This window comes from Heteronotia binoei, chromosome 3, assembly GCF_032191835.1.
Source record: "Heteronotia binoei isolate CCM8104 ecotype False Entrance Well chromosome 3, APGP_CSIRO_Hbin_v1, whole genome shotgun sequence".
NCBI classification, from domain to species: domain Eukaryota; kingdom Metazoa; phylum Chordata; class Lepidosauria; order Squamata; family Gekkonidae; genus Heteronotia; species Heteronotia binoei.
This window is the reverse complement of record NC_083225.1, coordinates 91116549-91188637: the sequence shown is the minus strand read 5'-3', so window position 1 is coordinate 91188637 and position 72089 is coordinate 91116549. Positions and strand designations below refer to the sequence as shown.

General features: G+C 44.7%; 1 protein-coding gene across 1 annotated transcript; it reads right to left on the bottom strand.

Moving 5' to 3' along the window:
• Window positions 1-15009: 15009 nt before the first annotated feature.
• DNMT3L (DNA methyltransferase 3 like) lies at window positions 15010-38847 on the bottom strand. Its single transcript, XM_060235125.1, has 11 exons — window positions 38801-38847; window positions 37616-37660; window positions 36673-36752; window positions 35586-35698; window positions 34558-34729; window positions 33261-33342; window positions 31883-31971; window positions 30094-30169; window positions 24843-24979; window positions 19453-19538; window positions 15010-15156 (listed from the first exon to the last, which is right to left on the bottom strand). Exons 1-11 carry the CDS (start codon window positions 38832-38834, stop codon window positions 15015-15017), a joined length of 1056 nt encoding a protein of 351 aa, XP_060091108.1. The 5' UTR covers window positions 38835-38847; the 3' UTR covers window positions 15010-15014.
• Between the last annotated feature and the right edge of the window lie 33242 nt (window positions 38848-72089).

Below are 72089 nucleotides of genomic sequence, written 5' to 3'. Positions count from 1 at the left end.
CAACAGCACTTTAGAGATGCTAATGACCTTCCTGTCTTTTTTCACACCTCCAGCTAAACTGCCAGCTAGCAGGGAAATGAAAACAGCTTTTACCTACAAAAGGTGTCCCCCCCCCAGGCTCTCTGTCTTCCCTCCCAGAGCACACAGCACAAGCAGTCTTCTGGCTGGGCTGGACAAATTGGGGAGGGGTCACTGCCTGGTGAGAGCCCTCTCATAGCTATAAGCCTGCCACTTTCTGTGTGTTTATGAGAGTCTTGAATGAATTTGATTGTGGATGCACCAAATGTTGTCATATTTTAACTGGGTCCAGGTCTAGGTCCAGATAACTAGATAAAACTATCTCTGATCCATAAGCTGGTAATGAAATCGAATGAAATGAAATAAATAATAATGGTGCTGAAAATGAATCCTAATTGTTTTGTGGAATGGAATAAAGCTGGCTAGATGAACCCCACATGAGGGCCCGAAAATTGTGCCAGGTGGCTAAATTCCATATCTCCTGCGGTACAGCAAGGTACCTGTGGGGCCTGTTCAGCAAGGACTATTCAGTAAACCATTCTGAATTTTTATTTTATCCTTATCATGCTAACAATCAGTTTCAGTATTCAAGAAAAGGTTCCCTTAAATCAGAAGGAATCAGGTTCTGGAATATATGATTCCAGTGGTAATTGGGCATGTATTTTTAAAAATAATGCTTTGATTTCTATTTATAATCAAATATTCCCAATGATTGCAGACTTCTTATAGACTTCTACAACTGTTGTACTGCAAACAGGAAGCTGCACAAGAAATGCATCACAGTAGGAACTTCCCTGTGTGGGTATTTGGCTCCCCCCACAGCTGACCTTGTGCTTAATCGCAAACATTAATCTAGAAGAACTTGTACCTATTTCGTATAGACCAATGAATGGAATACAAGAAAGCCCAACCCTTTGATTTTCAGTATTAAAGAGATTGCTTTAACAGTATAGATTAAGAAAATTAGTGAGTCATCTATTTGCATGAAACCTTTTTCTCCCTTTTTAACACGTTAGTTGGGCAGACTTCTGGAATGTCAGTTAACTTCCAGAGTGGTAGCCAGACTGGAGACTTCTGGAGATGGCTCGCTCGGGAGTTTTGTGGTACCTAAATGACTAACTGGTTTGTTGAAGCAAGGACTAGAACCCTCTTCTATCTGGTTCATTCAGGTTTCCGTGTTCTAAAAGTTTCAAAACTGCTCTGGATGTAGGAGGAGAGACGAACATTCCCAAGAACTGATTTAGTTACAGATAATGTCATCAGTGAATTATAATGATTCAGTGAATATTTAGGCACAACAGTTCCCAGAAGAGGAAGAACAAGCAGCAGCTTGGAAATCACTAATTGATTATACTTGTGTTGATGATTGCTAGTTTTGACTGATGGGCCCAATGCATATTTTCCCCATCATACAATCTAACAGAAAGCAATTAACATGATGGTGGTATTAATTTAACTTTAATGCTAAATGCAGTTAACTTATGAGTGCTGCTGCTTTCCAATTTGACAAATAATGCATTCCTTCATTCCCTGTTGGTCTGAAGATTACCCCTGACTGGGAGTTCTCTCTTGCCTGTAGTGGCTACGTCCCAGTGTTTGTGGTCTGGCCCATAGCAACAGTGGGGAATTTAGGGCCCTTAATTTTAAGCCCCAACCCAGAAATGTTTATACCAGAAACCTGTTTCAAAATATATTCAAATATTTTAAATTCATGCCGGCAGGCAGGCAAGCAAGCAGCCAGGTTTCCGTGCTACAGCTGCTGCCTTCTCCAAGGAGTGGGGGAAGAAGGGGAAGCCAGTCAAGGGACTTGTGGCCACCTCCTCCTCCTCCTGCTGCTACTGGGAAGGAGAAGAAAAGAGAGGTTGTTATATATGTGGACCAAAGTGAAGACTAATATGGGTGTTCCTGCCGGGCTCACTGGAGCCAGAGGGACTGAGCTTGGGGACTTGGGAGCAGGATCCAAATCCCTGCTGCCCTGCTCCAATCACAAGTCCCCGCAGGTTTGAATGATCCAATAACATGCTTGTGCAGGAACCCTGAGTTGTATATAGTTGACCCTGTGGGTCCAGTTAGCCAATTTTAGAGCACAGCCTATACTATGCTGTGACAATAAAAAGAGCTATGATCACTACCAACTTACTTCTTCATTGTGTTGAACCCACTATATTATAGTGGCGATGAGGATGGGATCCGGATGAGCGAAGCCCAGGACCAACCGGCATCGTCAAGCGCACCGAGCTCCAGCGCCACCGTACAACCGCCACCTGGGCCAACCATGGCTGCCACTCCCGGACCACACGGTTACATTCTGGAGTTCAACCCAGACCACCCCAACGACTTTGACATCTGGAAGAAGCAGCTGAACTACTTCATCCGGTACTACAGGACCACCAGTGAAGACCAGCATGTCGCTTCTACTCAGCATCTGCAGCAATGCAACCTTGTGGTTGGCCAAGGGCCTCATCTCTTCCACCACGCTTGAGGAGGCCATGTACAAGGCAATCGTGGAGAAGCTAACCAACCACTTCTCGCCCAAGCCAACACACATGTCCAGATGCATTGAATTCCACAAGCGGAACCAGAGGCCCAGGGAGACCGCTGCCATTTTCCTTGTGAAGCTCCGCCACCTGGCCCTACATTGCGCCTTCTTGAACCTTGAGGAAGCCTTCCTTGACTGTTTTGTTACCGGCCTCCGGGACAAAAAGATGCAGAAAAAGCTGGCAATCCACAAGGACCTGGAGAGCCAGTTTGGTGTAGTGGTTAAGTGTGCGGACTCTTATCTGGGAGAACCGGGTTTGATTCCCCACTCCTCCACTTACACCTGCTAGCATGGCCTTGGGTCAGCCATAGCTCTGGCAGAGGTTGTCCTTGAAAGGGCAGCTGCTGTGAGAGCCCTCTCCAGCCCCGCCCACCTCACAGGGCATCTGTTGTGGGGGAGGAAGGTAAAGGAGATTGTGAGCCACTCTGAGACTCTTTGGAGTGGAGGGCGGTATATAAATCCAATATCTTCTTCATGCTAACGAAGGCCACAGTCCATGCAAAATGGACTGCTCCATGCAAAATGGAAGTGAACTCAGGGGCCGCCCATACCATCATCTTGGCCTGGACCCTCAGACAACTGTGCCTGGTGGGGGGAGACCCCAGCTGCACTTGTCCCCAGTCATCATTTGGGACTTCCAGAAATGGGAGGTCGCCGTACCAGGGGTCAGAGTTTTCTGGGTAAATTATGGACAGTTCTCAGGAACTCTACCCTTACTAGTTGTGGATGGGGACCTTAGTAGTTTATTAGGCCTGACTTAATTCAATCTCTTGGGAATCCAGGTGACAGGAACCCACCAGACCCCACCGCAAGCATAGACTTTCAGCAAACTTGTGCGGAGTTCCCATGCAAGTTTGATGGGACCCTAGGAATTTATACCGGTCCCCCAGTAGCATTGCAGCTTAGCCCCAATGTGCAGCCCATACAGCTGAAGGCTCAGTGCATCCCTTTTGCCCTGAAACCCAAGATAGAGGAGAAGTTAAACTGCCTTGTGGTGCAAGAGGTCCTAGAGCCAGTCACCAACATATGTTGGGAGACACCCATTGTAACCCCAGTAAAGCCTGATCTGTGTGGACTACAAATGCACCATTAACAGGGTGCTACAAGACCACACCTACCTGGTCCCAGTGGTCAGCCATGTTTTAGCATCACTGTCAGGGGCCAAAATCTTTGGCAAGTTGGACTGGCATACCAGCAGCTCCCGGTGGACGCTGCCACAGCTGAGACCCAAACAATTGTGTTGCACAGGGGCGCTTTCCAAGTCCAGTGCCTCCAGTTTGGGGACAGCGTGGCCAAGGGAATTTTCCAGAACTTAATGGACTCTCTTTTAAAAGGTATCCCCAGGGTCCAGCTATTTTTTTCGACGATATGCTGATCACCGCCGCAACTGAGGAAGAATTTGCCTTCCGCCTCTGCACAGTGCTCCAGCATTTTGATTCAGCGGCCCTGAAGGTCAAATGGGAAAAATGTCTCCCGGGGGTCCCAAAAATAGACTTCCTGTGGACTCAGTGGACACTAGTGGGATCCACCCATTACAGGAGAAGGTCAAGGCCATCTGTGAGGCACCGGCCCCCACCAACAAGGCAGAGCTACAAGCCTTCCTCAGCCTTCTGAACTTCTACCTCGCTTTCCTTCCCCATAAGGCGGCCGTGACGGAGCCTCTCCATAGGCTACCGGACAATGGGGCTCAGTGGGTTTGGGGCCGCCGGCAAGCCGCTGCTTTCCAGGCAGTAAAGGCTCCTCACCTCCAACAGTTTGCTGGCTCATTTCGATGAGCGACTGCCCGTCATTTTGGCCTGCGATGCCTCTCCATATGGGGTGGGGGTGGTCTTAACGCATGTGCTACCGGATGGCCATGAGGTCCCAGTGGCTTACTATTCAAGGACGCTACCGAAACCAGAGCACAACTACACGCAGATTGATAAGGAGGGTCTGGCCATTGTAACGAGGGTTAAGAAGTTTCATGACTACTTATATGGCCAGCCCTTCATGATTCTCACTGACCATAAGCCCTTGCTGCGTCTCTTTGCCTCTGACCGCCAAATGCCCCAAATGCTGTCACCACAGGTTTTGCAGTGGTCCATCTTCCTTGCAGGGTACTAATACACCTTCCAATACCGCCCTGGGAAGGCAATGGGGCATGCAGACGTCTTAAGCCACCTGCTGCTGCCTTCCGTGGACATGGATCCAGCCCCAGTGCACCAGATTCTGCTCCTTGAGACCCTCCTGGACCATGCAGGGCATGCAAAGGACATTGTCCAATTTCTGCAAGGGACAGGACCCTCTCCCGAGTTTTGGACTGGGTGTGGAGGGAATTTTACAGTATGCGTGTTTTGCTGGAACAAACTCTTGGTTCATGTCACGGCCCGAGTCTCTGACACGAAGCTGCGGCTGCTATCGTCCTGGCAACGAGCCAGGACCTCTCGCAGACAGCCCAGGCGAAGCACAGGGAGTGGTCGTAAAACAGTCCAGTTGATTGATAACGTAAACAGGCAGGCTGGAGGGTGAGACGGAAGCTTGGTCAGGGAAGCCGAGAGTCAGAAGCCGGGGAGCCGAGCCGAAAGTCAGAAGCCGGGAAACAGAGCCGAGAGTCAGAAGCCGGGAAGCAAAGCCGAGATCAAACGATACCTAAGCCAGTCCGATAAGCAAAGCCAGAGTCCAGAATACCAGTCTATGGGTCAGGCCGGGTCAGGAATGCACAGGTTCTTTCCGAAGCAAGGGGTGCGAGACGCAGACACATCCAAGGGTGTTCGCTTGTTGCCAGCACAGTTTGGCCTGAGGCCAGGATCCCAGATATACTGCTGGCTAATTGGCTCGTTAGAACTCCGGGCTCAGATCTCTTCTAGCCCGCATGCGCGCCTCTCTACGCCTGTTCCTGAATTCCAGGCGTCTCCTCTCGCGCAGGCGGGCCCCAGGTGTTGGTGAGTCTGGGGGAGATGAGCTAGTACCTGGTGTGGCCAGATTGGTTTCAGGTGGCCCCTGCTGCTGGCTGGCTCCTTCAGGACTTACGTCCTCTGTTGCTGAAGGCATCTGCACAGCAGGGGCGGGGTCAGAAGCAGGCACCTGCTCTGAGTCAGCAGGGGCAGGCATGACACTATCCCCCCCCTCAGGCCCCCCCTCATCCAAGCCGCCTGGCTTATCTGGGTAGGCCTCATGAAACTGCCGGAGCAGGTCAGGGGTATGCAGGTGGGCAGCCGGTTCCCAGGAGCGATCCTCGGGAGGGTAGCCTTCCCAGTCCACCAGGTACTGGAGTTGACCTCGGTGCAGCCGGGAGTCTAGGATCTGGTGGACTTCAAACTCTTCCTCATCGTCCACCAGCACCGGTGGCGGAGGCGGTGGTGGAACGTCCCTGTTTGGGTCCGGCGCTGCCGCTGGTTGGAGGAGGGAGCGGTGGAATACGGGGTGTATCCGGAGGTGGGCCGGAAGGCGTAGGCGGAATGCCACGGGGTTGACTTGCGCCTCTATGGGGAAGGGCCCGATGAACCGATCGGTTAGCTTGGAGGACCGGCCAGGAGTCCGGAGGTACCGGGTCGAGAGCCAGACAGAATCTCCGACCTTGAGGGGGGCTCCGTCCTGGCGATGTCGGTCCGCGGCCAGTTTGTAAGCGTCCTTGGCGCGCTGGAGCTGAGTGCGCAGGAGGGCGTGGAGCGCGTGGAGTTCCTCAAGTCGGTCGGTGGCTGCGGGAACGTTGGCGGAGGGGCCGAGCGGAGGGAAGAATCGGGGGTGCAGTCCATAGTTGGCGGCAAACGGCGTGGTCCGCGTAGAGCTGTGGACTGCGTTGTTATACGCGAACTCTGCCAGGGGTAGCAGAGTGGCCCAGTTGTCTTGCTGATAGCTGGTATAGCAGCGCAAGTACTGCTCCAAGGTGGCGTTGGTCCGCTCGGTCTGCCCGTCGGTCTGGGGATGGTAGGCGGAAGACAGGTGTAGTTCTGTCCCCAAACCGTGCTGGAAGGCCTGCCAAAAGCGGGATGTGAATTGTGGGCCCCGATCCGAGATGACCTGCGTGGGTAACCCGTGCAGGCGGAAGACGTGGTTTAGGTACAGCTGGGCAGTCTCCGGCCCGGATGGTACTTTGGCACAGGGGACGAAGTGGGCCATTTTGGTGAACAGGTCCACCACAACGAAAATGCAGGTGTGGCCCTGGGATCGTGGCAGGTCTACGATAAAGTCCATGGACACCACGTCCCAGGGACCGGCGGGAGTCGGCAGGGGTTGCAGGAGACCGGAGGGCTTGGCCGGTACGTTCTTGGCTCGGCGGCAGACCTCGCAAGAAGCCACGTAGCGACTAACGTCCGCTCGGACGCGAGGCCACCAGAAGTCCCGGGTCAACAGATGGGCGGTCTTGTGCTGCCCGAAGTGCCCAGCCGGGGGGGCATCGTGGGCCAGCCGGAGGATGCGGGATCGGAGAGGCCCGGGAGGGACGTACAACTGCTCCCGATGGTAGAGCAGCCCATCCCGGGTGGATAGTTCTCCGGCAGGGTCTTGCTGCGGTTCCTGCAGGTGTTTCTGCGCCCACGGGTCGGTGTCTTGGCTGGCCTGTATCTCGGCCACCAGGGCGGGTGCGGTCAGAGTGGCGGCAAAGACCGAGGGTGGCAGAATACTAGCCCTGGGGGCTTCGGTGGCACTAGAGGTGTTATAGTCCGGCCGGCGGGACAGAGCGTCGGCTCTCTGGTTCTGGGAGTGCGGGACGTAGGTGATGGTAAAGTCAAATCGTGAGAAGAACAGGGACCACCGGATCTGCCGCTGGTTCAGCCGGCGGGTGGTCTGCAAATGTTCCAGGTTACGATGGTCGGTGAAGACTTGGACCGGATGCCTGGCCCCCTCAAGGTGGTGGCGCCAGACCTCAAAGGCCACCTTGATAGCCAGGAGCTCTCTCTCCCAAATGGTGTAATTGCGTTCGGCAGCCGAGAGCTGCCGGGAGTAGTAGGCGCAGGGCTGCCATGGCTGGCTAGGCTCGTCCCGCTGGGAGAGCACGGCTCCGAGGGCCACATTGGAGGCGTCCGCTTCCACCATGAAGGGCAAGCTCGGGTCAGGGTACCGCAGAAGGGGACTGGAGGAAAAACTCTGCTTGAGCTGGCGGAAGGCCCGGTCGGCTTCGGGGGTCCACTGAAAGGGCTCCTTCGGTCGGAGGAGTCTGGTCAAGGGCTTGGTGAGGTCGGCGTAGCCCGCGATGAATTGCCTGTAATAATTGGCGAAGCCCAGGAGGCGCTGGATGTCCTTCCGACTTCGAGGGGCCTGCCATTGAAGGATGGCGTCGACCTTCCGCGGATCCATCTGGGTTCCCTGGGGGGAAATGATGTGCCCCAGGAACTCAACGGACTGGAGGTGGAAAGCACATTTCTCCAGCTTGGCATACAGGCGATTGGCTCGGAGTCGCTGTAGCACCTGGCGGACGTGGTGGATGTGCTCCTGTTCGGATGCAGAGTAGACCAAAATGTCATCTAAATAAATGATCAGGAACCGGTCTAGCAGGTCACGGAAAACGTCATTCATAAAATGTTGGAAGACGGCGGGGGCATTGGTGAGCCCAAAGGGCATGACCAGATGTTCGTATTGGCCATACCTGGTGCCAAAAGCGGTCTTCCACTCATCCCCGGCTTTGATACGAACCAAGTTGTAGGCCCCGCGAAGGTCGAGCTTGGTGTAGATCGTGGCCCCTTTGACGCGGTCGAGGAGCTCAGGGATCAGTGGGAGCGGGTAGCGGTTCCGAATGGTAATCTTATTGAGGGCCCGGTAGTCGTTGCAGAGTCGCAGGTCCCCGGTCTTCTTCTTAACGAACAGGACAGGTGAAGACAGGGGCGAGGTGGAGGGTCTAATGAACCCTCGGGCCAAGTTCTTGTCCAAGTACTCCCGGAGGGCAGCCAGTTCCGGGTCTGCCATGGGGTACAGGCGGCCTGCGGGTAGCGGAGCGCCGGGCACCAGGTCGATGGCGCAATCGTAGGGCCGATGTGGGGGGAGCTGGTCTGCTTCCTTCTCATTGAAGACGTCCGCGAACTCCTGGTAGGGAGTTGGGAGTGTGGTGGCGGCCCCCAGGAGGCTGGTGGTGCGTGGGGAACCGGGTTGGTTGACAGGCGGCACCTGAGTCGAGTCGGGTGGTAGCGGGGAACAGGGTGCGAGGGTACTCGAAAAGCTCAGTTCACGTTGCACCCAGTCCACATGGGGGTTGTGGGCTTGCAGCCAGGACAGGCCCAAGATAACAGGGAAGCGTGGCATGCGGGCCAAATCGAAGGTCTGCTTCCCTTGGCGCTGTTGGACCCACAAAACGAGTGGTAGAGTTTCGTGGCGGACCGGCCCCGAGCGCAGCAGACGACCATCCACTGCCTCGACCAGTGTAGGAGTTCCCTTTTCCCGAACGGGGACGCCATGCTCCTTGGCAAAGTGGCTGTCCATGTAGCAGCAGGCAGCCCCTGAGTCCAACATGGCATGGACGAAGATCCACCGGTCGTCGGGAAGCTGCAGGCGGATCGGGACCAGGAACGGGGTGGGTGGTGGATGGACGGAGCTAGAGGACCTCAAGGAGTGCCCCAGGCCAGGAGATCCGGCTAGACCTGGGGCTGGCCTTTTACCGAGGCAGCGGAGCTCGGGGTGCGCTTTGATTTGGCCGGGCAGGAGCTTGCAAAATGCCCGTCCCCTCCACAATACAGGCACAGGTTGTGGGTGCGCCGTCGGTTCTTCTCCTCAGGGGTCAGGCGAGGGCGGGCGCCGCCCAGCTGCATGGGTTCTACAGCCGGCGGTAAAGCTGGGGTACCTGGAACGGGAGCCGCCGGGGGGGGCCTTGTTGGAGTAGTGCCCCTCTTCTGCCTCTGGCGCCGACCTTGCAGTCGCCCATCAATGCGTAGACACAGCAGGATCAGGTCCTGGAGGGCGGCTGGGCGGTCGGTGCGTGCCAGTTCGTCCAGGACGGCATCGGAGAGGCCTTCAGTGTACTGGTCCACCAAGGCAGCTTCATTCCAGGCCAGGTCTTGAGCCAGCAGCTGGAACTCTGTGGTATACTGAGACACAGAGTTCTGGCCTTGGTGCAGAGCCCGTATCTTGCGATTAGCTGTCTCAGCACGCACAGGGTTGGCATAGGCGGCCTGGAAGTGTGCCTTGAACCGTGTGTAGTCTGCTAGCAGCGGCGAGGGCTCTAGCAGCAGAGGAGTGGCCCACTTGGCCGCTGGCCCTTTAAGCAGGCTCAGGATAAAACAGACTTTTGTTTTGTCTGTAGGGAAGTCGCCCTGCCTTATCTCCATGTATAGTTCACACTGGGCGAGGAAGGCAGGGAACTCTTCCAAGTTTCCTGCGAATTTCTCAGGAATGCTCACCGGGCAGCGAGAGCGGGGAGCAGCGGCGGCAGCCAAGGCCACGGCATTGGACGCAGTCTGCTGCTGCAGAGTAATCACCGCTTGGGTTAATTGCTGCACCTGGTCTAGGAGCCCCGGCAAGGGGTCCATGCCTCCTGCCGCTTGGTCCGTCATGAGCGTGCCTGGTGAGTTTTGGGTGCTGGCAAGCTGTCACGGCCCGAGTCTCTGACACGAAGCTGCGGCTGCTATCGTCCTGGCAACGAGCCAGGACCTCTCGCAGACAGCCCAGGCGAAGCACAGGGAGTGGTCGTAAAACAGTCCAGTTGATTGATAACGTAAACAGGCAGGCTGGAGGGTGAGACGGAAGCTTGGTCAGGGAAGCCGAGAGTCAGAAGCCGGGGAGCCGAGCCGAAAGTCAGAAGCCGGGAAACAGAGCCGAGAGTCAGAAGCCGGGAAGCAAAGCCGAGATCAAACGATACCTAAGCCAGTCCGATAAGCAAAGCCAGAGTCCAGAATACCAGTCTATGGGTCAGGCCGGGTCAGGAATGCACAGGTTCTTTCCGAAGCAAGGGGTGCGAGACGCAGACACATCCAAGGGTGTTCGCTTGTTGCCAGCACAGTTTGGCCTGAGGCCAGGATCCCAGATATACTGCTGGCTAATTGGCTCGTTAGAACTCCGGGCTCAGATCTCTTCTAGCCCGCATGCGCGCCTCTCTACGCCTGTTCCTGAATTCCAGGCGTCTCCTCTCGCGCAGGCGGGCCCCAGGTGTTGGTGAGTCTGGGGGAGATGAGCTAGTACCTGGTGTGGCCAGATTGGTTTCAGGTGGCCCCTGCTGCTGGCTGGCTCCTTCAGGACTTACGTCCTCTGTTGCTGAAGGCATCTGCACAGCAGGGGCGGGGTCAGAAGCAGGCACCTGCTCTGAGTCAGCAGGGGCAGGCATGACAGTTCATAAGGGATGTTTGTTGTGGGGGAGTAGGGTGGTGGTGCCCCCGGCCCTGCAGCAGCGAATTCTCACCATGCTGTATGAAACCCACCAAGGGATCGTGCGCATGAAGGCCCTTGCCCATAGTTACATTTGGTGGCCTGGGATCAATGACGCAATTGAGTCTTGGGTCGCCCATTGCCAACCATGCCAGGAGATTCAACTTGGCACCAGCCCAACAGTGGGAGTCCACGTGTGATCCTCGGTCCTGCCTGCATCTGGACTTTGCCGGGACCTTCCAGGGGCAGACTTTCTTCCTCATCATGAACTTCTACTTGAAATGGCTCAAGGTAATCCATGTGGCGTCCACCTCCTCCTGGGCCACCATAGGAGCTCTCCGTAGGGTCTTTGCAACACAAGGCCTGCCCAACACCCTCGTCTTTGATAACAGAATAACATTTACATCAGATGAGTTTCAAGACTTTTCATCTAGAAACTTGATTAGGCATTTAGGTCAGCCCCCTTCCACCCGGCCACCAACGGACAAGCCAAAAGGATAGTGCAGTCGACTAAGGAATCGCTCTGTCACATCATCCAAGGGGACAGGGAGGCCTGGCTTGCTGAGTGCCTACTGGCCCAGCATACTATCCCTTGCACAGCCACCGGCTGCAGCCCGGCCGAGCTTCTAATGGGCCGACAGCTGTCAACACTCCTTGACCAGATGCACCCGGACCGAGCCTTAGACCTGCATGAGATGCGAGAGGCGATCCAGGCACCCTGTGGGCTTGATACAAGGGATTTAGTTTATGCAAAGAACTTTGGAGGTGAGCCTGCATGGATCCCGGCCCAGGTTACCCAAGTACTAGGGGCAATTATGTATGAGGTCATCACAGAGGGCAGGTCCACCATTAGGTGGCACATTGACCAGTTATGGTCACACGAAGCCCCCGGGGACGAGATCAAAGAGGGCAGCCCCAATGACCTGCCAGTAGTTGTAACTTCCCCTTCGACCAAAACATCCAAAGCAGAGTCCCCAACACCAGCACTCCCGACTGAACCAGAGGTCTCTGGGGATGCTGAACCACCGGCCGAACCTCCACTCACTGCACCAGAAGCAACAACGGCTCCTCCGCAACCTCAGGGGGTCTGTGTGGGAGCACCGCAAGCCTGCCTACCTAAGGGACTATGTCTGTTGAGCTTGCGAACTGTGGGGGAGGGATGTTATGTATGCAGACCAAAGTGAAGACTGATATGGGTGTTCCTGCCAGACTCATTGGAGCCAGAGGGACTGAGCTTGGGGACTTGGGAACAATGGGCAGCAGGATCCAAATCCCTGCTATCCCGCTCCAATCATGGGTCCCCTGCAGGTTTGAATGATCCAATAACGTGCTTGCGCAGGAACCCTGAGTTGTATATAGTTGGCCCAGTTAGCCAGTTTTAGAGTACAGCCTATACTATGCTGTGACAATAAAAAAGCTATGATCACTACCACCTTGCCTCTTCATTGCGTTGAACCCACTATATTATAGAGGGGTTAGGTTACATTCTGGCAGTGTGGTCAGGTTGCCTCCTGGCTCCACTGCAGCTTGCCATTTGTGGCCACCAATCTTGGGCCTCCCACATGGAGCCTCCTCCTTCTCAACATCCTCCACCCTCTGCCCATTCCAGTCAGCACAGCATGGTGAGACTCCCCTACTGGTAGATTGATGCTGCTTACTTTTCATCTGACCTGTGGTGCTCTGAATCTGAGGCAATGCAAGGTGGGAAGCCGGGCTGTTGATTCGCCCAACATGCTTGCGAGCAGAACACAGGACTGGAGGGGGGAGGGACAGCCTGTGGCAGCAACTGCACTGCTTTTGCTCCACTTTTAAAGAGTCGGAAGTTGGAATGTTGGGAAGGGGAGGAGGAGGAGAGAGCCCTCTCTTGTCTCTCTGTCTCTATCCAGGACAGACTGCACCTAAGGCTGCAAGCCTCCAGGTGAGGCCTGGAGATCTGCCACTTTTACAACTGACCTCCAGCTGGTAGTGATCAGCTCCCCTGGAGAAAATGGTTGCTTTGAAGGGTGGACTCTGTGGCATGTACCATGCTGAGGCCTCTCCCCTCCCTAAACTCTATCCTCTCCTGAATCCACCCCCAATATCTCCAGGTATTTTTTAACACATATCTGGCAACCCTAATTGCACCATTAATTAAATTAATTGCCTCCTAAAAATTTTAATGCCCTCCTGAAAAATAAAATCCTGGCTATGGGCCTGTTCATGGGATAGAATTACGTAGCAAATTGCTTGCAGCATTCAGGTTCCTTTGTTCAAAAAAATTTCAAACTGGTCTGGACTCAGTGGAAGAGAGATGTTCTTGGTCACATGTTGAGAGCGTTTCCACACAGCACTATGAAAATGTGTCATACTAGATAGATCAGAGACCATGGTGGGACACAATACTATGACTAGTTTCGCACTAGACCTTTAATCTTGGTTTAACTCTGTCCCCAAATTGACATTCTACATTAGAATAGGAGAATCTAAGAAACCAACTCTATGACACTGATGCTATGATTTTAATGTAAAATGTCAGTTTGGGGACCGGGCTAAATCAGGATTAAAAGTCTAATGTGAAATTTGGCAAAATGAACATGTGCAGATAAGCCCTGTAATGTCTCCTCTAGTATTTGAAATACCAAAGCTGTAGTAAGATAACACACATCATATATATGTGTCGAGATATGTCAAGATTGATATGTTACAGATTATACCAAGAGATACAAGCATACAACTGTGATTCTATGTGAAATTAATCCACCAATACAATTGGTTTGTGTATAATAGAAAGGTTTATTAAGGCATCTGTCTTGTTCTGCCCACATATTTTAAAGCTCAGATTGGATTTTCTGGGACAGAATCTAACAATTCACAATTGATATTGTATCATGTGGGTTGGATATGAAATCATACATGATCAGAAGATCTGATGAAAATAACAAATATGCTTACTCAAAGAAAAGAGGAACAAGGAGGCTGACATATCTAATAAACTAACATTTATTTGTAACAGTAAAATACAAGTGTATTTTCCATACTTTCCCCAATCTCCTTCTCTTTTTCATTCTCTTTATGAAATATTTTGCAGCTACAAAGCTGATTGTCTCCCACGTTCATGATGGTATTCACACTTTCCTTGCATTTACTGATTTAAAAGATTTGCTCTAAATATGTATAAGTAAGTTAAAATTAACAACACAAATACTGGAATACTGGAAGTATTGCAACTTGGACAGAAGTCAAATTTTCCCATAATATACGAGTACTACAAAACCTTATGTAAAAACATGTCATACTTTAAAAAAGATTTGTTACTTGTTCCTACTGAGATCATGGCATTATTTGTATATAGTAATACTGCAGTCATTTAAACTGCAGCCTCTAGATTTACACAGAGCCAATTCACATGTTACAAAGTCCTTGTGGTCTGGGAATTTCATGTCCCGACTTTAGATTCCAGATATATGAGGCCTGATGCACACTGGTACCACAGGGTTCAGAGACTCCCCTGCTCCATTTTCCTAATTTGAAAGTGTCCTGGGCAGCTGCTGTTTGCCACACTGGGTACGTATAGTGCTCAGTACATTTGGAGCAGTTTCAAGTTGGGAAGACTTAAGTCCCCTTTCCCTGCTTGCCATAGTTCCAATCCAAATCAGGCCTGCAGGTGCTTTGGAATTAAGTCTGAGCATAGGATTCCCACACATGTCTAGTCACTAAACCTGTGGTAGCCTTGTGGGGAACAGGAGGACTTCCTAACATGTGAACTGGTCCTGAGCTTACAGTCAGATGTACAATTGCCTCTGCATATGGACAGTATCTATTAAATATAAGACAAAACTACTTAAATAAGAAACATTTCTAAATTGAAATGTGACAAGCCATCCAATAAGAAATAAATTCTCTCAAGCATGGCTAATATGAAAAAGAGACAAAAGGAATATAACATCAAAAATGAAAGCACAGAATTTGTATATCTGTCTGGTGCAAAAAACAAAACAATCAACTATCTAAAAATATTTTTAAGTTAGGGGAAAGAACCTCCTCTTGTGCCTCTAAAAGTCACCTGATGGACAGAGAAGTTTTTCTTTGCATGCAGAGCATCATCATCTGCTGGTGCCTCTGCGTTAAGCCTATTAAAGGCACAGGTATAGCAAAACACTGAAAAGTTCGCAGCCTTGCTTTCAGTTTTGCTTAAAGTGGAAAGAATTTCTTATTAAAAAGTCCTAAAGTATTCTTTCAAAGGAACAAAAAAGTCCTTAATTAGAGTGGCTGGCCGCTCTGAAAAAATTCTTTTTCTACGTATGTCCTTTGCCAGTTTAAATAAATCCATGTACAAGGATGCTCCAGAATATTTGCTAGAGAGGAAATAAAAACACAACATTCATGTAAATATTCAAACATATGCCTGGATATCTGCCTTTCCCTTAATACCCATATTTTTATTGCAAGCTATTTACTTCCTCACCTCAGTATTCCTTCCCTTGCAGTGAGAAATGTTATGTCTCACAGGGCCATTACACCTAGGCAAAGGACTGTAATTTAAGACCTGCGTGATAGGCAGACATCTCTCAAATAATTTTCACCATCACTACATTTCTGGGCACGACCTGTCCATTAAAAGCATGAAATTTCTGTCAGGAGAAAGGTTGATGACTAGAATTTGTTCACAGCCTTGATGTGAAAGCCATGTTTCTTCTACCCTGTTCTCTCTGCCCTTTGACCCATTTTATATAGCATCGCACATGGTTATGAATTGACAGTTTATGGAATAAAAAATTCAGTACTACTATATTGTACTACTATATTGATACAGTACTACTATATTGTAATTTACCACTCACACACACATCACACTTCTGGAATGATATGGGGGGAGGGACACCTCTCAGGGCCAGTTCATAGATTACAGCAGATGCAGACAACATCCTCCCCATGGATTTAAAGTATTGTGTGATATTTTTTCCTTATGTAGATTGCAGTGTTCATGCATGTAAAACACTTGTACCAGGTGATCAATTAAATGCAAGTAAGATTAGATACAAGTAATAATAAATGATTACATGAAACTACTGAAGTAATTAGACTGATAAGCAATTAGATGAAACTACTGAATTCATTTCATTTGAGTGACCTTTCGAGTGTACACATTTGTCACTCGATTCACTTGATGGTTGCATGTCTGCATGGGCTACCAGTGGTTTCATATCACCTCAAACACAAGTTTTCAGTGGACTTGTTTTACATATTTAATCACCAAGTATATACAAATAAAGTTATGTCTATATATTAAGATTGCCAACTGCTTGAACAAAACAAAAAAATAATTGTCCTGTCTCTTTAAGAGAAGCTTAAAGAAATGTTATTTACCAGGTGATGTAAGGCTCCAGCTGCCAATTTCCACACTTCTAAAACTCTATTAAAGGGACAGGGTTTTTTTCCTCCATGCACTTGGCAGCCTTACATGTATGAACTATCTCTTCTATAATTAGACCCCGTAACCAAAGAAGGCCTATGGGTGTTTGGGGAAAAAATAAGTAAAATTGGCCTTTGTATCTCCCAGTTCTGTAAAGTGAGTGAAAAATTAGTCAGATCAGATTCAATTTCACAATGGGGTTTCCCATTTCTTTTTATGGCCTTAGCCAGAACACAGAAATCAAGCATTCATAGGTAAGGTGTTCTAAGTATTACTTGCAATACAAATCTTAACTTTGTTGCACTGTTAGGTTTAGGATTACAGTGAAGCAAGAGTAAGATCACCAAACAAGACATTTTCTTGGTCTCCCTTCCAAATACTGTTGCCCCAGAAAAACCCTTATTGCTACAATGTAAAGCTGGCCCTGCTCCTATGCTTTCAATTATAGTCCAATACACAGAAATCAAACAGCTGGAGATCAATGGTAGAAAATTCACCTAGTAAATGAAATTATTTCACTTATATCCTGCCTTTCTACTGGGTTCCCAAAACTCCATACATCTTTTTCCTCTTCTCCATTTTATCCTCCAGCACCCCTGTGAGTAGGGTTGTCAAGTCCAATTCAAGAAATATCTGGGGACTTTGGGGGTGGAGCCAGGAGACATTGGGGGCGGAGCCAGGAACAAGGGTGTGAGAAGCATAATTGAACTCCAAGGGAGTTCTGGTCATCACATTTAAAGGGACAGTACACCTTTTTAAATGTCTTTCTTCCATAGGAAATAATGAAGGATAGGGGCACCTTCTTTTGGGGCTCATAGAACTGGACCCCCTGGTCCAATCGTTTTGAAACTTGGAGGGTATTTTGGGGAGAGGCACTAGATACTATACTGAAAATTTGGTGCCTCTATCTCAAAAAATAGCTCCCCCAGAGCCCCCAAAACCTCCAGATCAATTCCCCATTATACCCTATGAGAAATATTTCACATAGGGAATAATGACGACATTTCCCTCTCCTCCACACACCACCCCCTTCTCGCAAATCTGATGTAGGGGATTGGCTCTCTACTCACCAGCCAGCTTCTTCACAGTAACAAAGACACAGACACAGACACAGAAAGTTGAAGCCTTTCACCACCTCTGGAGGTGCAAAAGCACATGGTCCTTTGGGGCGGGGTAGGAAGCAGCCTGGGAAAGCTCCGGCTGCTGCGATGGAGCTGGTGGGAAGGGGAGGGGCAAGGAGAAACTGCTGCGATCCAAGGTGGGAAGGGAAGGGAGGAGGAGAAGCATCAGGGATCGGTGGGAAGGGAAGAGGAGAAGCTGCTGGGATCTAGGCTGCATGGGAAGGGCTGCCATTCCCTCCGCTTTCTGGATTTTTGTCGAGCGGGGGGAGGAGGAGGCTCCAAATCGGGGGTCCCCCGCCCAGGCGGGGGATTTGGGAAGCCTACCTGTGAGGTAGTTTAGGCTGAGAGTGTGACTGGCCCAAAGTCACCCAGCAAGCTTCCATGTCAGAGGCAGAGTGGGGATTCCAATCTGAGTCTCGCAGATTGGTATGAAACTCTAACCACTACCTAGGGTTGTCAGGTCCTACCTTGCTGCCAGCAGGGGGATTCTGGTCCTGGTCTCTTCTGTGTGCAGGGTGTAATGACGTCATGCACGATGCTCAAGGTTTTGGAAAAAACTCCATGGGTTTTTCACTACACAACCCTAGAGTTTGCCCAAAACCCACACAACATTGGCAGTGTGATGGCGGCACTTCTGAGTGACATCATTGCATCAGGGACATTGCACAATGACGTCTCTGTTTGGGGGTGGGGTTTCCTACACTGGCTAGCTTCAGGCTGTCAGATTGGAGCCCCAAAGACTGGGGCCAAACAAGGTGTCTGGCAACCCTACCACTACCTCACATTGGCTTTTCTGTGTGTCAGGCTGCTGCAAATGCACAGGAATTTTTTAAAAGATGGCACCTTCTGGTTCAAATATTTTCAAAGTCTAGCTTGTGTTGTGAGGTGTGGAGTTTGTAAAAGTTCGTTTGTACTTTTTTTTGGTGAGGAATTAAGTATGGATTGTAGTGAATAAATGCTATGTATGTGTGTAAAGTGCAGTCAAGTCACAGATGTTGTATGGTGACCCTAGAATTATAGAGTTGGAAGGGACCTCCAAGGTCATCTAGTCCAACTCCCTGCACAATGCAACGGGATTCCAGGCAAGGGGCTTTCAAGGCAAGTGAGAAGCAGAGGCGGTTTGCAACTGCTTTCCTCCTTAGAGTCTTCCTTGTTGGTTTCCCTTCCAAATACTGACCTTTGGAGATCTGACAAGATCAGGCTCTACCATGCCACCTTTGCTCCCGAATGAACACTCTAGAATAGTTTATTTGCTAAAGCAGTGTGAGAAAGCACAAGGGAAGTACAGGGGAACTGTGGGGGAAAAAGCTCTGGACCTTTTCTCCATTGGCCTCTTCACAAACCCTTCTCCCCAACTTGATGCAAGGGAAAATTAGGATCTTGCTTTTTACAAGAGGTAGAAAAGAAGAGCAAGTGAAAAAGCTAGTGGGAAAATGGGACTGGAGATGCACTGTCTGTATCCACTCTGACTGCTTTGGACCAGCACAATTTCCAGCCTGATAGCATAATTTCTTAGCTAAATGGTAAGCACATTGCACTATAGCTTATGGGGAACTTTTGTGTTCAGTGACAATAAGATCATTTCCAGGCTGGAAAAGAATTCACCTGTTTATCAGTCGCTCATGAGGCAGATGTTAATGACAAAGAGCCTTTTTGTCTAGAAATAAGGCAGCCACAGAAGAGTATTTTTTAAAATTGGCTATGCACATTCTTTATTGCCCCATCACATTTTCTATTACACGTATGCAATATTGTGAATTCACTGACTGATCACTCCTGACAGTGCAATCCTAAACAGAATCATGCCCTTCTAATCCCATTGATTTAAATAATCTTCAAAGGCTCCCTGTGGCATGAGAGAGGAAATGGCAGCTGTGGGGCAACAGAGCAGGGGAACTGAGGAAAGCCCTGGGCCTGGAAGCCCTACTGCAACAACTCTGAACGGGCAGCTGCAGTGGCAAAGGGAAACCACAGGCAATCATTGCTGAGTGGAAGGCAGCTCAGCACTGTCACCCTGGAGTCTCCCTTTGATTTATATAAAATAGCCTTGGGGGGAGGGGAGCTCTAGAGAGATTATATTTTTTTTCAGAATAGTCCTGCGAAACAGTCTATTTTACCTGTTGACTGATGGAATGTTGCTCCATATGTGTATCACATTGTTGACGGTGGTTTTATCCAGCTTGTACCTTACTACTGCTTCAGTCTTTTAAAGGAACAAAAGCATATGTATGCTTCAGCAGTCAAAATGATATATCACTACAATGCTAATAGTGTACAATATAAATGGTAAAAACATTTCCCAGAAAAGTTAGGAGTGCACAGACTCTGCAATTTGCTCTTACCAGGGGTCATTTTGTAGAAAAATAGGTGGTGGAGCTCATCCAGCGATTGTTATGCAGCTGCACCTACTATTCAATGGACAAGGAGGTGGAACTCTCAGAAGAAGGCGGTGGAACTAGCAGAAAGGTTCAGGAGCTGCACTCCTGTGAGTTCCCACTGAATATGTGGCCTGGCTCTTACTATTTCTGTGTGCTAGACTGAAGCATTTTGATAAACCAAGAATAGAACACATGCTCGCCAAAATGAAGAAAGACTAATATGCTCTATGTCAAAGGTGGCCAAACTTGCTTAACATAAGAGCCACATAGAATAAGTTAGATGTTTGAGAGTTGCAAGACATGAATGTCAGACATTTAAGAGCCACAAGGCAGGCAGGCAGGCAAGCAGGAATATAGATTAAGGGAGGGAGAGGTAGAAAGAAAGCAACTTTAAATGCATTATCCAAGTTGCTGGCTGGCTTGGCTTGGATAAGTGATTTAAAGAGAAATGCCTTCTCCAAACTGGCCAACTGGATGATGGAGGCTTTGAGAGCAACACAATATGTGTGAAAGAGCCACATGTGGCTCCTGAGCTGCAATTTGGCCACCCCTGCCCTATGTAGTGTTACATACCTAGTGTGTTGTTCATAGGAAGTATGTCCAGAGTATGTTCATGGGGATTGGGTTGGTGTAGATCCAGTACTGGCAGCTTTTGTTTATGCTGTTCCTTCTTCTGTCCCAATCATGAACTCTGTGCATGGGGACAGTAGCCACATGACCAGTGGTGTCAAACATATGGCCCATGGGCTGAATCAATCCCCCAGAGAGTTCCAATCAGGCCCTCCAGCAACTGACTGTTGTCTGTTTCATTCTCCCTTGCCTGCTTTGTCTGATCGCCGTTTTGTGTTTCTCCCCAGATAAGCAAAGCAGCCTCTCCCTGCTCTTTCCCTCTTCTCCCTCCCTTTTCCCAAAGGGAGGAGGAGGGAGCTCCTGAACTGAGCCTCCCTTCCTTTAAATGGTTAAAGCTCCTCCCTCTCCTTGTCCCTTGGGGAAGGAAGGAAAGAGCTTCAGCTTCCTTTGCCCAGTCCCCACCGTCATGAGAGATACAAAGAAAGCACTTTTAAGGCTAGCCATGTTTTATTGAATATGAGCTTTTTGCCTTGCTACACAGAGAGTGAGTTTTATTGAACTTGTTATGGGTACAACTGGGTTCCCCTCTTCTTTTTCATTGTATTCATGCCCTCCAGTCTTTCTCAATAGGAAAGCATGTGAACTATTTAGAAGAGCAATAACAAGCCAACATTAGGCTGAGATTGTGTGTGCAGCCCAGGCTTACTCAGCAAATTTCCCTTGATTTTTCTTTCACATTTCCCTTTGATTGGTGATCTTGAACTTAGACTTTCCAGATAGTAAGTAGGCTGATACTGAGCACTGTACATAGCTGTCTCTCTGTTCTTGTACTGATGCATAGGAATTATAGTTTATTTTTCTGGGGAAGACTATAGTTTTGGAGACAAGCATATAGCCCTCAGTCTGTGCCATGGTGCCTTCACATGTTCTTGACTAGCACATGAAGCAGCTTCTGTACAAAAGCTCACAATGCCCAGCTGCTTCATGTTTTCCTCTGGGTCTTAGGCTCAAAGCATTGACCATAAGATCTCTGTAATGAATGTCAATAAATCAAAAGTAGGTTTGCAACTTACAGATGTGCATACCTGAACAACACCTGAATGTTCAGGATTGGTACAGCACAGACATTGAGCTTTTCCACACAGCCTAAGTATTCCAGTATGGCAGCTGGTCAGTTACTGAACAGTAATGGGTTTCTGCTGGCATTTCAGACAGACCCGATTCAGTAACTGGCTGCTACCGGAATGCTGTTACCTTTTCACACAGTCCCACGGCTGTCCTGGTAGTGAGGCATGCCTGAGTCATTATAACAAAGAGGAGCTTCTTTCAGTTTTTAACCCCTCCCTCCGGGTTAAAATTGCTATGGGATGCTGTGTGAAATGTCCCGTAGTGATTCTGGGAATGCTGTTTTCGCACCCTTTTTTGCCTGCCGGCATGCAATCTCCAGTAGTTTTGGGGTTTTTTTGGAATGTCGGGTTAAGATCGCTATAGCGCTATAGTGCTATAGTGATGTTTCAAAACAGCACCGCCATAGGGATGCCTGGGCTCCATTGAGATGCCTGAGATCGCTGCGGTTGACACTTTGTAACAAGTGCCCCATTGGATACACTGTTCAAGCGGGAGATCAGGGCACCAGGCATTGGTCTGTCACCTGTTGCTATCACGTACATGCCCACACAGGAGTCACAGGAATGTGATTGGTTTGTAGGTGACTCTGAGGCACATTTATTGGGGGGGGGGCTGTTGCCACCTGGAGAGGGGTTGCCCACAGGGCAGCAGGTTTTGGCAGGAGAACAGACCAACAGTGATTGGTGAGACAGATGTTGCTAACCCAGCCTGATGTGCACCCATCCATGCTCACAGGCTATTGGCTGGAAACTGACTTGTGCCAAGCCGCAGCAGGTATAAATATTGGCGGGGGGGAGCCCCAGACCATGTTCAGATTGCCAGGTATTGTAAACTCTCTTCCCACTTGAACTGTGTATCCAATCCTATGGGGATGCTGTTTTGAAACATCGCTAGTGCGCTATAGCGATCTTAGCCCAAAGTTCCCAAAAAAAGAAAAGCTGGAGATTGTGCGCCGGCAGGCAAAAAAAGGCACGAAAACAGCCAACGCTCATGAAAGCAAGATAAAAGCGGAATAGTGTGATATGGCTCTCTTCAATCACAGAACCCTACCCGGGAAAAAAACATGTGTCTGAAAACTCCCATCCTGGTCCTGGATTACTCCAGGCCAGCACAATACCGGCTCCCTTCCGGTTTCCACTAGTAAGTGTGAAAAGGGCCATTGTCTGTAGTTTTTGATGCAATAATTCATAGCAAGAGGTGACATTTATCAGAGACTGTAAAACAAAATATTGCAAACATGCCAATGTTTGAAGCATGTTTTATTTTAAGTAAAAAAAACTTTAATTGTGCCCTTTATAAAGTTCATATGTCTGCCACTTGGCATTACATTTTATGGCACACATGGCCTGGCTCAACAATGTCTCATTTATGTCAAATCCGGCCCTCATAACAAATGAGTTTGACACCCCTGCTCTGCACCTTGCACAATATGCTTTCACAGTTTTAGCACTGGGAAAATTCTGGCTTATTCAACTCCTGTACTAATGGGCCATGTGAGAAGATGGTGTATGGGTACATGCTGATGAGCACAGAAGAGGTACAGTGAAATGTTTAATAACTGAACCAGTTAAGATTCATGGTTTTGAATGCTACGGAAGACTAATTAGAAATATTTCTGTGGCAATTGCTTTCTGAGAACAGGGCTGTTTTTTGGTGTGTGTAAATTATGTGCAGGGCTGGTCCACTCAATCATTTCTGGTCACTTCCCCGTTATGAATTTCCGCTTCCCAGTCTTGCTGTGGTTACAACATGACTTTGTCATATGGCAAATTCTGTTGCCAGCACCAGATATCCTATCCAAAGTTTGGAGGCTAGTGAGGGAACAATAGAGTGAGGTGTCACATGGTAACAAGAGTGAGATGTTACAATGTATTGGTAGAAGTGACTTCAAGATTATATGTGGTTAACACACAGACTAATTAACAGACTAATATGTGGTTAACACACAGATTATATGTGGTTAACACACAGACTAATCTTCAGACAGAATCCACACAGCGGTTGCTGTACTCTCAAATCAGTAACCAAATTATGTCAAAACATAAACATGAGAAAATCTTCTTGAAAAAGCATGCTAGCCCCAATCAGGATGATGCCCTCCCCATGGGAAACTATTACTTCACAGGTAACCTTGACCATTTTTTTACCCAAGGTGTAAAATTTGCAGCTTTAGAAAAATAATGAATAAATTGCAATCTGCAAATGCTCAGAAGCTACCTTGAAGAATCCTTTCTAATAGGGTAGAAATGGGGAAAAAATAATTTCCAAAATGAGTCCTCACCTAGGAATCTATGACATTTGAGATATAAATAGGTGACAGCCATTTTACCACATCCTCTGCTCTGTATTTATAGGAGAAGATCCATGTGAGCTGAAACTGTTGGTTTGTTCAAATTGCAGCTCAGTAAAACCCATTTTACTTTTATTTACTTTTATATGAGCTGAAGCTCAAATACTTTGGTCACCAAATGAGAAGGGAGCACTCACTGGAGAAGATCCTGATGCGGGGAAGACAAGGCAAAAGAAGAAGGGGATGGCAAAAGATGAGATGGCTGGACAGCATTATTGATGTAACTAACACAAATTTGAGCAGACTTCGGAGGATGGTGGAAGACAGGAGGGACTGGTGTGACTTGGTCCATGGGGTTGCAAAGAAGAAGAAGAAGATATTGGATTTGTATCCCGCCCTCCACTCCGAAGAGTCTCAGAGCGGCTCACAATCTTTTTTACCTTCCTCCCCCACAACAGACACCCTGTGAGGTGGGTGGGGCTGGAGAGGGCTCTCACAGCAGCTGCCCTTTCAAGGACAACCTCTGCCAGAGCTATGGCTGACCCAAGGCCATGCTAGCAGGTGCAAGTGGAGGAGTGGGGAATCAAACCCGGTTCTCCCAGATAAGAGTCCGCACACTTAACCACTACACCAAACTGCACAGTCGGAATCGACTGTGCGACTGAACAACAACAACAAAACCCATTTCAGCATCTCTGTTACATCTTTTAACTGAACCAGCGAGCATCCTTTTGAATGTCATCACTTCCCCCCAGTATCTTACAATCATGGTGCTTGTGTAGTATTGACAGTCATTGCCTACATGTTGTTGTACGTTTGCTGCCTATGTTTTTGAAATACTGTTTTGCTGAATATGCTGCTTTGATTTTATAGAAACTGTTTTACAATGTTGTTTTAATCTCAATGTTTGTTTTTATTGTTGTAAGCTGCTTTGAGCTTGCTTGCAGGATAGGGCGAGGTATAAATCCAAAAATGAAATGAAATGAAATGTACAAATTGTGGAAGTGGTAAGTGTTTATATTGGTAGTGACATCCCCTGTCAGTTTGTAGCACCAGGAAACTACACTACGAAAAATCAGACAGAAAAAAGGAAACAATCTACTCAGTAACAATCCTGAAAACAACTTGTATTGCTATTTACCTTTAAAAACCGACAGGCTGCATCCCTGGTTTCTTCTTCCAGGACCAAATTATCAAGAAAAATCCAGAAAAAAGGCCTGCTTCTTTCTGGGGGTCTACTATATTGAAGAATACGAATGTACTGGTAAAGGTACCAGGCTAGAGAGGGAAATAAACCAGATGAAGATAGTCTCTGAAAATGATATTTGAAAATATTTTTTTTTCTTTTAAAAAACAAAAACCAACCAACAAACAATTTTCCCCCTTCAAAACAGCCCCCCTCCAAAGCAGTTTTCCTTTGTTGAGAACAGTTGCCAAGGATCAAAAGGTCAATGTAACTGGTTGGCTAACAATGGTGGCAGCTAATGGTTAGGAAATTGTCACTTGATTGCTGGAGGGGATCCATGGATGAATGATACATCCCTTAATGCTTGACTAAGGTGATACCACTCTAGCTGAGGGGAGGTGGCATAAGAACATAAGAGAAGCCAATGGCCCATCCAGTCCAACACTGCACCACACAGTGGCCCTTCAAAAAAAAAAAAACCCAAGTGCCATCAAGAGGTCCACCAGTGGGGCTAGAAGCCCTTCCACTGGCCCCTCGCCAAGCACAAGAATACAGAACATCACTGCCCCAGACAGAGAGTTCCAACAATAAGCTGTGGCTAATAGCCACTGATGGACTTCTGCTCCATATGCTTCTCCAATCCCCTCTTGAAGCTGTCTATGCTTGTAGCCATCACCACCTCCTGTGGCAGTGAATTCCACATGTTAATCACCCTTTGGGTGAAAAACTACTTCCTTTTATCAGTTCTAACCCAACTGCTCAACAATTTCATTGAATGTCCATGAGTTCTCGTATTGTGAGAAAGGGAAAAAAGTATTTCTTTCTCTGCTTTCTCCATCCCATGCATAATCTTGTAAAGTTCTATCATATCACCCCACAGTCAACGTTTCTCCAAGCAAAAGGAGCAGGTATTTATGTAAGAAAGAAACAAGGTTATGTGGTTTTGAAGGACTGGAGACAAAACAGGAGTTACGGTAGCTGAAACTGGTAATGTGGTTTTGGGCAATCATCCAAATTGTTCTCTAGGGATCTGGTGCAGTTATGCCCATAAGCTTACATTTGGGTTATATTTGTCACCGAGGTTTTTTTTGTAGCAGGAACTCCTTTGCATATTAAGCCATACCCTCCTGATGTAGCCAGGGGCCTGTACTAAGAGCCCTGTAAGCTCTCAAAGGATTGGCTACGTCAGGGGGGTATGACCTAATATGCAAAGGAGTTCCTGCTACAAAAAAAGCCCTGTTTGTCACTAAAGCAAACAATTCTGTAGTGCATAGGTGTCAAACTCATTTGTTACGAGAGATGGATCTGACATAAATTTCACTTTGTCGGACCATATACTTTATAAAGATGATTTCAGATGCCAAATGCCAGTAGCAGCTTTGATTGTATTAGGTGTGATATGCGGAGGGGTAGTAGGTGTGAGATATCAGCCTTGGTAATCAGACAGGAAGGCTAAGTATCAATTTGGTCCAGGAGGATTCAGTCTAGGAGGTTGCAAAGAATAAATGGAAATAAATTTGAAGAAGTGAGCATTGACTCACAAAAGCTCATATCCTACCACAAATTTTGTTAGTCTATAACAGGGGTGTCAAACTTATGGCCCATGGGCTGCAACCAGCCCACCCAGGGCTTTAATCAGGCCCATGGATCTTTTCTGCCCCCTACCCCCCCTCCTGTTCACACCCTTTGAAGCTCTGAGGCTGCTGAAATTCCCAGCTGCTTCTGCTTTGCCTGCTTCCGCAGGAAGCTCCTCAGAACTTGCAAAGCTGCAAAGAAAATGTGGAATGGATTTTCCATTAAGGAAGTAGTCTATCTGGGTGCAGAGGCCTTAATGGAAAATCCATTCCACATTTCCCTTGCAACTTTGTCTGTGCTGCTCAGGGGTCATTTTGTAGAAAAATATGTGGCAGAGCTCATTAGCATAACTCATTCACTTTCTAGCATTTGTATGGCCAGTTGAAGCTGTTGCTTGCTGGAGTGGTCTCTTTGCAAATAAAGGGTTGATGCTTTGAGTCAGCTTGTCTCCGCTGAATGGATCTGAGAACTGGTGCCTAGTGAGTACTCTAACCTGGGAACCCACAGTCAAAGGAGGATATTACACTGGATAGCCATTGCCACTCTGAATAAACCGGGGTGAGGGGAGAGAAGTTTGCAATACCCAGCCATTTTATGCTTTCCTAGGCTCAGAGCATTTTATATTTTTAGTTTATATTTTTATTTTCACTGTGATTCTTGTGCTTTTTCCTTTATGTTTTATATTAATGTAATTTAATTTTGGAATTTATATCTCACACATCACACAAAGGCAGGCTCAGGGTAGGTAATGGCATAAGAACATATTTCATTTCATTTTCATTTTATTTAGTTTATATCCCGCCCTTCCCACCAAAGTGGCTCAGGGTGGCTCACAACACCAAAGTTCTAACATAGGATTAAGTTTTAAAATACATCAATTTACAACATTTAAGCAATAAACCAGTAAAAACAGTAAAACAAAGCCATTTACCAAAGTACCATACTACAGCCTTCTATTCGAAATTTTCAAGTACCAATCAGTTGTATGCCAACCGGAAGAGGAATGTCTTACAGGCCCTGCGGAACTGCCCAAGGTCCTGCAGGGCCCTTACCTCTTCCAGTAGCTGGTTCCACCAGCAAGGAGCTGTGATTGAAAAGGCCCTGTCTCTGGTCGACTTAAGTCAGGCCTCCTTTGGCCCGGGGATTGCAAGCAGGTTTTGAGAACTTGATCTCAGCACTCTCTGGGGAACATATGGGGAGAGACGGTCCCTAAGGTAGGCAGGTCCTAGGCCATATACATCCCCATGATGACCTTCATTAAAACCATAAAAAAATCATCAGTAAGATGATTTACAACTTAAACTATAATGACAGTAAAATCAGATGGCTAGGTCCTTATGTCTGTTCAAGCCTACTAATAATTAAATTTCAGGCGCTTAACGTGATAAACAATATAAGAGCAGTCTGGGCCAGCATACAACATACAGCATTACAGCAGGAGAGGCAAATCAGATCAGGCAGACATTACCCCCCCCCCCCCAAGCAAAGGGCTTCACCAAAACATCTGGCAGAAGAGTTCCATCTTGCAGGCCCTGCAAAACTGCAAGAGATTCCACAGGGATCTGATCTCCATGGGGAACTAATTCCACCAGATTGATGCCAGAGCTGAAAAGGCCCTGGCCCTAGTGGTGGCTAACCAGATGTCTTTTGGGCCAGAGACTACCAGTTGGCATTGACTGGCTAGGATTTCCAATCCCCAGTTGGGGGCAGGTCCTCCCCCTGCTTCAGGGGTTATCAGAAAATGGGGGGGGGATATCTGCTGGGCACTCCATTATATCTATGGAGACCAATTCTCATAGAGTATAATGTAGAATCAATCCATGAGTATCTGGGGCTCTAGGGGGGCTGTTTTTTTAGGTAGAGGCACCAAATTTTCAGTATAGCATTTCGTGCCTCTCCTCAAAACAGCCCCCAAGTTTCAAAAAGATTGGACCAGGGGGTCCAATTCTAGAAGCTCCAAAGGCAGGTGCTGTCCATTATTTCCAGATGGAAGGAAGGCATTTAAAATGTGATGGCCAGAACTCCCTTCAGAGTTCAGTCATACTTGTCACACCCTTGGTCCTGGCTCCAGCCCCAAAGTCCCCAGATACTGAGTTGGATCTGGCAACCCAATGCTTGGCCCTTCAGGGTATATATGGGGAGAGGTGGTCCTGCAGGTATGTTGGTCCCTGGCCTTTCAGGGCCTTAAAGGTTAAATAAAAATTGCATTGTCAAATCTAACTGTTCCCCCACCTTTCCATTTTAAACAAAATATTGCAAGAGTTTTAAGTATATTTGTATTTTAAATAAAATAATTAATTGTGTTCGTCTGTATCCTTTATACATATATCTCTGCTACCCGGCATTACATTTTATGACACACATGGCCCAACCCCACAAAGTCCCATTTATGGCAGATCTGGCCCTCGTAACAAATGAGTTTGACAACCCTGGTCTATAAGGTGCTACTGGACTCTTACTCTTTCTACTGCTATTAGAAACCACAAAATTCAAAAACCAGTAGGGGAACGTTTTAACCTTCCAGGACATTCAGTTGCTGACCTAAGAGTAGCAGTTCTCTTGCAAAGGAATTGCAAAGGGAGATCAGAAAGAAAAACTGCTGAATTGCAACCGATAATGAAGGTCAAGACAATACATCTTCCTGGACTGAATTGAGACTTAGGTTTCTTCTCTAATTTCTAAAGCCTGCTATTGTTATTTGGCATCTGAAATCACTCTCCAAGATAAAATGCTAGAGGAATCACATTCTAGCTGTATCTGAAGAAGTGAACAGTGACTCTTGAAAGCTCATGTCCTACCACAAATTTTGTTAGTTATGGTGCTACTGGACACTTGCTCCCTTCCACTAATAAAGATTGCAAGCTGTGCTGTTAGGTTTCTTCAAACACACACCATCTGTTAGAACTAGAAGAGGGATCTCTCTCTCTCTCTCTGTATATATATATATATCCTACCTCCCTCCCTCCCTCTGAAGAAGTGTGCTTGCACATGGACGCTTATACCTGAAATAAAACTTTGTTGTATTAAAGGTGCCATGGGATTCCATCTCTCTCTCTCCCTCTGCCTCTCTCTTTCCCCCTCATTTCCTCCCCAAAGAGGCCAGTTCTGTTCCACAGGACATATGTTTGACACCCCTGCTCTAGTGTGAAAGGAAATGAGTTACAATGCCCCCAGGGCCTTTGTAATGCTCAGGGAAGTGGGAACATACAACTATATTTAGGACTGGAGTTTGAATCCAGTGGCACCTTTAAGACCAATAACATTTAATTCTGAGTGTACCAGAATTAAACTTTGTTGGTCTTAAAGGTACCAGTGGACTCAAACTTTGTTCTTTTGCTTTAGACCAATGTGGCTACCCATTTGAATCTAAGACTGGAATGTTTGTTTAACCTGCTTTATATCAGCATGATAATAATACTATAAACATTGTAAACAATGTTCCCTCTAAGCCGCAGAGTCTTGTGAGCAAAAATTCTACTTTGTGAGCTACTGGCATTAAAGTTGTGAGCTACTGCATAAATTATTGTGCTCTGGAGTCATCCTTCCTGAGCTAAGACAAAAATGTGTTAGCTGGAGGCTAAAAATCTGTGAACTAGCAATTTCGTGTATGAAATTATATTGTATACATTACCAGTTGGATGTTCATATGAGTTTGCAAGTGCTGGTGTAGAGCCAAATATGACATCAAATGGGCCCCATTCCTCTATCTAAAAATAATAATAATCACAAAGCAGTTTCAGTATATAGATGGAGGAAGAGCACCATTTGTGCTGTGATTTTTCATGAAGTTTGTTTAATTTACATTCAGATTAGCAACAGAACTTCTACCACTTCCTTATCATCAAATAAAACTGAACTTGCTGACTAGCTATCATGCTGTCACTAACTTTTCTAGCTAACTCAATATCAGTTTTTTGTGAAAACTCATGTGACTAAGCAATTGTCAGCAGCCACTAACATCATGTAACTTGGCTGTATGTTACTTAAAGTACTTAACTCTCTTCCTTTAAAATATCCAGGGAGAGGACTATATAGACACCTCCCTTCATCTCAAATAGCTTGCCCCAGTTCTGATATATTCATGTATTTATTGCATATTTTTCAGAGCAAATCTGTTTTACTGCAATCCACACCTTTTTGATCATTTCCCTTCTTCAGCAGATAGTTAAATATTGCTCGTTGGTACCCACCCAAATCCCTGTACATTTTAAAATGGTTTGCTTATATTGCACAATGCCTATGAGGCTTAGGTCTGGGTTGGCACTGAATGTTCCAATCTTCCCTGGAACCAGGATGACTTTTTTAAAAAAGTAGTTTTCCCAGTCATCAGTTTTTCTAGCCCTTCTAAAGATTTACTAGTTGTGAGTGACTGGAGCCAGTTCATATGCAAACACCTCACAAGAAAGTTTCACTGAAGCTTTATGTTGCATCACCTGTCAAATATGTGCAAACAACACAATATCAAGAGCACAATGTAGCAAAACATGCTGAGCACAATAGATCAAATCAATTGGATTTAAATTACTTGCAACTAAATCTTTCCTTGCTTCCAGAATTTTAGTTGTTAGGACTTAGTTGTTAGTAAGGTGTGCCTAGAAAAGACACTGTGTGATATGAATGAGGAGACCTATCCCTACTTGCCCATGAGGCTGCCTGGGTAGTTTTTGGCTATTCACACGTCTCAATCGCAAATGATCTCTCAGGTTGGTTGTAAGGATAAAAAGGGGAAGGAAGAACCATGTATGTTGCTGTAAGCTCTTTAAAAGGGGGAAAGGAAAGATAAAAATATGATTTAAAAGCCATGCAAAGAGATCTCCAAGCATCCTCCTAAATAATTTTTTCATTAATACCAGAGTTTCCAGTGAGATTATTGTTTATCATGCTGATCCACAGAACAATTAAAGTAATGAAAAAAGTACTGACTGCAGACCACAGTTATCCACATTTTCTGTGTCATTAAAATAAATAAGGTTTAAGTGCATATAATTCTGTGAGATAATGACCACTGACTTCAGTGAGTATTTCAAACCCATTAAATATTTCACTAGTAATTATGTTACCTAAATGGCCACAGACTTATTTTCATGCACTCCAGCACAGAAACAAGTACCCTTAAAAGTCCATTGAAGCCAGTGGATTTAACCTTGGGTAACCTTGTACTAGACAATGGCTAGTATCTATTGGTTCCCCCCTCCCCCAATCTAGCCAAGAATTAAGGAATTTGTCTCTATCTACCCTGAATTTATTAAAAAAAACAACAACCCTGCACTCATGTATTTTAAGAGCCATTCTTTGATTGGAGGCAAATTTGATTTCCCTCCAGTAACCAGAATGTTTTATTAGGAGCACAAAAATTATTTAATATAACATACTTAGAAAATACAAGTCAGAGAAAACTTGATTTAGTAACATGTACTTACATGAGTCCTCAGCACATCTGTGAGATCATTCAGATACTTTACTCTCCCACTGTCCTTACTTTTCCCCAGAAACCCAATGCATTTTAGCTCTAGAGAATGAAAACAAAAAAATATAGCATTGCAGTCATAGCCAAGTACAGCAGTTCTGTGAGAACATGTCTGTTGAATAATTATCGTTGGCACATGAGTTGTCATCACTGAATAGACTTCCCAAGATATTCTTGCAATAAACAGGGGTTGCCAAGAGATTGCCTATCTTAAAAGTCCCCCCGCGGCTCCAGTTTCTTCTGGGAATTGATGGGAAGGCTACTCAGTACTGAAGATCATCATCATGAACAAGTTCACATGAAGCTATTATTCCTCAGACTTCTGTGGAATGGCTAGTCAACTAATTAGCACTGATTGAGCAAAATTTCCTGTTTTTAATGGCAGGCTCTGAAAATAATGCTTCTTGAGTCCTGAAAGGACATCAAGTGTGTTCATTATTCATAGTGATTGGGATACCCCCAGAGAGTTTAAGCGGCATGATAGCCACATGACTTAATGTACCGCAGAATGTTTGGGCTAAAATGTTAATCTGGTGTGCTTTGAAGATACAGGCTGACCCCTAAGAACACTTTATTGGGAGTAAACTCCATTAATTAAAATGGGCCTCCTGAGCAGACCTGTTTAAGATTGCCCTCACAATCTAAATACATAAAGATGCTGTCAGAGAAGGATTAGTTTTATTTGATGCTCAAACCTGGCTATTTCTCTTTGGCCTGGCATCTGTTTGTCTCACTTTTCTAAACTGTTCTTTAATTCCAAGATTTAAAAAAAATCTTAAAATTTATGAATTATGAAGTTTTAATAATCTTATATAAGGAAGAGTATAATCACAAGTGAAGCATTTTGAGTTCCATTTATTTCAATACAAGAGTTAAGCATTTATTTAAAGTTTGAGTAGGGTTCAAAACCTCCTGCTGGGGGTGGGATTCCCCCCCCCCCCCGATTTTGGGGACTCCAATCCCCCAGCACAGGATTTAAATTCCAATAGGACACTTAAAACATGAAACTTCTGTAGAAAAGAAGATATTTTTCTTTGCTAGTCAAATATATTATTGTCATTGTATGTTTTAATTAATCAAAACCAGCTTGCAACACAATCTCCCTCCATTTGTCCAAAAGGAATCAGAACTGAAACATCTACTCTCCTATTTGCCCCTCCCACATAGCATCATGGAATCCAGACCAAAGCATGGCACTGCAGATGCTCTACAGAAAGGGCCTCTGCTATATAAATAGCTCTGGATGATCCATCAAGTGAGCCAAGTCACAGACTAGCATGGAAGGTGAAATTTATCAAAGCATGCAAGCTCAATTTCCCAGTTACACTTACCCTGAGTAATATTATCAAAAAGGGAGAGCACATTAATTGGTTTTCTTTCCCATGGCGACAAAGGCTGGTATATCCAGAGATACTGACACAATTGGAAAAAAGGCATATTTTACATAATGCATACTGTTTGTCAAATTTGGACACTATTAACTGTAGTAATTATGAAGATGCTGGTTTTTAATAGTACCTTATCCCACATTGATGAACTCTAGAAGCCTTTCCCCCCATCACACTGGACACTTCCCAGGTCTCTGTTAATCCCCTTGAAGGGTCTTTAGGAAAGAGGTGATGACAGGGGTATGATTAAGACAGGCATTTTGTCCTGACCTCTCAAACCTTTACCTACATCATGCAAAACTAAATACAGTGAAGCAACTACTATTTTTTTTGGTATAATGAGCTTTAATTCTCCCTGGTCATTGGGTGTGCAGGATTCCTGGTGACTGATGCATGATGAAACTGTCTGTGATTTGTTAAAATACTAAACGCAGATTTGTATGGAGGAGAATCTGGATGGAAGCCTCAGTTTTGTGGAAGCCTTCCCCCAGATCTTAGTCACCCCTCCCCACACTGCTGTTTCCCTGTGAAGGAACATCTGGGTGCATCCTTATGTCCTTTCACTTCATGGGACAAATAGGAACTGGGACAGCTGCTTAAGGCAGTAGCCATATAAGCAGTTCTAGGAAGGAAGGAAGGAAGGAAGGAAGGAAGGAAGGAAGGAAGGAAGGAAGGAAGGAAGAAAGAAAGAAAGAAAGAAAGAAAGAAAGAAAGAAAGAAAGAAAGAAAGAAAGAAAGAAAGAAAGAAAGAAAGAAAGAAAGAAAGACAGACAGACTGTGGTAGGACAATTCAAATAAGGAAAATCCCCTCTCCCCTTGTGCCTTAGCCCTGATTTGGATCAGCCTTTCTTCATAAATGTTTTATTTAATGGAAGCATCAGGGATCCTGATCATAAATATCCAGTAGTTTGACACCAAGGAAGCCTAGCATGTTATAAGTATCATTTTTGTAAATGACCATGTGGAAGTGTCATTTTGCTGGATGAACTTTGCTGCCCTCTGGTGGAGACAGAGCTTATTTTTTATCTTTGCCAAAAGATTCTTACATAAAAGGATATTTTATTTGCTGCTAGAACCATGGAGTGTGTGTGTGTGTGTGTGTGAATTTTTCTGCCTTATCATTCTAAATGGCATCTCTGTCAGAAAGCAGAATATTATTTTGAGCTGTACCTCCTATACCAAAATTTACTCAGTTAATTCAAAGATAAGAAATCCTTGCATCTGTAGAAGTGCAACTTACCGATTCTTGATCATAGAAGAACTTCAGTTCTGCCTGCCATTTCTTCTTCTTCTTCAGTACTCCATGTATATCCAGTGGCAAACACAAGAAACAAACCCATTGACTAGTTTTTTTGATGTTCTCTGCCATGCCTTTTCCAACAAGTGCATCCAAACATTTTGTGCAGAAAGACCTAAAAACAAAAACAAAAAAATGTAAGTCTTTGAATGTATGAACTGTTTCCCTTTAACACTTTAAAAACACTTCATAACAGATGCAAATAATTATTCTACTGTTACACAATGTACCTTAATGTGGGAATAGCTTAAACATTACATCAAACAGGGGTGGAACTTCAAGTGCAATACCCACAGTAGGAACGTATCCATCCTCCTAACTTGAAACGTGCATATTTCCCTCTTGGGAGACAAACTGATAGGGGAGATATGCAGATTCCTTTTTGGGATGGTATACCAGAAATGCACAAAAGACAATACAAGTTTCCTCTCATTCCTCCCCCCCACCCCACGCCCCCTTGCCTGAGTATTCTCTTTTCAGGCTCCAACTAAAGCAAAACTGAGGAAAATTACAAGGCCATTTATATGTAGAATTGCCATCTCTGGGTTGGAAAATTCCTGGAGATTTAGGGTATGGAACCTGAGGAAGGCAAGTTTGGGGAAGGAAGGAGCTCAGTGAGGTAGAATTCCATGCAGTTTACCCTCCACAGCAGTAATTTCATCCAGGGAAACTGATCTCTTTCATCTGGAGATCAGTTGTAATTCTGGGAGATCTCAAGGTCCCACCTGGAGATTGGCAACCCCTTGTGGTAGCATGGTGTTTGGTCCTGTTCCACACTGCCACAACACAATAACATTAAGAATTCTGTAGTAAGACCAACTAGTACACTTCAAAGCTTATCTCCCAGGTCTAGATTGCCAACTTTTCAAAAACTTGCCCTTCTCTCATGCCTTATATGAATATTCCACACTCATGAGGTCAAACTTGGTAGTGTCTAGAATTTGTATTTTTGGATATTGGATATCCGTTACCTTATGCATGCTGGATCGTCACACATTACTAGTGATTCACCCCAGCAGCAGATTGCACAGTCTGCCTGATATCCATCGTTATCACACAGAAAAAATCTCTCCAAAAACCTTTCCTTAAAACAAGCAAACAAACCAGGAAATCATATTTAGTTAATAACATAGAAATACTGGTCTCCAAATAAATAAATAAATAAATAAAACCCCTATTTTGTAAACAGATAAAACATTTTGTGTTGTTGCTTTAGAACAAGTCATTCACAAAATTAGTTTTAAAAGCTCTGGATTAGGAATAGTGCTAGTAAAATTTCTTTCGGGTGGGCCCTGGATAGCACTTGAATATGAGACCACCAAGGGAGTTCATGGTTGCTAGATAAAAACAGGCACTGGCAAACTATCTCTGAATGTCTCTTGCCTTGAAAACCCCACAAGGTCATCATAAGCTGGCAGCAACTTGATGGCAATTTATACACCTGAATAACACTACATTTTATACATACAGAACAACACCATCAATTAACTTCAAAATTTAAGTATCCAAGACCATGGCATAATTTAATTGCCCAGTCCATAATTTCTTATTTATTGCATTATTGGTCTCCAAACAAAAATCACATTTTGTTGTTTAAACACAGCATTTTTGAACTCTGTTAATTTTGCTAAATTTGTTTAAAGGCTTGACAACAATAAAAATATTTCCCACGTGCTGTGGCAGAAGCTGACATTGAGACAGGCCTGACTATTGGCAACTCTTTTTATTAGGGCCGGATCTAGGGGGGGGCAGAGGGGGGGTGCTTGTGCCGGGCACCGACAGAGGGAGGGCGCCAAATTGGACATGGAGTCCATTGTATTCTATGGGACCATAAGACAAAATGGCCCAAAAGGGGGCATCATTTTTTAATTTTGCTCCCCCTCAAAAACATGTAGATCCGGTCCTGCTTTTTATATAGGTTAAGCACTGATGAAAAATAGGGATAATTGGAACAAGTTTATGACAGAAAATCAGAATATCAATATTTTAAACAAATACATAAGTGGAGGACTAGGGAGCTAGAGACTCAAAAGATATGAAGCTGGCCCATCTACTCACTGTGCAAGGAGCACATATTCCCCCATGAAACAAAGGATGCTGAGCATGGATCTCAAGACTTCCACAGCAAATGCAGATTTCTACAAGATTCAAGAGACTGCAATCATATAAAGGATATTTTCACAACATTAATTCAGTTTATAGCACCAATTCCTGTGATTATGGTATCCTAGAACCATAGAGTTGGACCTCCAGGATCTAGTCAACCCCCTGCACAATTCAGGAAATTCACAGATACCTCCCCCCATACCCCAATGCCCAGAAGATAGCCAAAAAACCCTTCAGGATCCCTGGCAAACTGGTCTGGAGAAAAATTGTTGACTGACCCAAAGGGGCAATCAAGCATTTCCCTGGGTGGATAAGAAAGGGACAAATAAGCAAATATTTTATTAAATGTTCATATATTACAAATAAATCACATATATTATTCATATATTGCAAATAATCACTATTATGTGCAAGAAAATTTTAAAGATCACTGCAGTTCTGTAGATCTTAGTTTAATTTTTTGTAATCTTCCATTTTTACATAGATCTTCAAGAGGAGACACATGATTCATAATTAAAAATGTTATCCCCCCCAAACCATTTATCATCTATTAAATATTGCTTTTTAATATGAATCAAGATTTGTTATTTCTGAGGACAATTTATGTGCATCTGGAGGGCCTTTTGTCTTCCATTATTGTAACATACAGGGGGGAAATATGTATACAAATAAGGGTTTTTTTGGGTTTAAGCTGCTTTTGGGAGGAGTGGTTGAGAACAGATAAACAAGGGGTGAAGCTTAACACATCTCTTTCCCTACCCACTGTTGCTTCCTTCAATTAATTCTCGTAGGAGTGTCCCCCTCCCAAGTAGGGTTTCTAAATACTTAACTGACGAATAGTTATTATTCCTAATAGCAATTGAGTCATCAATAATGATAAGTATGCCTCTCTCACCTTCAATATTTCTCTTTTTATGCATTACTTCATGTGCAAGATTTTCTAAAAAAAAGAAGAATGGGGGCACTTTTGACATGTGAGTCTTACATCAGTTTGCATTTAAAGTGACCTATAACACAAGTATAAAGGCTCTGACATACTCTGTCCCCCATTGACAGCCTTCACAGATGACACAATGAGCTCCAGAGAGATTCAAAAGTTTGTTTTAGTTTTGAGTACTAAAATAGTTAGTTTAGCAGATTATAATACAAATAATATTATCCAGGTCTCATTTTGGGCAGGAGCTCACAGGCGCTCCGGGACCTCTAAATTTTATTGTGCTCTTTCTTTCTCTTCTCCTCCCGCCCAATACTTGCTTCAGGGCGCCAATGTTCAAACCCCCTGTGAGAATTTTGCTGAACTCTAAGATTTCACAAACTTTCTAATATTTTCCCCCACAAAAAATTGGAAAATAACCCAAACATATAAAGCAAACAGATGGAAATCTTCATCATGCCACTATGGCCACAGAGGAGAAAGTCATTTTAAAAAGTATGATGGGAGTAAGGTTTTATTATGGCAATTATAATTCAAGAAGCATTTTAAGGTAGATGCTGAGCTGATATAGTTTAGTACACCTTCCGGTGATGTCAGGGGTGTGTGGCATATGCAAATGAGTTTTGCTAATGAGCTCTGGCACCTCTTTTTCTACAAAATGACCCCTGATACTATTTTTCTATATATAAACAAATAAGCCACTAAAAGCTACTTTTGCAGCTTGAGCACCAGAGAACTGGATTTTTAGTAAGTGGACTTCCTAGACAGACAGTTTATATTGTTTTATATCTCAGGGCTGGTTCATACAGTTCTGTGATATGTGGACTCCATAGGTGGTGATGGGTGGAACTGGTCTCTGATGCAACAAAAATATATATTTTTTCTGTCTGGGTATTAGTTTGGTTCAGAGCAGCAATAATTGTTCAGCCCTCCTCCAAATGTCCTTCCTATAGATCACACAGTTTTCCTGATTTTTGTGATCCAAAATAGAAATAACCAAGCGTAGATAAACTTTGTGCCTGTGTGTGTAAAACTAAAGGAATAGTTCCTAGAACAAACACAACCTATGTTCAGGCAGAAAAAATAATTACATTGGGCACTGTGAAATATCGAGGTGTGTTTAATTCCTCTTGAAAATAAAATTACCTCTGTTTGGCCTTGGAGAACTTGCAAGAGTCATTTCTTTCACTGAACTCCCTGAGGAAAAAAAAAAGCCAAAACACAAGTTTCACCAGTGAAACAACTGGGTAGTTTGAGTGTATGGGTGGTGGTAGGGCTTGAAGTCGATAAAGAAAAAAAAAGAATGGCTAGAAATAAAAAATGGATCATGGGATGACCTCTCAGTCTCCCAACAGAAGAATGGTCTTGAGCAGTCTTGGACTCACGTATCTTCAGGATGACCAGCTCTGTCCCCTGAATAGTTAATGATCTATTGAGAACAACTTATTGGCAATTCCTAGCCCTAAAGACATCTGACTGTTCTTGACCAGATGGAACTCTTCCAAATAACATCCATGCCATGCAGGGCCTAATGCAGTTCCCAGGGCTTGCAAAGTGGAGATGTTCCACTAGGCTTTTGGTTGAGGACAGCAAGAGGCACTACCTCATCTGGCATTCCCTTCCCCCACCCTGCTTTTTCTTGCTTATTTGCAAAGCAGTGAGGCAGTCTGTACTTGTTCTGGTGCCATCTGATGTTGATTTTAGTTATTTTACTTTTAACTAATGGATTTCAATTGTATAGTTTTCTGTTGTTAATCACCCTGAGCGCTATGAACTCAGAAAAGGCAGTTTATAAATCTAAATTATAAATAAATTATAAATAAATAAATAGATCAGACAGTCTTGCAGGCAACTACAGGCCAAACTGCAGTTGTCACTGAGAAATGTAAGAATTTCAACAGCAGTCAGGGGAGGACAATGGGAAAGAGATTTTTGCCATTTTCCTGACCTTAATCCCCCTCCCCACTTTTTTCAGATCACCTCAAGTGGGAAAATAAACAGGATCCTGTATTGAGCTACTTATCTCACAGGGAAACAATCCGAAAAACAAATGTTAACTGAATGCTCAAATGCTTGTCTTCCAATGCTTTACCTTCACTGAAGGGTAGAGACAGCCTTATTTCATCTTTGGCAATTTGTCAGAATAATGCCAATTCTCTATATTACTATAAAGGGGGATAGAGAGTTACTTTAAAAAAAAAATGATGCTGAAAATTCAGGAAAGAGGCCTGGGAATAGCTCTGAATGGGACAGACACATCTATATATAGCCTGGAGTTTGCTTATTTTGTATAACTAGAAGGTTCCTGTGGCAGACACTTTACACAGGGAGTTGTAGTTAAATTTAAATGCTTATACCTACTTACTTTCACCCCTGAAATGAATATGAGAAACACGGCCTGCTTACATATAAAGGCAAATGGTGATTGGGCTTAATAAAAGGCATTACACAGCTTTTGTTTTTGGCTTTAGCTATGGACCAGCACACTACCTCCTTTTGGGGGGCAAACAAATGGCATTAAGAGTAGCTGTAAGGGTAGCTATACACAGATTTGAGCTCTGTGGAGAAAACGGAGAGCATAAAGATACATCAAACTTTGGGGACTATAACCAAATACTCCCCAAACCAAGAAATGCTTAGTTCTACTTGAAAACATCATTACCTCTACTTGAGCCTGGAATTGTGTGAACAATTTCTTCCACAGAAGTCAGAGAACCACTACAAAGTGATATAACTGGAAAAGAGAGATTGATTCACAGATATCTCGCCATGCATACCCTGCAAAGAACTACAACCACATTTTTACTTTATGCATGCTCTCCACTCTCACAAATCCTTATAGCATTATATCTAATCCCTACTTTACAGAATGTATATAGGCAGGGAATGTCTCACAGCAGTTCCTAGGGTGCAATCCTAAGCAAAGTTACACCCTTTAAAACCCATTTATTCCAGTGGTCTTGGAAGGATGTAACTCTGCTTAGGATCACACAATTAAGTTTCACTTTCTATTAAAAGTGAAAATGGCAAGGCCTTTGCACCTAGAGACAGTGTGTTTTTCAGCACTAATGTAAGACAAAAGATCTAGGAAGTGATGGAAGCATTGCTGTGAAGCAGTGGCCCTTCTGTGTCTAAAAGAGATAGTCAAACACTCCTGTGTTTGAAGAATATAATGGATGATTGCTCTTCCACTGAAAATTAACCATTTTTAAATGAAATACAGCTACTTTCAAATTATACAAAATGGCAAAGACCTAGGAGAAGAAGGAATCAGTTTCGAGTCATGCCATAAGCAGTGCCCATGGGGGGCCCATCACAGTCACAGAGCCACAATCAACACAGTACTTACAACTGTAATGAAAATATCTGCTGGGAAAACACAATTTCTCTGCTACAGAAAATTTGTTCATTAAGATTATCTGAATAATGGACTTAGCTTGCTTTTGAATTATTCATTTGTTTATTTATTTACTTTATTTATACCATGCCTTCCTCCCATGGGGGCCCAAAGTGGCTTACATAATTTACCTCTTCTCCAGTTTTATTCTCACAACAACCCTGTGAGGTAGATTAGACTAAGAGTGTTTTCATGGCAGAGGGGGGATTTGAACCTAGGTACCCGAGATCCTAGTCTGACAACTTTAACCACCATGCTGAATCAGCGTACAGAACTCTCACAATTATCATATGAGTCAGTCCCAGCTCTGCAAGGTAGCAGGCCCCTGTGACAGGCTGCACTTAAGAACAGATTTCCTAGTGCATCAATTTCAGATACCTGCTAGGGATGGAGAGCTTGAGTGAAAGGCTGCTCCCTTCCCTGACCTTTCTCTCTAATTAGCCAGCACCAGCTGAGGAGAGAACTATATGCTTAGCTGAGTGCTGAGCTCATGGTCTTTTTGAAGTCATTCAGCCTGTTGGTCTTTTGGAAGTCAGATAGTCGGCTTCTAACAGTCAGTTGGAATCAGTGAGTCTGACAGAGTCAGTCAGATAGGTTCATTTGTGAAGGGAAACAACTCCTTGAAAATACACTCCTTATATATGAAAATATTTATTTATTTTATTTATTTTATTTGATTTATATCCCGCCCTACCCCACCGAGGTGGGCTCAGGGCGGCTTACAACAGTACAAAATAAACTTCAGCAACACTATTTTGATAGTTAAAAGAAATATAGTCTGTATTAACAACAATTTTTACCTCAGCATTTCCAACCCCTGACTACACCTATTCAATCCCTGCCTGTTAAATAAAATTATTATTTCTGTTTGAATGTTATGCCATCTCAAATGTCATTTGGGGAAAAAAACAAGCTTCTGCTTATCCCATCAAGTTTCTGGGCTGGGCTAAAAGACAAATTAGATCTTCATGATGGGGTGGGACAGACAAACTTTTAGAACAATAATTAAATGTTCCCTCAGAAGAGATCCCTTCTACAGTTGGCGAATAGGTATCCTTTTGCATCAAGGAACTATCCTTGGGTAGGCAGACAGGGAGGGGGGTTATTGGTAGTTGGTCAACCAATCCTTAGGCATGTAGATTTATTTATTTATTTTGTAGAATGATTTATTTATATGGGCTCAGGGCAGGTTACAACAAATAAATAAAACAGTTAAAACAAATACAACATAACTCCAATTAAAACTTATAGAACCCTGATAACATAACTCATGAGATGGCAAACAAACAATTTAACAAAAGCTCCCAGATGCACCCTGTATGTGTGCTCAAGATGGACCAGAGTATTTGACAAGTGGCTATAAGGTACAAGTTGACAAAGTGCAAAACAGGAAGAAGTGGAGTAGAGCAGGGGAGGCCAATGTCATTAGACATGCAGATGGGTTGTGACGTCATGTACTGGTCACATGTTGACTTGCCTGCCTGGTGCAACCGTAGTGGACATTATACGTGGTTTAGATAGGCTGGTAAACAGTGCCGGGGAGGAACCAGTGATCATGGTACATGCTGGTGGCAACAGTGTGGGGAAATATAATCAGGTGGTCCTGGAGGAAAAAATTAGGCTTCTGGGCAGGAGACTGAAGGCCAGGACCTCCAAGGTAGCCTTCTCAGAAGTGTTCTACGCAAAGGGCCAGATTGTCAGGCACATATTAGGAGTCTCAATGTGTGGATGAGATGATGGTGTAGGGAGGAAGGGTTTAAGTTTGTTAGGCATTGGGATGATTTTTGGAACAAGCAGAACCTGTAGAATAGAGATGGCCTTCACTTGTCCTGAGAAGGAACCAGGCTGCTGGAGCTTAAAATCAAAAAGGTTAAAGTCAATTTAGGTAGAATAGTAATGACATATATGTTTATATAGATTGATTTCTATGGGGTATGCCCAGGGCTTTTTTGGTAGAAAAAGTAGGAACTCATTTGCAGAATAGGCCACACCCCCTGACACCAAGCCAACTGGAACTGCGTTCCTGTGCATTCCTGCTAAAAAAAAAAAGCCTTGGGTATGCTAATGTTCTGTGTTTATATTTAATGATGTTTTGTTTTATCTACTGTTATCAGGCCATTTTTAAATAAGTTTCAGTTAATACACTGAATGGGTATTGGCTGGAAAATACAATGTTTCGGTTTGAACCTAGAACAAAAAAAATAAACAAACCTAAATAGGGACTGAGACTGAGGGTTGTACCCTGCAAAAACTGATTGTTGTAAAGGAGCATTCAGTTAATGAGTAGCAAGATGATTTAGTGGTTAATGTATTATTTTAACTCTCTAATATCAAATGAGTTCCTGCTGGGCTTTTTCTACAAAAAAAGCCATGCTTATAGCAGGAGGTCAGAAAACTGCCTTATGGACATGTCCTCAGAAACAGTTTTTTGCCCCTGTAAATCAAATCTTCCTTCTGCTAATTTATTATGGTTACCATACCAACATAACTTACATTTTTCCTGAAAACACCATTACCTGTGTTTGGTCCAAGAGGAGTTGAAAGAGGAATTTCCTCCATGGTACTAACAGAACTTACATCAGAATAACGTCTGACTTCACAGGACTGAGCTGAAAGAGCGAAAAACACACAAATCTGGGCACCATGGGAAGTGATCATGTGGCCTTCCAACCCCATGCTGAGTATTTTATTTGTAGTATTACTTTGTAGTATTAAATGTACATGCTGTTTCTTTACATGCTCTGGGAAGGCTATAGAAGGTTTAATAAGAATGTCATGTTGAGTACATATGGTGGAGAAACAGATTTTTCATGCTCTAACGATAAATAAATAAGAAGAGCCCTGCTGGAACAGAGCAAAAGGCCCTTTAGTTCAACTTCCTGTTTCCCACAGCACAGACCAGATGCCCTTGAAGGGCCACCTCTGAGGCCAAAAGCCTCCCCCATAGCTGTCACCCAGAACTTAGTATTTAGGTGTTCATTGTCTCAGAAAATGGTAATTGTTGTTGCTAAACCTGTCCTTCACAAATTTGTCTAATCTTTTTTTAAAATGCTATCTAACTCAGCAGCCATCTTGTGGCAATGATTATTTTCCTGTTATTCTACCTCTCTTTTATCTGTTTTGAATCTGCTGCCCATAATTCACTGAAAACTTCAATTCTAGGATTATGGGACAGGAGAAAAATGTTCTATTTTCTATATGGTCCCATGCTTAATTTCATAAACCTCTATCACATCCTCCCTTAGTTCTCACTCTTCTCCACTTAAAATCCCTATACTCTTTAGCCCATCCTTGTAGGCTGGTTCACACTTTACTTCACCAGTTTGGCAAGCTGCTTTAGCTTGGTGACTCTCAGTGTCTGGCTTGAACATCTGGCATAGCCTGCCATGTAGATCCCTCCTTGCTAGTGGCTGATACCTCCAAGAAAGCATCTGTGCCTGGAACTGAAAGAACAGACTGCATAGCTTCATGGCACCTTTTAAAAATTGCACAGTTCAGAACATGATAGATGCATGTCCAAAACTTCCTGGATACCAAAGAGTCACTGAATCCCTCAACTAAGCACACAGCCATTGCCACTTCAGTGTCCTCTGCCCATTTCCGTGAACAGTGTAATCCTATGCATCATCCTCGTTGTCATCATCATCATGTCTCCTAGCAAAGGTGATGTCCAGAGTATGGAACTCTCTTCCTCAGGAAGTTTATTGTACTTTCTCTCTGCTGACCCTGAAGTGCCAGGTGACAACATGAGTGTTTTGCTAGCTGCTTATCTTGCTTGTCCTGAAACATGCCCAGTGTTTCTTCAGTGTCTAGGATACACGTATGTAATTTTTACTGCTGTAGTTTTTGTGTTGCTGATGTCACTTGTGGCTTCTAAACTTTTGTGTTTAATTGACTTCTCCACTTCTTAAATTTATACTTAAAAAAAATTGCCTTTTTTTCTCCTTAGTCAGGACCCACAGTGGCGTTTCATACTGTACTTCCTTCATCACAACAACTCTGTGAGATTGGTTAGTTCTGATGGTGTGTGAGTGGGCCAAGGTCACCTAGTGAGCTTCCACAGGAGAGTGGGGATTTGAACCTGATTGTCTCAGTTTCTACCTTGATACTAACCACTGTGACACTCCAGCCCTCCACTCTCTTCATTGCTCATGCAGTGATGGGGTGATTATTATTTTAGCATTGGGACCATAACTAGTAGTTGCTTTGGAAGTCTTTGGATGGGAAAACAAGATATAAATGTTTTAATAACTAAGTAAATAAATTAAATAAGCAATCAGATTGCTAAGTCACTCTGGACCTTGGGAAACTACAAGTCAACATGGGGCTGGATCTTCTAAATCCATTCTGCTAGTGGACATATATATGTAATCCAATCCCAAATGAGGCTGGGACTGAAAAGACTGCCCTCACAGTCTAAGGGACTGCAACATTAATTTGTCCCGGCTCTGGAGGTTTCCCCTGCAGGTGGATGACTCTCCTCTTTGAAGAGAGACTGGAACTTGGGGTCTTGGCAACAATGTTTCAGTGGAGGGGAGGGTGTTCTGTGGCAACCAGAGAGCAGCATTAAGCTCTTGCTTTCTGTTTTAACACTCAACTGCAAGGGGTGGAGGGGCCTTGATCTGTCCAGGGCAGGCACCAGTAACTCACCTGTACCCCAGGTGCTGGAAATCTCCTCTATGGAGCTGTCGCTGTCCACCACGATGACTGCCGGCCCTTCCCCAGCCATAAACACATAGGAGGCGCCTCCCAGCCTCCGGCGTTGATTTGAACGCCAGCAAGGCGTGGCAGTGGGTGTGTCCTCGTGTGTTAGAAGAGGCAGGGCGTGGTTCTATTCAATACGAGGATGGAGGTGGGGGGCAAATCCTCGGGGGGAGCCTTTTGGGGCGGAATTCAGAGCAAAGGAATACCCTTGGAGGAGGTCTACACAATGAACGTTGAAGGGAGGAATTGTAGCAGGAAACACGCTGATATTATGGCACCGGTAATATGGACGTGGAATCCGATCAACGTGTGCATTTAAAACACACACAAGCAAAGACACACACAAACGAACACACACACGGTATTGCCATCATCTGTCAACTGGTGTATTTGGGAGTCGTCACGACACGTAGCAAATAAGAAGGAAAGTAGGTAGCTGACAGATCGAAGATCCCGGTGATCCCCCGCGCGACAAGAGAGACGAGAGATGTTCCCTGTCTCTTGCAGCTAGAATGACGTACTCAGGACGAGGTTTGTAGGGCAAAGCTTCAGTCCCAAACATTTACTTTCGAGTAAATGCTCACAAACGCGGGCTGGCAGCTGACCTCAGAGAAATATACGGACCATGCCATCAGTATTCAGGTTTAAAGTGTAACGAACAGCAAACAAAAACATTTCGTTTGTTCACTCATGCTAATATCATTGGTTGTTTCACACGTGAATACCTTAACAGTTGAAAGGCGGAAGTTTAAAAAGCATTTTATTTTATAGCTTATATCTTTTAGACATGCGTGCAAACTGTCTAGGGACCTCGTGTAAAACAGTTCTGCAGTGCTGTCTTTTCATCACCAAGGGGTAGCGCGATTCCTGATCAAAAACACAAAGAGCAGATTTTTAAAAAAGTAAGTGAGCTTTGATGTTCTTCTCCTTGGATGAGTTTGACATTCGTCGGAAGCCAAAGGCTCTCAGTGCCTTAAAAAAATGTAAGCTGCACTGTTCCCTAAGAGGAAGCTCACATAAATCCGTTTGTCCTTTTCATGCGACCTGAATCAAATGGCTAAAAAAGGCCAAATAAAGGCGTCTCCTCATGACTGGAATGCTGAGTTCCGCAGAGACTGTGCGGGTGTGTGTAACTAACCAGTAGCCACCTTACCTGTAATTTCAGTGAAGCACAGACGCGTGACGCTTTCCTGCCCTCTATTGGTTGCAGAAAGGCAGCTCATAGAATCATAGAGTTGGAAGGGACCTCCAGGGTCATCTAGTCCAACCCTATGCACAATGCAGGAAACCCACAAATACCTACCCAAAAATCACAGGATCTTCATTGCTGTCAGATGGCCATCTAGCCTCTGTTTAAAAACCTCCAAGGAAGGAGAGCTCACCACCTCCAGAGGAAGCCTGTTCCACTGAGGAATCACTCTAATGGTCTGGAGGTTTTTCCTAATGTTGAGCCAGAAACTCTTTTGATTTAATTTCAACCCATTGGTTCTGATCCTACCTTCCCCGGGCCACAGAAAACAATTCCACACCACCCTCTATATGACAACCCTTTAAGTACTTGAAGATGGTGATCATATTACCTCTCAGTCGCCTCCTTTCCAGGCTAAACATCCCCAACTCCATCAACCTTTCCTCATAGAACTTGGTGTCCTGACCCCTCACCAACTTCGTCGCCCTCCTCTGGACCCATTCCAGCTTGTCTATATCCTTCTAAAAATGTGGTGCCCAAAACTGGACACCAGGTGAGGTCTTACCAGAGCAGAGTAAAGTGATACCATCACTTCACGTGATCTGGACTTCTATTGATACAGCCCAAAATTGCATTTTAGCCACTGCATCACAGTGTTGACTCATGTTCAGCGTATGATCCACTAGAACCCCTAGATCCTTTTCTCACATACTACTGCTAAGCAGCAGGGAAGAGAAAGGAGCTTCCCTCCAACACACAGCACAGGCATTTCTTTCTCTCCCCCTGCTGACAGATCCAGGTGGGCAGCCATGTTGATTTGAAGCAGTAGAACAAAGTTGGAGTCCAGTGGCACCTTTAAGACCAACCAAGCTTTATTCAGAATGTAAGCTTTCATGTGCATGCACACTTCATCAGACAAAGGAATGCTCTGTTAACAGCTATCTGGTTCTTAAAGTCTGGGTTCAACTGAGAACTATTTTCTCAGAAGTGTTCTCCCCCTGCTTGTTCAAGTATCAGACCAGACTTCACTATCACTGTATCTCTCTCTCTCACACACACACATACTTAGAAGTGCCGGCTCTGCAGACAGAGCCCCAGGAATGTCTTTCGCCCACCCAAAGCAGAAGGAAAAGGAAAGGAGCCTCCTCAACACAGCAGGCATTTCTCTCCTGCTTCAAGAGCGGCTGCGGGAGTCCGCGGAGGTGGAAGGAGGGTAGATAACATGGGGGAGCCATTCTTGCTGCCTTCTCCCCACGCATGCGCACACACAGCCAGCTAGTCACCTCCCTCTCTCCTGCCTTAACCCTAGTGCAGTGCAGCTTAGAGCTAACCCTGCTTGACTCCCACCTGAGCCCCATCCTCCCCCCCCTCCAAAAACTTATCTTTCTGGCTCCAGTGACAGTGGCAAGTAGAGGCAATACTTTCAGCCCCTCGCTCATCCTACCCCAGCTGAGGACTGCTAGGAGCCAGGGACGTTCCCCCCCCCACCCTATCCAACTAACTCTCTCTCTCTCTCTGAAGAAACTGAGCAAGAAACTAAAAACCTCCGCTTTCAAACCAGGGAGAGACGGGGAGAAGCCAAGACTTGGAAAGCCGCAGGAGAGGGATAGAAGAGACACATGAGGTTCCCGAGTTTAGTTGCTTGCTCACTCTCTGTTGGAAGAAAACAAGGTGATCCCTTCCCCAGGTACAGCGCTGGCAGCACTTGCTCTGCTGCTATTTGTATGAGCATGCAGCAGCTTTCTGGGTGGCACCCCCTCTCGCCAGCGCCAGGTTGCCACAGTACAGGTGAGTCCAAAAGAGTGGCAGGGGGGTGAGCACCGGTGCCACCTCAGAGGCTCTGGTAGCCCCTCCTCCCGGCAGGAATGTTGGCACCCTGCGAGGGAGGAGGCAGAGGGACCAGGCCTGACAAAGAGGGAGGAAGGCAGGCGGTTGCGAAGCAGCTGCAGTGCTCCCTCCCCCGTTGCCATGCTCCCCGTCAACTCCTCTGCCAGCCAGGGCAGGAGTGCCACTTTCTTCACTCGCTTGCCTGCCTCTTCCTCCTCCTCCCTGGCAGACGATCGTGCGTGCACACAGAGAGAGCTCTGAGTGTCCACCCTGGCATGTGTGCCATAGGTTCGCCACCATTGTGAGAATAATACCCCTATTTCCAGAACATCGAAGTCACCCACCTGGTTGCCAGGGTATCTGGAGACTCAACTCACACACATCTGCCAGGAGAATGTGGGTTTTGTCTACCAAACTGGAAGGGACTTATGAGTACTAACAGCCACAACGTTGCAGCAGCTCTCCATGTCTCTCAAGGAGGGCTAACCAGGAGAACAGATGGTTTCCAGTTGTTCTGTGCAATCCCCATCTTGGCCTTTGCAGCGGAAGAAGGTGCGCTGCCAGGAATTGTCCAGGCAAGCGGCTTCCAGCCTCAACCATAGAATCCATCTTGAGAGGCTAACACCACCAGCAGCTATCTTCCTGCAGTGCCAGCGAAGCGGGAGACTCACGTACTCAACAGATGTCACCTATGCATAAAGCCATCAAGCTTATCTTAGGCGTGGATCCTGTTAGACCGCCTAAGCCTTTGTCCAACGGAACTTAAGACAAAGACTAGTGCCAATGGAAGATTGAAGAGGAGGAAGAACATCTTTACCGAGAGCCAGGTTTCTTTGTATAGACCGGGTGTTATCTAGGTAGCAATTTGGCCATCTATTGTCACCTTTTTAGATAAGTTTGATGGACTTAAGTTCCCCCCCCCCACTTTTTTCCCCATTCTTTCCCTTAATGGTCATCCTGAAGCCTCCCCCTTGGCCCATTGTTACCTGGAAGTCCAATCAGGTAACTAAGGCCAAGTCTGCTCATTGGCTAGCTATGAGGATCCAATCAGGGGCCACCAATTAACTGGATATTGGCTACTGCACAAATCCAGCCCTTATGGTCACTGCAGAGCCTCCCCTTTTTTCTGATGTCATGTACCAGCTGACCACTGTCATCTGCCCCTGTACCTCCCATCCCCTAAGGGCTTAAGGTAGGCCTTATACCATGTGACCCAGCTCCCCACAGGTGTGCATCTAGCAGTACCCCAGTTCCGCTGTCTAGATACAACCCCAATTCCTGATCAGTTGAGGGACCTCGCCCCCTAGTCCTCGTTCATCACCATTGGAGCCTTCCTTGAAGACTACAATTGGTAATTATCACCCTGTTTGTCCATCCTTGTGTTGTCTCTGAATCTCTCTTTATTTTTCTTAGGACTGTATGTATGTTTTATGAGTTTATTGTCTTGTATGTGTGTCTATATTTTTCTACAATAAATTTTAATTGTTTTTACTTAGTGTCCCTGGTGAATTTAAGCAATAATTTCTGGACGTGTATCCTGTATACATAGATTCAAAGATCCTTTTTAAGCCAGGTGCCCACCTGTCAATTCCCCAACCTCGTTTTGAGGGCATTTTGGCTTACACCATTGACCTAATCCAACCCCCTGCACAATTTAGGAAATGCACAAATACCGCCCCCCCCCCACACACCCAGTGACATCTGCTCCATGCTCAGAAGTGGCAAAAAAACCCTCCAGGAATAAATATTTGTACATTTATACAGGGGTCATTTTGTAGAAAAATAGGTGGTGGAGCTCATTAGCATAACTCATTAGCATATGCTGCCTCCCCAAGCCAAAAGCAACCCGATGCAAGAAAGGAGGGCCCTGTGCGAGTGAGGTCTGCTTGGGCTGGCTAGAGATCCAGCCAGCACAAGCAGGCCTTGCTTTCCTGGGGCTCTCCTGGGCTGCCCCCCCCCAGTCAAAAGGCCAGCAAGCCTCCCGCCGCCCAAAATCACATAAGAAGTAGCAAAAGGGTGGCGTGGGCTTCTCCAGGGTTAATGAGGGCTGCTGGGGGTGTGGCAAAGCCCCTGGTGGCTAGCTAGCTGCCAGCCAGCCATCTACCAGGGGCTTTGCCATGCCCCCAGGGCTGCCCGCTCTCCTAATCCAGGGATTGTTATGCAGCTGCACCTACTATTCAATGGACAAGTTAGGTGGGGAGGAAGAGGGGGAACCCTCAGAAAGGTTCAGGAGCTGTACTCCTGTGAGCTGCTGCTGAATTCAAGGCCTGCATTTATAAATAAACATTTACTTCAGTTACTTGAAGACCTATCACTACTTTGGGGTCAGGCAGCAATTTTTCTCCAGGCCGGTTTTGACATGGATCCTGCAGTAGCTTGACAATCCAATTCAGAGATTCTATTTCTAGCAGACTGAATTGAATTTTGGCAACATTTTAAAATAGGGCAAAAAGACATGTAATCAAGATTTGAATATGAGTATAAAATATACTCATTTGTATTTTGTAATTTCAGGAGATCTCCAGGCCCTAGCAGGAGGTTAGCAACCCTAGACTGCACAGCTGTGCAGGTTCCTCTTGCCAGTGCCTTTGACCTCTCTTGGGCCTGGGTGAGTGGCCACAGTGGCAGGGAGGGGTGGTGAGTTGGGATGGGCCTTATGCAATGGTGATACGAAGGCTATTGTCCTGGTTAGCAACATGTTCTGGATGAGGGAACACATAACTGAACATCTTGCTCTGTCTGTACTTGTTACTTGGAAACCACATTCTCAGACCTATAAATTTCTCTACAGTCCCCCCCTCCCATTTTGTATCCTGTTAAAAGCAAATTTGGTTTAATTGGAAAGGCAATCAAAGTGTCTGTGAGCTCAGCCTGTCAGGGCTTAGCATTCAGCCAGTCAGGGCTTAGCCCCAGAGCCTATTTTCAGTTATGTGACTGGAAAAAAAGTGATATTGTAAGAAAGAACAACTCCAGTTTCAAAGGATGTTATGAAGGCTGAATATGAAGGGAAAGGGATGGGCAGCCCAGGTGGATTTTAATCCCAGGACTGTTTGTTTGAGATCCTAATTCTTGAATCTATGTATTTGGAAATATGTGTTGTTTTTCCATTGATCACATTTGTATTCTGCCTTTTTTGCAAAGAAATTTTCCCAATTTACCCCCCCACTGCCCCCAACAACCCTGTAGTCAATGCTTCCTCCAATTCTCCCCCTGCACTGATTGGAGCAGTTCACATCCTGAGCAGAATATCACTGCTGTAATCTTAAAATGGGCAATGGGCAGTGCATGGCTTCAGATTGCTGCTGAGCCGGGCTTCCTGTTTTAATGGCTGCTCATGCACACAGCTTAGAGGGAACATTGCCTGTGGCACAGAATGTTAAAGCTGCAATACTGCAGTCCTAAACTCTGCTCATGACCTGAGTTTGATCCCTGGTGGAAGCTGGGTTTTCAGGTAGCCAGGTCGAGGTTGACTCAGCCTTCCATCCTTCCGAGGTCGGTAAAATGAGTACCCAGCTTGCTGGGGGGAAAGTGTAGATGACTGGGGAAGGCAATGGCAAACCACCCTGTAAAAAGTCTGCCGTGAAAATGTTGTGAAAGCAACATCACCCCAGAGTCAGAAACGACTGGTGCTTGCACAGGGGACCTTTCCTTTCCTTTCCATGCACACAGCTTAGAGGGGACATTGCCTTTAGGTAGGTTATCCCCAAGATAAAAGCTCAGAGCAACATCTTTCCAGTTCAACATTATATGCGCTGCATATACAGATGAAATTAACAGTGCATTCCTATGCAGAGTTACACTCTACTAACTATTTCCTTCAGTAGATTTATGTGTAACTCTGGTTAGAACTGCATTGTAAATGTTAATTGGTGTACTTTTAAATGCATTTAAGACCAGGGTGTAATTATAACTGGGAAGGGCAGCTGGGAAACTCAGATTATTATGGAATTCAGCCATTTGCAGAAACCTGAGGGTTACATAATAATATAACTCATGTCATAAGAGAATCACTCATACTCCAACATATACCCTCTGAAATAACAGATGGAAATCCAAAGTCCTGTTTGGACTGTGGACCAAAGACATGCCTTGTAAGAATTCACAGTTGTTTCCTTTGATCAGTAGAGACCAAAACAAACTGGTTTTGAAAGTTTCAGAAGCAGTTTGCTATATGATATGGAGAGCTAATGTTCAAGAAATGCAAGCTGACAGATGCCTTGGGCATGCAGAACCAGACATGGGCCTTGGGAAGCCAGGAATCCTGCTTCATCTTGATAGTCTCCTGTTCTGTTCCACATGAGGTCCACCTTTCACTCTAGTCTGCAAAATGGGACTCAATTTAATTATTTTCATGGGTATGTTCTTCACCCTCATTTCCCTTTTCTCCTTCTCTTTCTTCTCCAGGATACACCTTTCCCTTTGATGTAGTGGTTTAAAAGGAACCCCTTTTTTCCTAGAGAACCCTGGGAACTGTCATTATCCTTACGCTGCAGTAGTAATACACTTTTATTTTCAGGAATTTTTTTGTGTGTGTGTAGTGGAGTGGAAGAGCCATGACTATCCAACTTGTAGGGAACCAAAATAGATGTGTAGAGTTGGATCTCAGGGTGCCCTTCTGCTCACAGAACCCCTTTTGCCCACTGGTAGAAAGCCCATGTTTGCCTTTGAGATCCTTAGTCATCCTCAATACTTGGCACCATGGCACAGAGCAATGCTCCCTCTAAGCTTCAGAGCCTTGTGAGCAAAAATTCTACTTTGTGAGCTACTGGCATTAAAGTTGTGAGCTACTGCATGAATTAGTTTGCTGTGAGGCCATTTTTCCTGAGTTTAGACAAAAATGTGTGAGCTGGAAGCTAAAAATCTGTGAGCTAGCTCACACTAACTCAGTTTAGAGGGAACATTGGCACAGAGTAATGTAGCATTCTGGGGTAATGCTGCATTTCTGTACTGCATTTTATCCTATTCAGTACTGAAGAACCAGAAGCAATATGTTCTGTAATTCACCCATTCCAAAGCTGTTTCCTCATCAACACAAGAGAACTCCTTGCAAATGCATGAGACATTGTGGTAATTGAAGACTGCAGTGTTTGAAGTTGTAGTGTATCGGCAGCCACAAGCGCCATGCGCAGAGGCGACTGGGCCGTCCCAGGCGCCTCCAGCGCGGGGCGTGTAATCCCCGCCAATCAACAGCTGCGACGGGAAGTTTAACAGGTCAGGATTGGCCCGACCTGTCCAGTAGGTTGTACCGGAGATTGTACATAAGCGGGACCCGGCCCGCGAGTTCCCTCTCTTGCAACGTGCTCCTAATAAACTATGTTGCCCTACTCTCGTCTCCGCTTCGAGTACGTTACAGAAGTGATCAGCATTTTGAGAGAGTAGGAGTGGTTCACCTAGGACAAGTTGTTAATTCAGGATTCAGCTGCCAAGTGATATAAAGTCAAGTTCTAAACCAGGAAGAAAAGCTATGGAACACAGAATCTGCATTGTACACTGTGAGCTCTTAAGTACCTTGTATAAGATGTTTTGGAAAGAAGACCGTCTGAAAGAAACTCAGTCACCCCATCTAGCAAGTGCTTTCTGTGTATGGACACAGGTATCTGAGAGATCTTCTGTACTGGGTGTGCAGAAGCCTGCAATAGGAGAAGACTGAACAGAGCAATAGGATAACAGTAATGTATTGACCACATTTAAGGATCTCAGGGCAGTGTACTTCTCCCCTTTAATTTTGCCCTCACAATAGCCCTGTAATGAAAGCTTGGCACAAGGTTACATGTTGTATGTGAGCTTGGCACAAGGTCATGCAGATAGCTTCTTGGCTGAGTAGGAATTTGAACTTGGCCTCCAAGGTCATAGTCCACTACACCACACTGATTCTCTTGCAACTCATGCCTTGGGCAGTGTATTCCATCTTTTAAAAACCACACAATTTAATTCCAGGACAACATGTAAGCTTAGTAAGTTATATGAATAGCCACTTCACAATTCCTTTGTAGCAGAGGTGAAGCCTAGTTAGTACTGCTGCTCTTTCAGACATTCATCCTATGTAAGTTCAACATGAAGGAAAAACTACTTTTATGCCTTGTCCAAATGAGAAAGAAAAAGGTGCCCTCAGTGCTCCGCAGAACCTCTGTCTGAGAGGAAAAAGGAAGCCTAAGTGGAAAGAGCAGGAAAGCCTAAGTGGAATAGGCGGCCACAGTCTCCTCTTACATCTGTTCCTGTCCACTAAATTAATGTAGAAATGGGAGTGCATTGTTATTATTTCTCCATAATAAGTCATGACACGTGGTCAAATGCTACTGTTATTTGAGGTCATCTGTAAGTGAAAGGTGATTAATTTTGCACTGTTTTAAAGAAACAACAATGAATGCAAGGGAAAGAAAGAGGGTGGCTAGGAAGAGACTTAGAACAAATATTTGGTTTGAAGTGTGGTGATCCAGTTGTAGCCCAAGAAAAAGCTTATTTTTTAATTCCTGGAAATTTTTTGAGGGTACAACTGAAGTAATAATATTAAAGGTAATGCAGAGGAAGTAATTGGAATTGGATCCATGTTGAGTCAAGGAGACACATCCTTCCTGTTCATTTAAAGAACCAAGAAGATAGATCCAGATCATCTAATGGGGGGTGGGAAACACATCTTAGTTTCTTTTTTCTTCCCCCCCAAATCCCTTCCCCCCCCCCCAAAAAAAAGGGAAGGGAAGAGAAGAGGCTTTAAGACATAATCCTAGATGTGGAATATATTCCTCAGCAGCAGAGTGGTAATATTCTTCCTTGGCTAAGGAATATTAAATTTGAAGATACTTTCAGAGAGAAGTACAGCTAGTAAACAGTGCCTTTGAATCTTAAATGTTGTGGTAGTTATCAAAGAGACATTGAAAAAAACGAATTTGTATATTTTCAGAAATGACAAAAACATAATGCTGTGACTCAACATTTTGGAGTGTGTGTGTGTGGGGGAAGGGTGGTGAATCACATTCACTGTGTTAATAGCTGCCTGACTTGAAGCACACATGACAAAACATCAGGCTGGATTCAGCCAGTTTTTTGGCTCTATCTCACCAAACTATCCTCCTCCTGACTACAGCCCCTGTCCCACATGGCTTTTCTCCATGCAGTTGAGTCCATCATCCCTAACGCAGTCTTTCTGGATGGCCAAGACGGATCTTTATCACTTGTTTTTGCCAGTGGAAAAGCTGGTTGGATCCAACCAATTCTCTTTTGTTTAGGGATTGTGGTACAACGTAGTTCAGAAGTCACAGGCCGGCTCAGATAATCACTTCTAGCCAGCTTCTGTCACAGTCACAGAACCTTTATTGACATAACGGCTTCTGTCATCAGAACTGACCTGGATCCTCAATTGCTGGCAGCCACTGATGGAGCTAAAGAAGCTCTGGATTTATGACTCGGAAAATTTAAAAATAACTGTATTTAGAATAATGCCTTTTTACTTTGAGACAAGTTACTACCCACTTCTGCATGATGTAGTTTCTGGATGATTCAATTGCAGAAAACACTCCTAAGCACTGTGGGTAACTGGTGTTCATAGGAAGCCCTGTTCAGCACCAGTCTGGAGCTACGCAGGGTCTTACACTGCTCATTGCCTATTTTAAGATTACAGCAGTGATATTCTGCTCAGAATGTGAACTGCTCCACTCAGCATGGGGAGAATTAGAGGGAACATTGGGGACCCAACTGAAACCAGTGCATCATCGATACCAGAACCTTTCATTGTAATGATAGTTTTAAATTTGTTTAAGTCTGAATTCAGTATGTTACTATGCAGAATGATACTGTAATAGGGAGTATTCAATTTTCAACTGTCCTAAATTTGATTGGGAAAGTTCTGTATTTTGAATGTTGTGTTTAAGTGAAAAAAATATGCCCAAAGCTGCCTTCAGTCCTTAAGATATTCCATTGTTCATTCTATATTTTAAAAAAGATACAGAGCAATATCAAACAGTCTCTTAGAAGTATAGTTAACTTTGTTGGTCTGAAAGAAAAATCCAAAAACACAAAACACAGCCCATATAATACCTTATATTAGAACTAACCACTTGACAACAGTGTTCAAACTGTCTAATTTTAACAGAACTTTCCCCCCAAACCCCCTCCCCCCAAAAGGAAAGAGAAGAGAAGAGAAGAGGCTTCAGCACATAATATAAAATCCTGATGTAGTCTGCCTCATGTTAGATGTTAGATGCAGAACTGAATCTGGTATCCAGTGACACTCAGCTTTCTGTAAGCAAAAGGCCATAAAATGGTTATATTCCATAGAAAACAGAAAGACAGCAAGTAGCATCGACCAGCAGATAATAACATCAGCTCTACATCTAACACGTAGCACAAGGCAGACTACATCATTCCTTTTCCCATTTCCTCTTTTTTATTTTTTACTTCCATTTCCTTTTTTTTAAAGTAATATCCAGCCTAGAGAAGAGTTCTGGGGAATTCAGCAGCTTGCACATTGCATGTGTCATTGGTTGATCTTTATAAAAGGTATTTGAATTGTGATTATTCTCGTATGCAAATATACCATTAGAGGGCGCTCAAGCACAAGTGATCTCCCCTAGCCTGGCTTCATTAGGAGAGTTGCTCAGACAGAAGTGCTCAAGCAACAGCAGAAGGTCCAATGTTACTGATTATTTATTTAAAATATCTGTAAGTTTTATCCTCATGCATTCATTTCTTCCCACTGAAAGCTGTCAGCCTTCAAACCTTTTGTAGTTCAACTTTGTTTTAAGGATATTTTCTCTTGTATTCTGACAAATACCAGCAGTATGATCAGATGTCTAGAGACTGTTACCAGCTCTAATCTCCAGCCACTAAAGAATCATTTGCTTGAGCAAATTATTACATCTGCATAGCCAAAACATTATCTCATGTGGACCCAGACATGACAAGACTAAACCCTGCTGCAGACTTCATTAACTGCTCCCTTAGGATGCTGGGCAGAGCTGCTTGTTCCTCCCCATCGTTGTTCAAAAAGGGCAAACCTGAAGCTTATTCACATGAGTGTACAAGTCTAGACAGCCAATGTTTTTTTAACCCATAAAACTACAAAGTAGACTGGAAATGATGCAAAGCAAACCCAGTTTATTGCAAACTGGGTGTTCCATAACGAAAGCTGCCTGGAGCCAAGCTTCAAATGAATGAATGAATGAATGAATGAATGAATGAGCACAATACTGCACATCCACACATACCTACATCCCCTCCACAGGCTCCAATAAGTATTCTATGTACGTGACACCCACATGTTTTTAACACAAATGTTACAGTGATCTGTTGATATTCCTTATGTCAAATGTGAACAAGATGCAATTTAACAAGGATTAGTGGTGAGTTCAACATCTGGGTAATAAAAATGAGGAACATGCATACTGGATGGAGGATACACTTCTGGGTAGCAGTGTGTGTGAACAAGATCTTGGGGTATGGGTGGACTGTAAGTTAAATATGAGCAGCCAGTGTGATGCAGCAACAAAAAAGACTAACGTGATCTTGAGGTGTATCAACAGAGGCAGAACACGCAGATCGTAAGATTTCACAGTCCTGTTGTATTCTGCATTGGTAAGGCCACAGCAGGAGGGTTGTGTGCAGTTCTGAGGCCTCACATCAAAAAGGATGTGGACAGAATGGAGTGGGTGCAGAGGAGAGCAACAAGTAAGAGTTGTTCACCAGTGGAATCAGCTACCGAGGGAGGTGGTGAGCTCCCTCTCACTGGTAGTTTAAGCAGTGGTTGAACAAACACTTGTCAGGGATGCTCTAGGCTAAGCCTGCATTGAGCAGGGGGGTTGGACTAGATGGTCCTTTCAGCTCTGTGACACTATGATTCTGCCTCTTTAGAGTAAAAAAATCATCAAAATATTGAGTGGTTAAAGAGCTTCAAAAGTAAAAATGAAGGACGATAGTGTTTTCATTATGTGGGCAGATGGAGGACTGCTGTGTAAAGCTACATGGCAACTTAGAAGCTGGAGAAGGAGATGACATTAATCACATGTTACAGTGGGATGAACCAAAAGCTTGCTTTACACAGGAGACTCCAAAAGCCATCAGTGCAGCAACTTTGAAAGGTCGCCTGGTTAGTGATGTTCCTGGGCATTCAGGAAACATCTCATAAACACAGCATATCACAGCTTAAATACTGCCATCTGCTGTATTAGTGTGAAGAATATGGCTGCTTTTTTGAGACAGCTTCGAGCCTTAAGTGCATTTGGGAAAAATAAGTGGGGATTTTCTGTGTGTCCTCAGTCCCAAGAATATGTTCTTTCCCTGTTAACTCAGACAGAATAATCCAGATAACACTTGCAATGTTTTTCTTTATTTCTAATGAATGGGTTTGATTGGCAATGTTTTTTCAGATGGAGCCGCACAACTCTGCCGGCTTGAAAAGTGAGGACATGTTTTACAGAGGCTGAGTGCCATACGCTGAATGTGTCTGCTGATGGATTCACATACCAACCCCCCCCCCCCCCCACACACACAATCTGCTCCACTTCTAAGGTCAAATCAGCAAATATTTTCATTTCTCCCTACATAATAATTCACTAACATCCTCATTTGAGTTTTTGGAGAACGACTTGGCCTTGACCACCTACTGAAGTTATGGTGAGCTGAGATTTACATGCAAGTCACCCCAGTCTAAGACCAAGTCTACTGCTCACTGGACCACTCAAGCTCCCTTCATATAAAAACATTTGTTATGGCTAGACTCTCCTACTTCCCCAAGCAAGTAGCGGGGCAGCCCTACAGGGCTCGCTTGGTACGGATGGGAGGTTACTGGTATCTTTGGAATGTCTGTAAAATTTACAGGAAACAAATAGATAGCACAGTTGCCAATCCTGCTTCTATTATCTGAAGCAACAGTGCACCAGCTCTGTCATATAGATGTCATATAGAGGATGGTGTAGAGTTGTTTTCTGTTGCCCCAGAAGCTCAGACCAGAACCAACAGGTTCAGATTAAATCAGAAGAGTTTTCAGCTAAATATTAGGAAGAACTTCCTGACAGTTAGAGCAGTTTCTTAGTGGAATAGGTTCTCTTTCTTTGGCGCAAAAAGCTACCACTTCCAAAGTGGTAGCAAATTTTTGCATTGCACACCATCCACCTTTCTGGCATCTGAACACTGGAGTGTGCAAGCAAGGCAGATTGGTGGTGTGAGCCCACCAGGCCACCCCAAGCTGCTTCTGGCTTAAAAAAAATACATTGTTTCCAAGCGCATAGGCGCATGGGTGCATAGGTGGATGACCACTGAAATGAGTGAGGGGGGGGGGGGGGAAGAAACACAAACCAAGCTGAGTACAGGTACTTTGCAGAGGAGTGTGTGAATGGGCTTCTGCTGCTCCATTTTGAGGCAGCTCGATTTGGGACGCCTCCTGTGCACCCCAAGCTGCCAGTCTGGACGCAGCCAATGAGAAGGAGGGCAGGAAGGATTGCATTAGTGCTTAGTTCTTGTGGCCCCTTCTTACACACCCAGGGAAATGCTGTTCACCACTTGTGGTTCAGGCAATAACTTTTCTCCAGGCCAGTTTGGTCAAAGATCCTGGAGAGGGTTGTTTTTTGGCTATCTTCTGGGCTTGAAGTAGGGGTCACTGTGTGTGTGTAGGGGGAAGGTACTTGTGAATTTCCTGCGTTGTGTAGGGGGTTGGACTAGATGACCCTGGAGATCCCTTCCAACTCTATGATTCTATAATTCTGCATGCAGCATTCAAGCCAGGTCAACTCACATCTCCCTCTACCTCAGTGAACAATCAAATCTAAACTTTCCAGCTACCTTTTTTCTCACCCACTGGTCTCAGTTCCTGTCCTCCAATCAAATCTATTCATTCATTTGGAAGATTTTTACTGCGCCTTTCCTAAATAGCCCTAAATAATTGAATCCAGAATTTCCACTGAGGAAATATTTCCTAATGCTCCCTAACGTTTGGAAGCAAGGATGCTCAATCACATGGAAAGGACCACTGTTTAGTGAGGGGTCCCTACAGCAGAAAGGGGCCCTTATAGCACTTTATTCCTCCCCCCCACAGTTTTTTTTAAAGCATCGTGTCCTGGGGCCCAAGATGGCTAGTAAACAATGTAGAACATTGCCATTTAAAGTCAAATTTGACATACGTAAAAAAAAAATCTAAAATTCTGAATCATGTGAAGCTATTAAGCTGAGTGATGTTGTTAATCAGGACCCCGAAAGGAAGCTAAATACAATTTTTTCTTTAGATGCGTCTGGAATGAGTATATGAATATAATTTTTTTCTTGAAAGAAATAGAACTTACCTGACAAAAGGCCACTGACTGAAACATGCTTCAGAATCTGGAAATCATGAGGTGTGTGGAATTATAATTTGAGACTACTTGTGTGGAATTATTTCAAAAATACACATTCATCTGAAGACATCAGTGTGCATCATTAAGAAACTGCTTGAGTAAAGAGACTGCTTGGTTAAAGGACTTTATTGTAAAAAGAATTTTTGTAACAAGAACAGTGTCAATATATCTAATACATTTATTTGTACATTGTATATTCTGTCAGCATTGGGCACTTTAAGGAGAAAAGTGCTGATGCACTGTTATGTAACTCCTACTATACCTGCTAATGAAAGGCATGTGAGAATCATGTGCAGCTAGTTAAGAATTGGGTAACATGATTGGCTAGCTGCACTATATCAACAGAGAGCCTAACTCTCATTCTCTGTGGGTTGATGAATACGGAGGACGTGCAGAGGTGTGGAGAGCTATTGTGATCAGAGGCTGTTACTCTGTCGGACTGACTGATGATGATGATGACTTGGTATGTGTAAGACTACTCTCTTGGACTGTGACTGTGTACTGTTAACTTGGATGGACTGAACTTGCTGTGTATTGACTATCTGCCTGCCTATTACTACTCTCTTTGCCTTACCCCAAATACAACTGATTCAACTGGCTTGTTGGAGTTTTTGTCTTCATAGAACTTTTACTGGTGGCTGCACTTATCAGGGCACTCATACCTGCAGAACTTCCACGCACACCGACATCGGTTATGGGCCCAGCGTGGTCTACGGGGGAGTAAGCTCTGTCTGCTGCGGCATTTTCCAGCGTTCTACTTGTGAGTAAGACAAACAGTTTTTGGGCGTGGCACTTTGTATGTGTATAAGGCAAACCATGGAGTCCAGCGTACATGTCTCTGGCTTCCTCATTACGAGGCTTAATGGAGACAACTACGTCACATGGTCAGAGAAAGTCACCATGCTGTTGAAGTACCAAGGGTTGTGGGAGTATGTGGCAACTCCGCCAGACTTAACAGTGTTACATGCTGCTGATGATGCGGATGTAATAGCCAAACATCGGAGTAATGATGATAAGGCATTCTCATTAATTGGCTTAACCTTGGAAGATTCACAGCTCATCCATGTTAAAGGGTCTACTACTGCCAAGTCGTGTTGGGATGCACTGAAGGCTCTATATGTGAGAGAGAGCGTCGGGTCCCACATTTTCCTAATGAAGAAGCTCTTGAGTGCACGTTTGGAGACAGGTGGAGACATGATGACTCACCTGGAATACATGAAGCGCACTTTACTCCAACTGCAGGAAAAGGAGGTAACTTTTTCTTCCCTGCAGCAGGTGTACATAATCCTCTGTTCCCTGGACCAGAGCTATGATCAATTTGTGGCTAACCTTGATGTTGTTCCACAAGCTGAGCTCACCGTGTCCAGCATTTCCCACCGACTGCTGAATGAGGCGATGAGGAGGAGAGACGCAGCTCAATTCCATGAGGCTCCAGCCCATTCAACTAATGTTCCTGCCCGGGAGGTTCTTAAAGGGGCAGAATGCAAAGCAGCTGCAGCTAAAGCATATGCTGTACGTAAGTGCTACTTGTGTGGAAGTTGCAAGCACCTACAACGCCAGTGCAGCTTGAACAAAAGGAAACATTCTCCTGCTGTTACTAAAGGAGGTGGGTGTAATGTTATCATTAATGATTCCTCCTGCAGTAGCCAGCAATTTATGATTGACAGTGGTGCGACGGAGCACATTGCCAAGGATAGAAGGCTTTTTGAGACATACACTCCTACACAAGGTCAGTGTGTGAAGCTCGCAAACGGGTTGTCTGCCAATGTAGCAGGGAGTGGTCTTATCAACATCCCTAGCCTTGGGAGAAAGTTACACATGCTTAATGTTCCCAGCCTGAACTATAATTTGCTTTCAGTATCAGCCTTGACTGAACAGCACTTTAAAGTTTGTTTTACAGCTACAGACTGCAACATATGTGCAGATGGTATATCTGCTAAAGCCAAGAGGAAAGGCGACCTATATTTCCTTGAGAAGGAGCGTTCAGTGCAGCATGTGAGTACAAATAAACCACCACATGATAATTGCATACATCTCTGGCATCGCAGACTGGGGCATATCAATTTCCAGGCGGTGAAGAAGACTCTTCAAGCTGCTGGAATTACCCCCAAACCATGTGGATGTTTCATAGAATGTGAAGTATGCAAGGCTGTCAAGTCCAAAGCAGCAGCAACTATGTCTCCTAGCAAGTTTCAGACTAATGAGATACTTGACTTAGTGTTCCTCGACCTGATTGGCCCATTCCCTACGAGGAGTTTGGGCGGGGCAAGGTTCTGTTTATGCATAGAAGACCATTTTTCCCGGTATGGTTTCTGCTTCCTTCTTAGGTCTAAGGCAGAAACATTCCAGGCATTCTACAACTGGCTTCGCTTTGTGCAACGGAAGACAGGCAAAGTTCCTAAGTCTATTCTCAGTGATAATGGGTCTGAATTCTGCAATGAGAGAATGATTTCTTTGTGCAGGAGATATGGCATTGCACGAAAATGTACCGCTCCTTATAGACCCCAGCACAATGCCTTCTGCGAAAGAAGGAACCAATCCCTGTACAATATGTGTATGGCTATGTTAAAAGACAGTGATTTACCCTTGAGCTACTGGGGGGAGAGCATGATGTGTGCTTCTCATGTACTAAATTTGTCTTGGTCATCTGCTATAGGAAGGATTCCTGCAGAAGCCTGGTATGGCAAGAAGCCCTCCATAGAGCATGTAAAAATCTTTGGGATCCCTGCATACGTCCACATCCCAAAGGAGCTCAGAAGGAAGGGAAAAGACAAAGCTGAAAAGTTGTTGTTTGTTGGTTATTCTAACAATCATCGAGCTTTCAGGTTCTGCCATGCTGGAGAGAAGAAGATAACGACCAGCGCGTCGGCAACTTTCCTTGAGAGATCTGTTGGCTGGCAGCGAACATCCTCGACTCTAATCCTGCCGACAGCAGAGAAACAAGAGACACCACCCGTTCCTAGGAAGGGGAGGAGGAGCCCGTCGCCCAGCAACGGAGCAGTCAAGGAGGAGCCGTTAACCCCTGCATCTCCAGGAGCTGGTGTTTCACAGCAGCAGATGGCAGCACAACATTCAGTGTCTGATGAATCTGCAGAACCGGTGCTTCGGAGGTCGTCACGTGAGACGAGGCCACCGGATCGCTACAGTCCAGGACAGGCATGTACTGTGATTGCAGAGCCCTCTAACTTTGAGAGTATTCAGCATTTATCACAGGAGGAACAGGCTGGATGGCACGCTGCAATGAGCTCTGAGCTAGAGTCCCTGCGTAACCTGCACGTCTATGAAGAAACCACTCTACCGCCCGGTCAGAGACTCATAGGGTGTAAATGGGTGTATAAACTCAAGCCTGGCACAGATGGTACTACTCAGTACAAGGCCAGACTTGTAGCCCAGGGATTCTTGCAAGGGGGGCAAGATTACGACGAAACTTTTGCTCCAACCCTTAAAGCCACTTCACTTTACTGTGCTCTCACTATCGCAGCAAAACAGCACTGTATGATTAGGCATCTTGATGTTAAAACAGCCTACTTGCATGCCCCATTGAGACACTGTGTGTATATGAAGAAACCACCAGGTGCCTCTGGTGACAATGATAATGACAATGATAATGCTTGTTGGTTGCTTAAGAAATCCTTGTATGGGTTAAAGCAGGCTGGATTCGAATGGAATCAGCATTTGGTAGATAACCTTAAAATGTTAGGTTATAAGCAAGGAGTTGCAGATCCCTGTGTGTTCACTAAACAGAAGGGGGAGCAACAATGCACCATCCTAATCTTCGTGGATGATTTGGCCATAATATGTAAATCTGCCAAAGTAATGAATGATACTATTGATGCTCTAAGGTCCAAATTTACTGTGAGAGATCTAGGAGAGATCAAGCAATATGTTGGCCTAGAGATAGAAAAAGTAGATGGTGGATACAGAGTATCACAAAGGGCAAAAATATCCCATTTGCTAAAACAGTTTAAAATGGACCAGTGCAAAGGGGTGCAAAGTCCTATGTTCCCATGTAATGAGTCAGACAGCGAACAGAGTCCACTGTTCGATCAGGGGATATATCAATCCCTGATTGGCAGCTTGTCATATCTTGCTAATTGGTCCAGACCGGACATAGCCATGGCCACTAATGTATTGGCAAGAGCAATGAAAGAGCCAAGACAAAAACATTGGCTAGCAGCTAAGCATATCTTAAGATACTTAAAGCAGACCATAGATTTAAGTCTATTCATAACTCCTACTGGAGAACTTACCATGCTTGCTTATGCAGATGCTAGTTTCGCCAACGATCCTGATACTAGGCAATCTACTACAGGAATGGCTATTTTTCTGGGTGGCGCCCTGGTTGGGTGGCGGTCACTGAAGCAAAGACACGTGGCTCTGTCTACGTGCGAGGCAGAATACGCGGCCTTGAGCGCTATATGTACTGAACTCATATGGTTCAAGCAATTGTTGTTAGACTTTGGAATACGTCATGTCAATCCCATAATTGTGAGGGAAGACAATCAGGCTGCTATACAGTTAGCAACAATTCTTGGTGTCAAGAGTAGGTCCAAACATACTGATGTACGTTTCCATAACGTTAAGCAATGCTTGGAGGATAGACTAATCGTGCTTGAATACTGTGAAACCAATGACAATGTTGCAGACTTGTTTACAAAGGTTCAAACACATGTGAAGCATAAAGAAAGCTGTCTATCATTAGGTCTTAAAAAAATGTGAAAAGCAGTAATGTCATGCTGTAGAAATATTTTAACTATGAATGTTAAAGTTACATGCAATGTATAGCCCATGTTGTTACATAAGGGGGAGGATGTCAGCATTGGGCACTTTAAGGAGAAAAGTGCTGATGCACTGTTATGTAACTCCTACTATACCTGCTAATGAAAGGCATGTGAGAATCATGTGCAGCTAGTTAAGAATTGGGTAACATGATTGGCTAGCTGCACTATATCAACAGAGAGCCTAACTCTCATTCTCTGTGGGTTGATGAATACGGAGGACGTGCAGAGGTGTGGAGAGCTATTGTGATCAGAGGCTGTTACTCTGTCGGACTGATGATGATGATGACTTGGTATGTGTAAGACTACTCTCTTGGACTGTGACTGTGTACTGCTAACTTGGATGGACTGAACTTGCTGTGTATTGACTATCTGCCTGCCTATTACTACTCTCTTTGCCTTACCCCAAATACAACTGATTCAACTGGCTTGTTGGAGTTTTTGTCTTCATAGAACTTTTACTGGTGGCTGCACTTATCAGGGCACTCATACCTGCAGAACTTCCATGCACACTGACATATTCTTTGTAGCCTCATTAAACAGAGTTTTCTTTGGGTTAGTAAAAAATGTAGAACATTGCCATTTAAAGCCAAATTTGACATATGTAAAAAAATATCTTTAAAGTATTGTGGCGTACCACCCAGGGTGGGACTCCTGGTGCTGTCATGAAATACCTCATGAGAGGGGACTGGGTTAATGATAAAGTAATTTTCTATAGGTTCCTTCATCACCCCTGGTAGTGTTGGTGCATTTCTTACTAAGGCCCCATGGACAATATTCACATATATTAAAAACAAATAAAATTTACACCAGTAAACAGGGCTTTTTTCTGGGGGAACATGACAGAACAGAGTTCCAGAACTTCTTTGTGAACACAAAATTCTAAAAAAAAAAAAAAAATGCTTAAAAGTTCATGAAGGACACTGGCATTACTTCTGACAGCACAAAAATATTAAAATAAAATGTAAAAAATTAAATTCAAATGAGGGGATGCCAATTAGTGGCTGTAGGTGAGTGTGGAAACAGCACAGAGGACTTGTTGCTCTTGCCAAGATCAAGGCGCAGGCTGTGAGCATAGGGAGAGTCTGGGGCAGGTTTGGGAGTCAACTGCAGCCTACCCAGCAGAGGCTTTTCTCCCATGGCTGCCACTCCACATGCTGACTCCCAAGTGAGCATGGCTTGGATTGAGCCCTGACAGGCCTGAACCACAGCTGCTTGGCCTTGCCCTCAGCCTGGCTTCTCTCCTACACCAAGATCTGTGTGGCCTTGGCAGGGTGCTCCTTGGAAAAGGGCAAGGAACAACCCTAGATATGATGGACCACATGCTTTCAAGCATCTTGCCCATCAGACCGCACCAACTGAAAGTCATCAATACAACTAGGTCCAAACTGCACTCTAATTGCATTCTGAGAATGTACTGAATCAACATCTAAGGCCAAACTAGATGTTATAGTTTTTACCAGTTCCCCAGAGCCAACTCACTGTATCCACAGCCACTGTGTGGCTGTGGATAATATCTCTTTAAAAATGAGGGGAAACCAGATTTGACTTGGAATTGAGCTGCGAGGAGAGGATGGGCTTCTGCCATTTTCCTGAGCCTAAATAGCAAAGGGGAGGAATTATTTCCCCCCTTCTACAACTGTGATCTTTTTTTAATGTATTGTTTTGTTTGGCTCTTAGTCACAGTGACTGCAAGCAATTCTATCCATACAATGCATTGCAAAAGACTGTATGCTTTCCAGATCAACATCCTCAGGGTCCTGAATAAAAGCCCTCCCCTCACAAGATGGAAAACCTCTGTTGGACAGCATCACAGAGATGTAGTGGTAGCACTCATGTGAGCTTGTTTTGCTGCCATTACTGACACCGAGCAGCTCAAGAAAACATCCTAATTTGTGCTTGGTGGCATTCACTTGGCATTTTCCTTTGCTTGCCCTCCATCTAGCTGCCTAACTGCTCATTGCTGGTTGGTAAATGACAGCGGCATTCCTGGTTCCATAGGAGGGGTGGAGAACAATAATGTCTCCCATGTGGGCCATCTCTACATTTCTCAAGTTGACCAGTTTTCTCTCTTGGGAGAGTTGTGCAATGTTGGAAGTGGAGGGGGTGAGGGGATGTAGGAGTCACTTCTATGTTGGCTTTCCCTACTGTGTTATAATAGCTGAAACTGCCCTTTGACTTAGGTTTCCTTGGATCTCTTGAGGACCACAGCTGGCCATCTGTCACAGAGTGTGTCTTTTTCCCTGTCTTTGCTATTCAGAACTGCAATACAGTAGAACACAATCAAGGGACTGGAACTGTCACTTCTTTTTCTTGATTGGCCCAGCTTAGGGAGTTTTAAAATGATGTGCTAATATTGTTACAATTTTATAACTTGAAGAATATGAGTAGAATCTCATAAAACCTCAGTTGCTTCCCCAGAGTGAACTTGAGTGGCTTTGACTGCCAATGCAAGCCAAACCATGCAATTCTTCCTCAGCAGCATTTCACAGCACAAGACCCCCAGGTTGGCCATATGTAGTAAATGGCATGAATGTTAAGAAGCAATATCCATTGGGAGACAATTTTTTAAAGCAACATGTATCTTCATAATTGTACTAGTAATGGCCTTCTAGTGTGTCTAGCCAATCAGAGAATGCATGTACGACAGGAAAACTTTAACAGACACAATCATTTACTATGTGTTGTCTATTGCAAGCCTTTAGTTTTGTCACAGAGTCTTTCTTGGATACATTTGCCCAAACATAAGGAATGCCTGTGTCTCATACTTGGCTCCTTGGCCATCAGTCAGATTGACGTAATCAATTCGAAAACCATGGAAGGGCTGCAGCAAAAGAAGTGCATGTTAAACCAAGTGTGAAAAAGGAAATTTAAAAGTAGTGCTGGACCAGACTATTAAATCCATAAAGATTTATAACATCATAGTTATTGACTTTCTGAGATTAAAGGGCTGTCATTCACAAGACACAATGGCCATTCCAGCCTAGCGGTTTGAAAAGATAACCTGGTTAACTGAAACTCTTTTATTTCCTAAATTTCTAGTAGATAAACTTAAGTCATTTGATGAATATGGATTTGTCAAACTAGTTATCATAATCTGTGATGTATGTATATGGTATTATATTTCCTACTTGTACCAATTTATTTAATAATATTTAAAGTACAGAGCCAGCCATTCAGAAATACAAACTTAAGATATGTCCACTTTAAAATTTGGCTTGGGAGCACAGTGCATGGAGGAAGAGAGGTTCTGGCCTGTTTCCCCGGAGCTGCAATGACTGCAGGGGGCCTGTTCTGCCTTGTTCCATGTCTGCTGCAGTCTGTACTTACAGAGCCCCACAGTGAGGCAAATAGCTCCCACCCACCCCCAGTCAGAAGGGCATAGTAAAGAATTCCTGGAAGACAGGGAATTTGCATTGGTATCCGTACTTCTTTCTTCTATGACTCAAGAAAATTTGGTCTCACTGGGAAGTTCCACATGGATATGGAAAACTGGGGAGCCTTGACCATAATATATGTCTTCTTGTTCCTGTGCTAGTATAATCTCAGCCTCAACACTGCACACATAGTCCTTCACCCAGCTTTAATATTATAGAATAACAGAGTTAATGAGAAGTTCTCCAAGTTACGAAATGGCGATAGGGGAAGGACTGTCCTGATGGCACTCACTTACATGTGGTGTGCCACAAGGGGCAGTTCTTTCTTCGATGTTATTTAACATCTACATGCGCCCCCTTGCCCAGAGGTTTGGACTGGGTTGCCATCAATACACAGATGACATCCAGTTCTATCTGATGATGGGTGGTCAGTATGACTCCTCCCCGGAAGATCTGTCCACGGCCTTACAAGCCGTGGCAGGGTTGTTCAGGCTGAGACTTTATTTAAGATTTTTTTCAACATCGTTACAAAAATAAACATGTACAGCATGTTACATTTGTTCTGATATACCAAACATATATTCTAACTAATTAACTTGGCATATCTTATCAAAAGGCTATCTTACAAAGCTATAGTTTTTCAAGAAGACCGTTAAAAGTAAATCAGTTTTTTGTAATAGTTGTTTTTAGGGATAATACAATTTTCTGAAAAGTGAGACAGTACATGGTACCAAATAGTAACAAAATGCCTTTCATATTGTTCGTAGGTCATATTGTACGAATTACATGCAATCCTAGACATGATAAAAATGTCCCAGATTCTATTTTGCCACATTTCAATAGTAGGTATAGCTTTGTCTATCCAAAGTACTGCAATGACCATTCTGGCTGAGGCTATTAAGACATGGATTAATTCTGTTGTGCCAGCACTAAATCTAGGGTTTTTCCAATTATGGAGTAAGAAGATGTCAGGCTCCAAAGGTTGATGATTATTTTTTTGGCTCAGGCTGAGTTGACTGAAATTGAATCCAATGAAGACAGAGGTCCTGTATCTAAGTCACCACGGTTTGGGACTTGAGGTCCCTTTACTGACCTCCGATGCAGTGCAACTTGTGTTGGCACCTAAGGTTAAAAGCTTGGGAGTGCTCCTGGATCCCTCCTTAACAATGGATGCCCAGGTAGCAACTACTGCCAATTCAGCCTTTTATCACCTCCGGCTGATAAGGCAGTTGATCCCTTTTTTTGAACGCAATGACATGGTGACAGTGATCCATGCTACAGTCACCTCGAGACTGGATTACTGTAATGCCCTCTACATGGGATGCCCTTGTCCCAAATCCAGAGGCTTCAACTAGTGCAGAACACTGCAGCCAGGTTGTTAATGGGGCTTCCTTCACAGGAACACATTCAACCTGTGCTGAGACAACTGCACTGGCTACCTATTGCTTACCGGATTTGGTTTAAGGTGCTGGTTATTACTTTTAAAGTCCTATATGGCCAGGGACCTGCATATCTTAGGGACTGCCTTTCCCCGCATGTACCCCAGAGAGCACTTTGGTCAGGGTTACAAAATCTACTTTTGATCCCCAGCATCAAAGAGGCCAGACTCAAAACAACCAGAGTGAGGGCCTTTTCTGTTGCAGCTCCTGCCTGGTGGTACGAGCTTCCAGAGGAGGTTAGAGCCCTGTGAGAGCTCTCACAGTTCCACAGGGCGTGCAAAATGGTGCTCTTCCACTCGGCCTTTCCGAATTAAAATCTATGGCAACAGAAAATAGATATTATACCATCTGGCCCAAAAGAAATAGACATTATTTAGCCCACCTCGAATACTCCATTGCTACCTGGGATTTTTAACGTAATATGCTAAACTATAACAACTCAATTGGCAGTTACCCGCTATTATTAATACAATCTACTGAAAGATCAAATAGCACCTACCATTGTTTATGATACTGTTTTATATGTTTTTACTTATGATGTATTTTATATTCTTATGTTATGGCTTATGAATACTGGTTTTTGTGACCTTTTAGTTTGAGCCACCCTGAGCCTTCTTCGGCGGGGAGGGCAGGATATAAGTCGAATAAATAAACAAACAAACAAATAAATATTTGTAGTAGTAGCTGTTGGTAATGAGGCTGGCACATTTTCCTTGCTTGAATATGCTACCAGTTTGCAGGTCAGCCCAGGATTGTGGGTGCTTTCGGCTTGGGTGCCCACATTCTCCCCACTCATTACTGCAGGAAGGAAAGAAGACAGCACCCTTCCTCCGTGACCCCTTGCTGGGTGGTGGTGAGAAGCCACTGCCCATTCTCCTCATCCCTGGTGGCAGAATGATGCTCAGCAGTGTGGCACATCAATGCCCCATCTCCTTGTTCCCATATCCAGGGCATGTCCTGGCAGCACAGTGTTGTGGTGCCTGCTCTCTTTGCTCCATATGCGATGGGAGGAAGCTGCCACTTACTTACTTCCTCACATGGTCAGGCAAAGTGTTGAGACATGGTGTGGTGAAGGGAAGGAGGAGGGCCAGGCCGGGCTCTGTCCCATCAACAAATGGAGGCAAGGAGGGAGTAGCTCCTGCTGGGGCCAGGGATGTTTTCCAAGGCGGATCCCAAGGCTGCTGGGATGGGAGGCATCCTAGGGGATGGGGAAAGCCAGGCTGGTGGGTGACCCTACACTTTTGGTGTCCTAGGGCCACCTAGTGGATGGGCCAGTCTTGCTGGCTTGATCAAGTGACAATACTCAAGGGACTACGATTGTTCAGATACACAGTTAACTGATTGCTGTCCCTTGAGTTTGTTCTGGTGAAGTTTAATTCATTCTAGTTCATCCTTTACTCATATGTA

Excerpts from the sequence above, each read along its gene's own strand:
- DNMT3L (XM_060235125.1), bottom strand. The coding sequence starts at position 38,834 with ATGACTCTTGCAAGTTCTCCAAGGCCAAACAGAG. Across the intron at positions 37,661-38,800 it reads TTCTCCAAGGCCAAACAGAG|AAAATCTTGCACATGAAGTA; the intron begins GTAATTTTATTT and ends TCTTTTTTTTAG. Across the intron at positions 31,972-33,260 it reads TTTTGATAATATTACTCAGG|AGCTAAAATGCATTGGGTTT; the intron begins GTAAGTGTAACT and ends TTCATTCTCTAG.